This window comes from Durio zibethinus, chromosome 19, assembly GCF_047325235.1.
Source record: "Durio zibethinus cultivar Kanyao isolate XHJ-2024 chromosome 19, ASM4732523v1, whole genome shotgun sequence".
Classification (NCBI taxonomy): Eukaryota; Viridiplantae; Streptophyta; class Magnoliopsida; order Malvales; family Malvaceae; genus Durio; species Durio zibethinus.
Window position 1 is genome coordinate 7,784,257 of NC_143180.1, and position 63,529 is coordinate 7,847,785.

The 63,529-nt window shown below is 29.8% G+C and overlaps 5 protein-coding genes and 1 pseudogene across 7 annotated transcripts; 2 read left to right on the forward strand and 4 right to left on the reverse strand.

Annotated features, from left to right (window-relative positions):
• Positions 1–8,978: 8,978 nt before the first annotated feature.
• Positions 8,979–10,386, reverse strand: HB2 (hemoglobin 2). Its single transcript, XM_089748525.1, has 4 exons — positions 10,197–10,386; positions 9,933–10,047; positions 9,417–9,533; positions 8,979–9,334 (listed from the first exon to the last, which is right to left on the reverse strand). Exons 1-4 carry the CDS (start codon positions 10,289–10,291, stop codon positions 9,176–9,178), a joined length of 486 nt encoding a protein of 161 aa, XP_089604651.1. The 5' UTR covers positions 10,292–10,386; the 3' UTR covers positions 8,979–9,175.
• A 754-nt stretch (positions 10,387–11,140) lies between these two features.
• On the forward strand, positions 11,141–12,998 carry LOC149513415 (pentatricopeptide repeat-containing protein At5g66520-like). The gene has a single exon (XM_089749010.1). It carries the CDS (start codon positions 11,286–11,288, stop codon positions 12,609–12,611), a length of 1,326 nt encoding a protein of 441 aa, XP_089605136.1. The 5' UTR covers positions 11,141–11,285; the 3' UTR covers positions 12,612–12,998.
• Positions 12,999–15,823: 2,825 nt separating this feature from the next.
• LOC149513416 (uncharacterized) lies at positions 15,824–19,143 on the forward strand. The gene is made up of 7 exons (XM_089748661.1): positions 15,824–16,051; positions 16,919–16,987; positions 17,192–17,321; positions 17,394–17,593; positions 17,927–18,158; positions 18,227–18,418; positions 18,719–19,143. The coding sequence occupies exons 1-7, from the start codon at positions 15,824–15,826 to the stop codon at positions 19,141–19,143; spliced, it is 1,476 nt and encodes a 491-aa protein (XP_089604787.1).
• A 4,552-nt stretch (positions 19,144–23,695) lies between these two features.
• On the reverse strand, positions 23,696–25,230 carry LGO (LOSS OF GIANT CELLS FROM ORGANS). The gene has a single exon (XM_089749011.1). The coding sequence runs from the start codon at positions 25,041–25,043 to the stop codon at positions 24,714–24,716; it is 330 nt and encodes a 109-aa protein (XP_089605137.1). The 5' UTR covers positions 25,044–25,230; the 3' UTR covers positions 23,696–24,713.
• Positions 25,231–35,313: 10,083 nt separating this feature from the next.
• On the reverse strand, positions 35,314–41,918 carry LOC111310371 (uncharacterized). 2 transcript variants are annotated; one of them, XM_022909769.2, is made up of 5 exons: positions 41,780–41,918; positions 39,244–39,414; positions 37,331–38,228; positions 35,814–35,980; positions 35,314–35,704 (listed from the first exon to the last, which is right to left on the reverse strand). In XM_022909769.2, the coding sequence occupies exons 2-5, from the start codon at positions 39,375–39,377 to the stop codon at positions 35,596–35,598; spliced, it is 1,308 nt and encodes a 435-aa protein (XP_022765504.2). In that variant the 5' UTR covers positions 39,378–39,414; positions 41,780–41,918; the 3' UTR covers positions 35,314–35,595. The 2 variants fall into 2 exon arrangements, with proteins under 2 accessions (XP_022765504.2, XP_022765503.2); XM_022909768.2 differs by having other exon boundaries at positions 35,314–35,728.
• A 3,083-nt stretch (positions 41,919–45,001) lies between these two features.
• LOC111309559 (uncharacterized) lies at positions 45,002–49,495 on the reverse strand (annotated as a pseudogene). The gene is made up of 8 exons (XR_016330433.1): positions 49,490–49,495; positions 49,223–49,309; positions 48,886–48,947; positions 48,635–48,730; positions 48,341–48,509; positions 47,932–48,239; positions 46,081–47,268; positions 45,002–45,544 (listed from the first exon to the last, which is right to left on the reverse strand). The product of XR_016330433.1 is annotated as an uncharacterized LOC111309559 (transcript).
• Between the last annotated feature and the right edge of the window lie 14,034 nt (positions 49,496–63,529).

Here is a 63,529-nt window from a genome sequence, read left to right on the forward strand (position 1 = left end):
CATGAGAGTAATGGACTATTCAAGAAAAACTCATATTTGATCCAATCCTCATGACTTATACGGAGTTATACCGAGAGCTCTATAATAGTCACCTGATTGCCCCTAAGTCATGTGGACCCGTTCAAACCACCTTATCCTAAGTGGTATGATCCTACAGCTCACCGTGACTACCACTATAGAATTATTGGCCATTACACCGAAAATTGCACTACTCTAAAGCATGAGGTGCAACGGTTAATTAAGGATGGAATGGTAAGTTTTGATCAAGAAAAAGTAACAGGGAAACACGAGTACAAATATTAGGGAAAGATCATAGAAAAAAATAAAAAAGCTTCTTAGACACTAGTTTGAAGATGAGAGTGAAAAAAAAAGGGTAAATTGATTTAATATGGTGGTCCAAATTTCAAGTCGAATGTTACTCATCGATAGCGAGTGGAGAGAGCCTATTCTTAAGAAGCGAATTTTAATTATCTATCCTGTAATTTAATAGAACATCGATCATATTTCAACAGTTACAGTTGAAGATGTGGAGCTTCCCGTGGCTGCTGCTCAGAGAGCTTTTTCTAGAAATAAATGTAAAGATTGGGCTTCAGCTTCTAGCACTGTTCGTGCCAAGTATTTACGGGCCATCGTTTCCAAGATAACAGAAAGAAAATTTGAATTAGCAAAGCTTGAGCAATTGATTGCAGGAAACCACTTGATGAAGTAACTTGGGACATTGATGATGTTGTTGGATGTTTCAAGTACTATACGTACCTTACCGAAGGTTTAGATACAAAACAAAAGGTTGCCATCCCTCTTTCTATTGAGACATTTAAGAGTTATGTGCTTAAGAAATCATTTGAGGTCGTTGGATTGATTACTCTATAAAATTATCCACTGTTGATGGCCACCTGAAAAGTAGCTCTTACTTTGGCTGTAAATTATGTTGCAATACTGAAGCCTTTCAAGTTGGTATCTATCACTTATTTGGAACTGGCCGACGTATGTAGGAAGGTTGGTTTTTTTTCAGGTGTCTTGAACATTCTGACTGGATCAAGCTTAATCATTTTGTTTGAAGATCAAGAATATGAAGAGTCGTAATGAATCAATGGGGTGAGATAAAAATCCTTCACCTGATTGCATAGGGGTATGATTTTAAAAAAAGATGTTAAAACTGGTTGAATGCTACTTGTCATTCTAAGAGTTCTTTTAAAGTAATGTTAGGATTTCTTTTTTGCAATATGATTTCACTTGTTATCATTTTAATAAAGGTAAGTTAATGCATTTCATTACATTTTCTCTTTCACTCAACCATTATTCCATGCTCTGTTACCTTTCATAACTTTATATTCTCATTCTCAAATTTCAGATGATGAATATTTAGACAATGATAACAATAATTCTGAAATTTAATTTTGAAAACTCATCCACATTAATATGAGGAGATGATTTGAGCAAAAAAAGTAAGTTGTTACCAGATGTGAAATAGATATGTCTTGAAGATGTGCAATCTTTTATACAAGTTCATGAGCTTTGTTCAATAGATGATGTTTAAGAAAAGTATTCACAATTAAGATGAAAAATGACCATCTTTCTTTTACCACTCAAAAAACCACTCATTGCTACCCCTTTTGAGCTTATTATGATTTTTTTTCTGAAGAACCCCAATCGAGGATCACCCTCTACACTGAAGGGAAATTTTTGAAAAAAAATATCACAAAAAGTCTTAAAGATTGAAAGAGAAAGAAAAGCAAAAGAAAAAAATAAATGCCACACATGATTTAGGATAAAATAATGAGAATCTTTTGTGTGAGAAAAGAAAAAAGTAGTGAAATGATGTGGGGGTAAAATGTCAAGTTGCATCAAATGATCCTTTAGTCTTGAACCTTTTTAATACATGCTTTGAGCCTATTATATCCATTTTTTTATGACCCCTCACCTTGACCTACATTACAACCTTGAAAAGTTCATTTGGATCAAGAGTGAATGCTCAACTTGAATGATCATATGTTAAGCGAAGGCATGCTCATGATGAAAAAATGGAATCATGTTATATTTCTCTAAAGTTTGATGTGTGAAAAGATATCAACAATGGATGAAAAATAAGAAAAAATGAAAAAATAAAAAATGGAAAAAAAAAGATTCAAATTGAAAACCTGAAAGGGTGATTTTGGTAGAAAAAGATCTAGGTCAAATGGTTCACATGAATAGAAGATCAAAGACATCTGAAGATCCCTCAAAGACTGGGGCAAAGTTCACCAAGCTCAAAATGACTTCAACAGTAAATGAAATGAGTTTTTGAAAAAAAATCCTAGATTAATGTTGAGAATTGTCTGAATATTCATCGTTTGGACATACCATTTATCCCAATGACATGTATCCAATTTATTTCCTTTCCCATTTGTTTTGTACCAAAATAGATCTTCATTGATTATCTTTACCATAATTCACCTTGTGTTCTCTTATTGTTACATCCTTAGAATAAATCAAGAAAATGTATGAGTGCATTATAATTGTCAAGAATTGAAATGATGATGAATGAATGACAATGTGCATAAAAAAGTCTTGCATTCTTTTAAAGAGAAATCTAAGATGATGGTGGTAACAAAATAAAAAAATGGTAGAAACCTAAAAGAGATGATTTGAAAGGATATATGATGTGACCAAATGGAGAATATGATGATGGATTGGACAATAAAATGAGGCAAATCTTGAAAAATGGTATAACCAAGTGATGAGTACAAGGATGAATTGGTCGATATGACTTGCAAGTTATGATTGAATGATGAAAATAATCAGTGGACAAAGTTTGTTTTGGAATGGTTAATGCTGAGACATCTATGAGTAATGACCCAGTGATGGTGGATGAAACTTGTCCTGAAATTTGTTAGTGCTGAGAAGTCCATGAATGGTGGTCAAGTGATGATCGATTGATGAAACTTGTTCTAAAGTATTGAGAAACTAAACAAGGAAGACATGCGAAATGGTGGAGTTTTGAGAGCCATATTACTACAATTATTTAGAATTTTATGACATAGACGTCTGCATTACATGCATCATGGTGGCATCATTGCTTGAATAGTACATGCACATAATTTGATGAATTAAACTTTGTTTGGACATGCATGGCACTATGAGAATATAGGTTGCTGCATTTGCATCATTAAAAAGGCATTTACATTTTTGGTCATAACTTTCATTCATGCAAATTTTTGAGTCACTTGAAAAAGAAATTATGAATATTTTGATGAGAATTTTTGAGAACTCAAATGAGAATCTTTGAGTTTCAAAATGAGAATCTTTGAGGAGTGAAACCCTAAAGTTCGTCGAATGTGAATCTTCGAATAAATGAAAAGTTTTGAACTTTTGGATGTGAATCTCCAAAATACAAAGCTTCAATTTTTTGGATATGAATTTCTAATGTTTTAAATGAGAACCTTTGAACTTAGATGCAAAACTCTAAGTTTTATTGCATGTGAGCCTTTGAACTCAAATGAGAAGCTTTGAATTTTTGGATGTGAATCTCCAAAATTCAAATGAAAAGCTTTAGATTTTTGGATATGAATTCCAAGTTTGCCAAATGAGAACCTTTAAAAAGCCTTAAACTTTTAGATGTGAATCTCCAAAATTCAAATGAGGATCTTTAATGCGAGTCTTGCAAGTTGCAAATGCAAATCTTGAGATCTTGCAAATTTGAATGAAACTGAAATTTTGAAAATCAAATTTCAGTAAATTCTTATGAAGTTGGAAGGTTCTTGCGAATATGAACCTCTGAATGTTGAACTCAAATTGTGAATCTTTGAGTTCCCGTTACAAAATTCCTTCAATCACGATCTATAGCTCCTTTGGACATGATTGTCAAGGAGCAATTTGCTTTTCAAAGTCACTGAGCCTCTGATTAGAGGAGCCATTTATTTTTTAAAAGTTGTTGAACCTCTGATTAGAGGAGCCATTTATTTTTCTAAAGTCGTTAAGCTTCTTATTAGAGAAGCCATTTATTTTTCAAAAGTTATTGAGCCTCTAATTAGAGGAGCAATTTATTTTTCTAAAGAAGCCATTTATTTTTCAAAAGTTATTGAGCCTCTAATTAGAGGAGCAATTTATTTTTCTAAAGTCATTGAGCCTCTGATTAGCGGAGCTATTTATTTTTCTAAAGTCATTGAGCCTCTAATTAGAGGAGCTTTGTTTATTTTTCTAAAGTTGTTGAGCCTCTGATTAGATGAGCCATTTATTTTTCAAAAGTCGTTGAGCCTCTGATTAGAGACGCTTTGTTTATGTTTCTCAAAGTCGTTAAGCCTGTGCTTAGAGGAGCTTTGATCAAAATTTTAACAAACAAAAAAAAAAAACAAAATAGACAAAACAAAACAAAAAAAAATAAAAATAAAAAAGTATCAAGTTGAGTGTTGAATGGGTGTCTACGTCTTTGCACAATTCTTGTTTCACAGAAAATGTGCAAAGAGGGGCAACTGTAGACACCCTATTTAGTTCGAACCCAAACCCATTGGGTCTGGTCAATAGGGTTTGGGTCTAAGCCCACTAGACCCGGTTTAGGATCCAACTAACAGGCCCAATTAACTTTTATTTTTATTTTTTTATTTTTATTTTTCTTTGATTTTTTTAGTTGATTTATCTGTTTTATTATATTTATCATTAGTTTAACAAGATTTATTAATAAAAAATAAAAAATATATCTTTGGTCCTAAATTGGAGGTTGTAGAGTTTCTATAAGTTTTAATATGAAGTAGGATGAGTCTTAAGTTTTGGATAACCCAATCGAATAAGGACTTTGATCTGATTTGGTCCTATAAATGGCAACAGCAACAGGAGAGCAAAGGGAGAGGTGACCAAAGAAAAAAACCAAACAGAAACAAAAAAAAAAAGGGTATAAGTAAAAGAAAACTTAGAAGAATGGGATGTGAGTTTCCTGGAGGAACTTATCCAAGTTGAAGAAATCATTTTTTTTTTATTCTTCTGCTAACCAAAACAGCCCTCCTTTTTCCTTCCATTTACTACCTTTGCCACAGTCGCCACCACCAATATCGTCACATCATCAACGCCTACATTTTTCGTCGTCATCTCGCACTGATTCCCTTAGTTACTCGCCTCCCAGAGAACTCTCCTAGATAACCATCGATTTCGGTGGGGCCTTGAATTTCAATGGCATTTTTGCTAAATGCGCTACTCTTTTGACTCCTGTGCGGCTAGTTCGCAGTTCTGAAAACACTAAGAATCTCGAGATTGAATGCTTAAAGAAGGAGCTGGGACACGTTTCAAAGCAGCAAGAGGACCTAGAACGAGAGTGTTCATAACTTAAGAAAAAAAGGTAGCCCAAGATCCCGGATAGGAAAAAAAAAGAATCTATCTTATGGAAGAGGAGAATCTGCTTCCACAGATATAGTGAGTGACCAGAGGTATGAAGTGGATCGACTAAAACGAAAAGGCACGGGATAAGACTTAGTGCAGCTCGACATTTCACACTCGAGGAAAGACTGAATGCTGGGCTTCGAGGGGAATCCATGACAGACTCATCCTCTTAAGTAGGGCCCTGTCTTGCTTTAAGGGGAAGACTCTTTCATCTTGGACTCCAAATAAAAAGTTTTCCAATTAGAAGAAAGTGTGATCATTGGTCCGATCTTTCCTAAACACCTCTTTTCTATCCACAATTCGACTAAAAGCTATGGCGACGAGGCACTGTAGCCCGATAACTACCAGCGAACGATGATTTCAACTGGCATCCACCCGTGAAGAGGGAAAGATTTGAAGAAAGCAAACCTGAGTCACATGCCCTTTTTTTTTAATTGTTGTGAGATGACTTATGATGTGCCAAGTCTCTTCGTGTACAGTAATAGAATTTGACAGCATTAAGGATGGCCAAAGTTTTAGAGGCATGTCCTAAGGTGAGATGTGTCTATTATCCAGGCTTGCCAAGTCATCCTAAACATAGAATTGCCAAGCAGTAAATGACAGGCTTTGGTGGTGTGGTCAGTCTTGAGATAGATGGAGATTTGATGACCACCATCAAATTTGTTGATGCATTGAAGATTCCATACATTGCTCTATCCTTTGGTGGCTGCAAGTATTGTGGATCAATCGGCTATAATGTCTTATTGTCTTTGTCTTTGAGCCGAATTATTAAATCATTTTTTACATCTCAAGCCGTCCTTTGTGCCTGGAGCTGCGTCGAATTCCTCAAGCCTAGATTTTTTTTTTTTGTATTTTATTCATTTATTTGTTTTTTTATGTGTTAGTTATTTTTAGGAGTATTTTTTATTTTTATTTTTTTACAAAAAATAAAAATTTTCAAAAAGAAATATTTTTGAGAAAAAGTTGAAAGTATCAATTTTCCTTAAAAATAAGCTTTCCAAAAAAAATATTTTTGGGAAAAAGTTGAAAGTATCAATTTTCCTTAAAAATAAGTTTTCAAAAATGGATTTTTTAGGAAAAGTTGAAAGTATCAATTTTCCTTGAAAATAAGCTTTCTAAAAAAATATATTTTTATGAAAAAAATTGAAAGTATCAATTTTCTTTAAAAATAAGTTTTCAAAAATAGATTTTTGAAGAAAAGTTGAGAGTATTAATTTTTCTCGAAATTAAAGTTTCTAAAAAATATTTTAGAGAAAAGTTGAAAGTATCAATTTTTCCTTGTACAAAAGCAATCATTTTTTCTCTCTTTTTATATTCTTGAATTTTTTTTAATGTTAAATAATCCAACGATGGAGCCTCTGCAAGTGAAACAATAGTTTTCTTGCATATTCTTGAGGTGAGAGAATTTTCTCAATTTTCTGCTAAAAATATTATAGTCAATTGAGAGTAATTTCCAATAACTAATTACTTGGTAAAGTTTTAAGGCTTATTGGATAACACAAAATTAAGCTGGTACCATCTTTCAATGGGCGTTGTGAGGGTGCTATAACCTTTCTCACACGTAACCGAACTCCCAAACATTGTTCTGGTTAATAGACCTAAACCTATTTTTTTAGAGACCCTTAAACTTAGGTGTTCCTTGAAATGATAGATTTTTTAGGTGGTCAATCGCACCTAGATAAAAAAAGATTGGTGGCGACTCCTTCAAGTCAATGTCTAGCGATGGATCTCCGGATCTAGACGTTATGACAATAGCTACGAGCCTAATCAAGTTTTTATATTTTAATATATTTTAATTAACAAAACATCTCAACTCAAACTCGAATACAAATAAATGAGCTTTTATTGAATATAAGAATCGAACTTATTTTTACATGTTAATTGAGCCTAATCGAGTGAGCTCGAGTAGTTTGATTTCAATATCGAATCGAGTTCGAGTAGTTTGATTTTTATCTTAAGTCTAACTTGAGCTAAAAAAATAAAATTCAACCGAGCTCAAATAGAGTTTCAAGTTTTAAGTTTTGAATTTAAAGTTAAGCTCACACTTAAACTTAATACTATATTAGCTAAAACTTGATCGATACACCCCTAGTCATAGCGACTTGCTATTGCCACAATGGATTGCTAATTGCTTTATTGTAGTCGCTGCATGGATCCCATTTGGTAAGGACATTATCTATATTTAATTTATACTTATAAGTTTAAACCTGTCTTGCAAAGGATCCTATGACTGACATGTGTTAGCTAGTTATTTGCTTGTCTCATAATTTTATTTTTATTTTTAATAATAATAATAATAATAATTTAATTTAATTTAAAATTTAAAAAAGTTAAATAAATTATAAATTTAATAAATGAATAAAAAAATAACAAAACCAAAAATTAAAATAACAAAAAAAACAAGTTTTTGTACATTTTGAATTTGTAAATTTGTTGTATAAGATAAAAGTAAAAGGTTTTTTCTCACCAGAAAAAACTAAATTCATCAATAAAATTTAGAAAAAAATCTAAGTTTTTTAAAAAGTTAAAATATTTTTTTAAAAAATATGTTTTCCAAAAAATTTAAAACAAAAACCAAAAAAGCACAAAAAAATCCAATAAAATGACCACACATTGAAACAAACAAAAATAGAAAATAAAGTTCCAAGATTTTCTCTTTCTTAGAGGTTTTTAGGCATTTTGAATCATATATATTTTCCCAAACTTGCAACGTACCCAATTAGGCCTATGAACAAGTCTTTTTATCAAGTCGACTAGGGCATAAACGATGAAATTTATATATAGGATAATGAATAAAATAAGATAATAATAATTTTATATCATATTTGATTTGTATTTAAAGAAATAGATGTAATTGCAATGAGGAGTAATTATCCTCTTAATATAGGAGGATTCAATTCTTCTAAAGTAGAAATGATTATTTTTAATTCACGAAATCGAACTTAAATATCATATTATACACTTAAAAATTATATCAATAATTTAAATTATTTAAATTTTAAGTGCAGATAATTTTAACTAATAACTAAAATTATCTTATGATAATTTTTGTACACATCAAAATAAGATAAAATAATATTATTTAATTTAATTCTATTCATAATATTAACTTCTCTTATCTTATCATAATTTTACACATCAAACACACCATAAATTCACAACTCTACTCCTAATTGGCATAAAATTAATGTTGAATTTGAAACGTCATGCTTCCTTTTTATTGAATATAAAGAGGAAATTCTGAAATGTTGCTTAGGTCTCAATTTCAACTCTCCCTATACATGAACTTCATCTAATTTTATGTTGAAATTTCTTTGATTATATATTGGTCAAAATCCAAAACCTTTTGAATGCCCTTTTTTTATAGATGATTGTATAAATCAATTGAATTAAATTTTAAGTTTAGTAGTTAAATATTTTGAATAAACACTCATGTAATTTGTTGATAAGGTATTGAATTTTTAATTCCAACTTCAATAATCAAAGTTTAATTCCTACCAATCTCAAGTACCAAAAAAATTAAATATCTTGTAAATAGATGGAATGTAATTAATTTGTTTTTCTAGCACGTCTAATCTCATAAAGAGAGAGAGAGAGAGAGAGAGAGAAAAGAAAAAGAATTCATACAAATATGGACCAATAATATTTAGATTTTAGACATTAAATGAACATTTTTTTAGCCATGAAAAGAAAAAAGTTCATGGATTCTTTATCGATTGGAATCTCATAATTTACACTCCATAGAAAAGAAACTGAGAAACGAAAGCAAAAGAGTGAAACCCCAATTTATTTATTAAATTTGATCATGTTGGCAATAATTTTTTTTCAACTAATTTGGTGGAAGTAAAGCAGCCTCTTCTTTCATCTCAGCCTTGATAGCTGCAGCCAACTGATCATAAGCTTCACCCCAGGCACAGCACATCTCATCACTCCATTTCTCTTCTCCCATTGCCTCTCTAATAGTCCTTAAAAGTGCCTCTTTCACTACCTGAATTTATGAATTAATACAGATCAATAAATTAATGTATGCAAATCTAATTTGATTTTTTTTAAAAAAAAAAATAAGTTACCTCAAAATGGGGATCAATGACACCATTCTTGAGATGAACAGAGCCCAAATCCTTCAAAGTTTTATCAGCCACCATCACTTCCCCCTTCTCTCTCAGTTGAATGGCTGACTCACATGTCTTTTTTTGAAGAATAACATCAAATTAAGTATGTGATACATATTGTAAGATGCTTTTTTTTCAAGTGCAAACAATAGAATTACATCAGAAATTTTAAATTTTCATTTAATTCTCGTCCCAATTTTTTCTTTTAATATAGATTTACTAAATTTAAATACGATATAAGTGACATTATATAAAAATGATATAAAAAATTTTGATTTAAAATTTTATAAAAAATTATATATAAATTTAACCAAAAAAATTATTTTATATTTAAGACGTAAACTTAAATTATAATATAATCGTTTTAATATTTTACATATATTTAACAAAAAATAAACAGACCCGTATATACTATAATTCTCCCTTTATTTGACACTGACAGAGTGACAGTCATAACAATTAAGATGAACTCACCATCTTGAAAACCTTGACAGCATGAGCCTTGAGCTTAGGATTATTCTGAGGTATCTCCTCTGAGTCTCTCAGAAAGGAAAATATATTCTTTGCAGCCGGTGCAATCTCCAAAATTCTAAATACAAAAATAAATAAATAAATAAATAAAAGCATTACACGAACAAATATGTTTTGAAAAACAGCAAACGAATTCTCTCCCCATTTTCTCAGACAAATGAACATGAAAAGAAAAAACTCCTGGCCCTATCTTTATAATTTACTTACAGTGTAAAGAAACGTAAGCTTAGTTCAGGAATATTTTTTTTCAAAAGCTCCCATGATTCCTTCACCAAAGCTTCTTGCTTCTCACTGAAAGCCATTTCTCTCTCAGAAGAAAACAAATTTTTTTTCTCTCGAAGATAAGGAGGGAGTGGAGCTCTATACAATGTTTGTATATTTTTCTAGTGCTGTATCTACCTATGGAAGTGTTTTTTTTTTTTTTTTTTAATTAGAAATTGCAAACTCAGTATGACTTACTTCATCTGCTATTAATTATTAATATATGAATACAGCTAAGCATCTTGGACGTACATAGATAATAGATGGAAGATATTCTGGCTGAGAATATTGTGAATGTGGCAACTGTCCAAAAAAGGAAAAAACCTTATCAATGATTTTCTGTCATTACAAAAAGAATATTCATGAATAAATATTATTTATTTAAAATACATCAATGTTTCATGATGTTTGAGTGGTTATGGGATGCCACTTATACCATTGAGAGAGAGAAACATGTAGCAACTTTATTTTATGGTCTTTTTAAGATATTGAGGAAAAAATAATCCAATATATGATTTTTTTTTTCGAAATTAGGAATGGTATTTTTTTTTTATGAAAGAGATCATAATTTAAGGTGAAAAAAATTTATGTGTGAGCTTAGTCCAATTTTATGTTGTTTTGTTCATTAGTTTCTTATTTTAAATGTAATAATATATATACATAAAAAAGTGATTATAATTGTAATTTTTAATTATGGTGTAATTTTATAAACAAAGAATTTGATGTTGACCCAATGTTGTTGCCCTTACTATCAAAGCCAGATCGGGTTTACATCCAAAATCCCTTTCGCTATCTTTTCCATCAAAGCCCAATAATAAGATAGGCCCATTGAAGACCTTTACTATGTAGTTGTTATAAGTTACGATGATTATGTGCAGTTGATTTTTTCTTTTTCTTTTGTTGTAAAAAGAGTTGGTACTCTTACAAAGGAGAGGGAGGATGGCATGATCGAATTCGTACCTACGTAACTTTCAATCTGTCTCGTAATCACTAAGCTTAAGAGGGGAAAGTCATTTGGAGTTGCTATTTGAATAAATGGAAGTGAGAAAATACAAATTTCATTGCCAAACCAAACCCACAAAACGGCCATCTTCTTATTCTGGTTTCTTTAGATTTATCAGAGCATTTAACTCGTGGACTTTAGCAATAAAAAATGCTTCTTCTCCTCACAAAGCCATGGACCTTTACTCTCAGATGCACCGCCAGTCAATCCCATTTAATAGTTTCTCTATACTCTTCACTCTCAAGTCCTGTACCCCTTTGCACAATTTTAACCTCATTGCCCACCTCCACTCCCATATCCTCAAATTGGGTTTCATTACCCACGTCTATGTTGCCACTTCTCTGCTACGTTCTTATGTCATCACCTCCTTTGATCACGCACAAAGACTGTTCGATGAAATGCCTAACCGAAACATTGTCACCTGGAATATCATGATAACTGGATACTCACGGTCTGGGGAATTAAACAAAGCGCATGCAGTTTTTAGGGCAATGCCTTTGAGGGATCTTGCTTCTTGGTCTGCCATGATTGCGGCTTTTATGAATAACGGGAAATTGAGTTCTGCGTTCGCTTGTTTCCGAGAAATGGTAGCAAATGAGAGGTTCAAACCTGACGAATTGACAATGGGATCGGTTCTGTGGGGTTGCGCTCACATAGGTTCTCTTGGATTTTTGGTGGGAAGATCGGTCCATGGGTTTATAGTTAAAAATGGGTGGAATTTGAATGTCGAAATTGGCACAGTTTTGGTTGATATGTATGCCAAGTGTGGTCTATTGAAGTATGCTTGTATAGTTTTCAATTTGATGCAACAGAGGAATGTAATGACTTGGACAGCTTTGATTTGTGGATCCGCACAACATGGCTACACTGACGAAGCACTGTCCTTCTTTGAGGCCATGCAAGAAATGGGAGTGAAACCTAATGAGATGACTTTCACGGGCATTCTCAATGCATGTGCGCGAAAAGGTTTAGTAGAGCAAGGTCACAAGTATTTCAACATGATTGAACAGTATGGACTGGAGCCTGGGATTCAACATTATGGGTGCATGGTTGACTTGTATCGTAAGGCAGGGTTATTAGAAGAATCTTATCAGGTTATTCAGACGATGAAATTTGAACCCAATGTTGTTATTTGGAATTCATTCTTGTCAGCTTGTAAGGAGCATAAGCAGTTTCAGATGGCTGAGAGAGTGATCAAGCAAGTGTTGGAAACGGTTCACCCAGAGAGCGATGGAGGTGTTTATTCTCTTATATGTGATTTATATGTTTTGAATGAGAAATGGGATGATGCAGAAAGAGTTAGGAAATTAATGGTTAATCAAAATGTGAGGAAGATTAGGGGCTCTAGTTTTATTTGAAGTTGTTGGATTCTAGAAAGCTATTTTGTCTGCTCAATCCCCCAAATCAGGACAAGATGTGTTGTATTTGATTGCTTAAGACAAGTAGTTATAGGTCGTGCATTCGAGATAATCCTAACAAATGGTTATCAGCAGGACTCGAACTCATGACCTCCACATCGAGAAGAACGATTTTAACCAATTGAACCAATCACTTATTGGTATCACATTTCATTTCATATGTGAGTTTTTTTTTTTATGTTTTTTTATTTGAAGAAACGATTTGAACTCAATTCCTTGAGCAAGGAAATATATGCACTTATCACTTAGCCTAATGTACTTTAACACTAAGACAATTGATAGATTGCATGTCGAGCATTATTCACATTATAATATTTGTTAATTTTATGGCTGATGTAAGCAGACTTCGCATTTAGCATACACATGCATGAAAAATTATTCTATACACAAGTATGTGTATACTTGAATGATTCATACACTCACCCTTAAGATATGATTTTCGGAAGGTTTGGAGATCGAATCCCTACACTGCCCCTCTTTTCTCTATTCTTGAGCTGTGGTTTATTTTTATGTACCAAAAAAATTATTGTATGCACCTTTAATTGAGTATTTAAATTCTGTAAGTAAATTTATATAATTATAAATAAGGAGATCAATAAATTAAATGGGCAAATTGTCAACCATATAAATGGGATAAGGTGAAAATTTACTACTATGCTTATGTAGGTGGTTTAAATTTACCTTTAATCCTTTAATTGATGTAATTTTATCACCATACTTTTAATTTTGGAATAAATTTACCGTCATACTTCAAATTTCAGAGCAATTAAATAATATTTAATATAAAATTCTGTCAGAAACTGTCTACTTATCTTTTGAAATCATCATTGAAACATTAAATTAGAATGTTTAATTATTCTCAATTTTCCTACGATGAACTCAAGACAACAACTTTATTCTTGACACAGTCTTTTTATTTCTTTGGTACGAATGAAGCTAATACTTACGTAGAAATAAAGAAGAAAAATTGTAAGTGTTAGAAATCGAATCTCAGTCTTGTTGAAATTTATCTCATAGATAAATCATTTGGGCTAACTGTAGTTTCAATTCATTATTTTTAATTCAAAGTTTATATATATTATAAAATATGGATTAAGATTTAAGATTTAGGGCTTCTTTAATTACTATAATTAATTTGAAGAAAATTGTCTTGCACATAGATGGTGAAATCTTTAAATTTCACAAGCACGTATTTTTAGAGTTGTTATCATATATCCGTTATAAGAATTCGGTTCTTATACATTACCCGTGAAATTAGGCCCACAAAAAAAAAAATCTAATTGAAGTGAGCAAATTTAATAGGAACAATTTTAGCTTTTTTTTTTTTAGAGAATGAAGAATTCAAATTCAATTTATTTAGAAAATTCATATACTTATCATTGAACAAAATGCTTAAGCGCTTATCAAGCACTAATCACTTAACAATATTTGAATGCTTGTATTTTCTTACTCAAACAAATCGATTGAAAAAAAAAAAAATCACCACTCATATTTGTATTGTCACCCAAGGAAACCACATTATACGTTAGTGGTATTTTTTTTTCACCCAATGAAAAAAATTTTTTGTTTATGATAATAATTGGATTGGAAAATGTTTTTGAAAAAAATAAGTTCAACAAAAATCTTTAGAACACTCATGCCAAAAAAAACAAAGAAACGTTTGAAAATGTAAAACGTTTTGCTTCTCTTCAATTCTTTTTTTTTTTAATACAATGTGCACCTTTAGATTATCAAATTTAATCAACTATATGTTATAGGCGTTAGTAGTGCAGCTGGTTAAGTGGGCTTTAGTGGGCTGTTAGATCATTGGAATGTCTAGTCAAATAAATAATAGTTATGCTGATGTCAGAGTCAGTTAGAATATGTAAGCTGGTGCAATTCGCTATATGTCAACAATTTTTGCGAATTGAATCCAACGATGTTTTCACTCTCTTATTCTTTCTACTACTCTCTCCTCTATGTTCTTCTTTGTTCTAGAAATTCATCTATTACTCATTTACTGTTACGGTTAGACTATATCATTGGTATCAGTGCAATTGATCTTGGCATGGCGAATGGAGTAACAACGAGGTTGCAAAGGGAAGTGGTTCAGCAATAGAAGGATTTCGAGAAAATGGATGCTACATTGGTTAACGCTACAAACCAGCTGAAGGAAGAACTCAGAGGTGAATGGCAATTTGGGCTAAGCAAGGTTGAAAGGGATGTGACAGAAATAAGAAGAATGTTTGATCAGATTATGTTGAAGTTGGAGGGATCTCCTAAACTGGTTGAGACAAGTGGTGCAGGGGAGACTGCTTCTTCTTCAGCCAAACGAAACGAAATATTGGAGATCAGTGGAGTTAAGCAAGCTGTAAACCATAGTGAGTACTTTGTGACTACTAGTAATCATACTAAGGACTCCAAAATAGAGTGTCTTCGTTTCGACAGGATCGATTTCAGAGGATGGTTGCTTAAAATAGAGTAGTTCTTTGAGGCAGACCAGACCAAAGAGCAGGATAGGGTCAGGGTGGTCATGATGCACTTGGATGGAAAAGCTCTTCAATGGCACCAGAGATTCATGAAGAACAAAGGTAAGCTTACTAAAATTCCTTGGACTGGATATGTCATGGAGATGCGATCTACATTTGATAAGAATAAGTTCACAGACCCTATGTTTGAACTTGCTAGTTTAAAACAAAATCACACAGTTGAATAATATTATGAAGAGTTTGAAAGCCTACTTAATATGATTCAGTTCAGATGATCATGCCCTCAGTATTTTCATAAGTAATTTGAATCTTAAGATTTCAAAACTTGTGAGAAAGTTTTACCCAAAATCACTAACCCATGCCTATAATTTAGCCAAGCAAATGGAATCTCTCATTTTCAATTTGCCCAGAAAACCATCAATACCGTACAAAACTCCCCTTCCCATACACTCTATAATACCAGGTTCATCTAAAAATACTATAGCACCGATGCTACCTACCCCTAAACCTTCTTTTTTATCCTATAATCCACCAACAAAACCTGTATATCCTAACATTAATTATAAATGAAACACTACCAAACCAAACAGCAACTTATTAAGACTAATAGGCTGTTCACTAAGGAGAAAAGGGATGAAAGGAGGAAAAAAAGGGTTGTGTATGTGTTGTGGAGTTAAATTCATTATGGGGCATAGACGCATGAAGTCTCAACTATATCAAATGCTTGTTGATGAAGGTGTTGAGTCTAATAATGAACAAGAAGAGTTTTCTAATTGTTTAGAATTGTTCGAGGATAACAATGTGGCAAGGGGTGACATGATGAGTCAACCAACAATTACCTTTCATGCTTTGATTGGGACTGTAGGCCTTCAAACAATCAGGATACAGGGAAAAATTAAAAACCAGTTATTGGTAATTTTGGTAGACTCAAGAAGCACTCACAATTTTCTGGATCAAACGGTTGCTAAAAGGCTGGGGTGTAAAACTTTATGGGTATAAGGTATCAATGTAACAATAGCTAATGAAGATAAGTTACTAGCAAAACAAATCTGTAAAAAGGTAGCTTGGGAGGCTCAAGGGCTGTTGTAGTGCACAGATTTTTTAATTCTTCCTTTGATGGGGTTCGATGTTGTACTTGAAGTTCAAAGGCTTCAAACATTGGGACCTATCACTAGGGATTTTACTGCTTTAACTATGAAGTTTGCAATGGGAAGTCAGTAGCATACTTTCCAAGGAATGATGGCAAGCAACATACACATGGCAACAAAAAAACAATTGTCGCTAATACTAGTACATGTCTGATGATGCTTACAGGAGAATCAGACTTAACAACTTAGTTGGTACAAGTAAGGAAGCAGGAAGATAAGGTATTATCAATGGAACTACAGAAGTTGTTGTGTCAGTACTCGGTGGTATTTGAGTACCAAGATAGTTACCACTAAAAAGAATTCATGACCACCGAATTCCATTTAAGGAAGAATCTCAAGGTATTAGAATTCGACCCTATTAGTACCCTTCCATTCAAAAGACTGAGATAGAAAAGTTGGTGGCTGAAATGAAAGAATCTAGAATTGTGAGGGATAGAACAAGTTTTTTTGCTTCTCCTATGTTGTTGGTGAAAAAAAAGATGGATCTTGGCATTTATGTGTAGACTATAGACAATTGAACAAGTTCACCACCAAGGATAAGTTTCCCATTCCATTGGTGGAAGAACTCCTATATGAATTGACAAGAGCAAGTTGTTTTCCAAAGTTAGATCTCAAGTCTGGTTTTCAGCAGATACTTATGCATGAAGCTGATATATACAAGACTGCCTTTCCCACCCATTATGGACACTATGAATTTCTGGTAATGCCCTTTGGGCTAATCAATGCTCCATCCACATTTCAAAGCCTTATGAACAACATTTTCCGACCCTACCTCAGAAAGTTTGTACTCGTCTTTTTCAATGACATATTAATTTACTCTAATAGCTGGGAAGCACATTTGTTCCATTTACAGCAAGTATTTGAGGTCCTCAGAAGTAACTAATTAAATGTTAAATTATCGAAGTGTGAATTTGGGATAGCCAAAGTTGAATACTTGGGATATATTATTAGTAAAGAAGAGGTGGCGATTGATGATAAAAAGATTGCTTGTGTTATGGACTGGTCAATTCCTCGAAATCTTAAGGAGTTAAGAGGTTTCTTAGGCCTAACCGGTTGTTATAGAAGGTTTATCATGGGGTATGGATCCATTGCTTAACCTTTAACAGCTCTGTTAAAGAAGAATGGATTTGTATGGAGCAAGACAGCCACCAAGGTATTGGAAGAGCTCAAACAGGCGATGGTTTCTGCCACTGTTTTAGCCCTGCCTGATTTTAACTCAACTTTTGTGGTGGAGTCAGATGCTTCAAAGCATGGAATTGGAGCTATGTTGAATCAGAATGGTCGACCTATCGCTTATTTTAGCAAGGTCTTATCTCCAAAACATCAAATACTGTCAGTATACGAAAAGTAAATGTTGGCAATATTGGCAGCAGTTAAAAAATGGAGCTCTTATTTGGTTGGCAGACATTTTTAGATTAAAACTGATCGTCAGAGTCTGAAATTTTTGTTTGATAAAAAAACCAACACTCTATCTCAACAATTATGGGTGGTTAAGATGATAGGGTATGATTATGAAGTGGCGTTCACAAAAGGAACTACTAAACAAGCTGCTGATGCTCTTTCAAGGAAACCTACAGCTATGTTATATACTTTGTCTGCTATTGATAGTGAATTGGCTAATAGGATTAAGTACTCATAGGTTGAAGACTCTGCTATGGTCAAGTTGAGTCATAAATTGCAGTGTAACCAGGATCCAGCTTCCAAGTATACTTTGAATGCAGGTCAGTTAAGGAGGAATGGAAAATTGGTAGTGAGAGCCAATAAAAGTCTCAGACAGGACCTGTTGTGGTACTTTAACTGCTCTGTAGCTAGTGGTCATTCAGGAAGGGAGGCGACTATGAAGAGAATAAAAGGTGTAGTTTACTGGAAAGGTATGAAAAGGAAATTAGAGAGTTTGTTAGACAATGCATCATTTGCCAACAAAACAAATATGACACAGCAACATCACCAGGACTGTTACAGCCATTGCCTATACCAGATAAGAATTGGTTTGATATATCAATGGACTTTATTGAAGGGCTCCCAAAATCATTTGGCAAAGAAGTAATCATGGTGGCTGTTGACAGGTTGAGCAAATACGCTTATTTTATCACACTTTCTCATCCCTATTCAGCTATTTCTCTTGCTCAAGGTTACTTGGACAATATTTATAAATTACATAGGGTGCCTAACAATATTGTCTCTGATAGAGACAAGATATTCACCTGTCTTTTTTGGTAGGAGTTATTCAAATTGTTAGGTACTAAGCTAAAGTTATCATCATCCTACCACCTTTAGATTGACGGACAATCTAAGGTGTTAAATCGTTGCTTGGAGAGTTACCTTAGATGCATGATAGGGGAGAGGCCTAAAGACTAGCCAAATTGGATTCCATTGACTGAATGGTGGTACAATACTAGCCATTATTCTTCTATTCAAACCACTCCCTAAGAAGTTGTAAATGGGCAGCCTGCTCCTATCCATATGCCTTATTTACTGGGAGATTCTAAAGTTAGAGAGGTCGACAGAAGCTTACAGGCCAGAGAGGCAGCCATTCATTTCCTGAAGTTCCATCTCAATAGGGCCAGCAATAGAATGAAGCAACAGGCAGACAAACACAGATCTGACAAAAACTTTGAAGCAGGAGATCTTGTTTATGTTAAACTGCAGCTATACAGACAATTATCAATGGTGAACAGAAAGTGTATGAAGCTTAGGGCTAAGTTTTTTTGCCCTTATAAGGTGCTTGATAAAGTGGGAGCTGTGGCTTATGAGTTGGAATTGCCTGGTGGTGCTCGTATACACCCAGTGTTCCATGTTTCTCAGTTAAAGAAACATGTTGGAAAATTCAATCCACTTTGCCAATGCTGGATTTAGATGGTATTTTAGCTAAGGAACCTATTTCAATCTTAGACAAGAGGATGAACAAGAAGAAAAGAAGACTTGTTACCGAAGTACATGTTCAGTGGAGCAACAGTTTTCCAGAAGATGCAACTTGGGAGGCTCTATACGAATTGCTCAGGGAAGGTGTACTCTGTTACAGGCATTAGTAGCGCTGCTGGTTAAGTGTGCTTTAGTGGACTGTTAGATCCTTAGAAGGTCCCATCCAATAAATAACAGTTATGCAGATGTCAGGGTCGGTTAGAATGTGTAGGCTGGTGCAATTCGTTGTATGTCAGATAATTTTTGTGAATTGAATCCAATGGTATTTTCTCTCTCCTTCTCTATTGTTCTTTGTTCTGAAAATTCATCTATTACTCATTTACTGTTACGATCAGACTATATCACTATGAGGATCAAATTCAGCAGATTAATTAAAACAGTATTAGAAGAAAATACGTGTGCAACTAAATCATATACTGAAAGTTGAAAATATGTCAATTTTACCTTTTGTTTAAACAAAATTATGAAATATTCAATAAAAGAAAAAAACCACTAAATCTCCTTTTTTTTTTTACAAAAGAGAATGTAATATAAAATAAGGGGAAAAAACTACAAACGATGAGATTTAAATCACAAATTCATTAAAATATCATATTTTTAAAAATAATCACATGAATCAATGATTAAATTTCGGATTTGATCTTTATTTTTTTTTAAACAAGGAATGAAGACCATTTTCTAATACTAATAAAAGTTAACTTCACATATTTAAAAGGGGAAAAAGTTGAAAAAAAAAAAGAAAAAGAAAAATAAAACACTGGAAGTTCGAAGCCTGCATTAACTGCAGGTAGAACCTTGAATTCCATTGAATTGGATTCCTATGACAAACATCATTTGTGTGAGAACAAACTTTCACAGAATGACACAAATGTTTGTCTTGAAAGACTAAAGGGATCGGTTTCCAAGTACAATATGTTGGGATTTTCTTTTCACTTTTTCCTGATTTTTCTTTTCTCAGTTTCTTTCCCATTTCTCCTCTTTTGTTTATTTCTTTCGGCAACAAAGAATGGAATTTGTATGGGAGACGGTGCCGGTGCAAGTTCGATATCTCAAAAAAAAAAAAATTTTATGGATTCCTTTTTATTATATTATAAATAAACATTTCAAAAATAAAATTTAGATTCATCACTATTTATTTACGCTAAACTTAATAAATTTATATTTTTTTTATGTTAACATATTCAAACCCAAATTCATGAGATCAGCCTACCTTAAAATTTGAATGGTTAATATAAAAGAAAAAAATATACATAAGAATACAATTATCCAGACTTCTCTTTTATAATAATATAAGACCTTATTTGGTTCCCACCAACCCCAAATTCTTTTGCATCCCTTTTTTCAACAATTGGCATAATCATTGACTATTCTACTACTTATGTCATAGTTGAACGATTCCAATTTTCAAAAATAATTTTTCTTTCTTAGGGTGAATCCCACGGAGTTTTATGCTTTTATTTTCTTTTTGGATTTGGAATTTCAGTGTCGGATAATTATTTTATATTTCAATTAATCTGAAATTTAATTGAATCAAATCTTATAAAAAAGATAAACTCTTTCAAACTTGTTTAATCGAGTCGAGTCAGATCTATAAAAAAAATAAATTCTCTCAAATTTATTTTTTTTATTTACAATATTCAAAACTAAAACTTTATTTAAAAGAAATCAAAATTTTTACCACTCGGATTAATAAATATTATATAATAATTGGTTCTAATCTTGAACTTCGATGAAACGAATCTCAATCTTATCAACTTTTATTTTATTTTTTGCTATTATCCAATATGTTAAAACTATTTTTAAAATATAAAAATCAAAGTGAATATGGCATTGCAAATGTAAGCTCATATACTTATTCTTGTGCTTTAAATAGCAGCATATGTAAAAGTAATAATCCTCTTTTACTTTCTTTTTTTTTTTTCCAAAAAATATGAAAATTTAGGTGGAGATGTAGGGCTTAATATTTAAGATATAGAGTTTGAATCATGTGAGCATTGAATATTTCACTGGCCGTAATCTTAAATGCGCAATTATTATAGGTGACGGCATATCTTATTCGTATTTTAAAGATTTTTGAAATCTTTCTTATTTTGAATTTGTGAAAAGGAAAAGAAGATATTAAAAATATGCATGTAGAGAAGTCGTTTTCGTCATTATAAATCTTCAGATAATGTAATATATCTTTCGTTATTTTTATATACTACAATAGGAGTAAATGTATATCTTATGAGTTTAGTATATAAACTCTTTATAATAATTATTTCTGCAGCCACTATTACTTAGATTGTGCATTCCTCACTCAACCATGGACCCCAAGCTTCGTCAACTCCCCTCTGAAGTACTAATCATTTTTTTTTCTCTTCAAACTCACAGTGAAGAGAGAAAAATGATCTACAAAAAAATCTCATGCTGTTTGATTAATACCCAAATTATCAAAAAAATTAATTAGAATAATTTTGTATTTTATAGTTAATTATTTGAATTAAGCTAAGATAATTTTTTTGTAAAAAAAAAAGGGAAAAAATTGGCAACCAATCCAAATAAAGTCTAAAGTTATAAAATATTTCAAAAAAAAAAAAAGAAAAAAGTTCTGTATAAATATATTTTTAAATCTCACTCCAATATCAAGGTGGGAATCGAAGATCTCTAATCAAATTGGATTATCAAATTGAATTAGTTTTAATTGAATCAAAATGGGATGGGGGATGAGTTTGAGAATGTGAAATTCAGGGGAAAAAAAGTTAAGGAGGACAACTTTTTAGTTTCAAGTACAATTGCAGAAATATATTTAATTATAGGAACAATATATGTGAAACATTAATTTCTTTTTTTTTTTTTTTTATAAATGAAACATTAATTTCACCTTGTAGAAGTTGATGGTCTTTTTTATGGCGGCTTTCAAATTTTACTTTCTTCAAATGAAGATAACATTTGTTCTTTTTAGTTTGAAAATCAAGTTTCAAATTATTTTAACTTTGAAAGCCTTAGTTTTTTTAAAAAATCAACTCATTTAATTTTTTTAATAAATATATAAAATGAGCAATGCTAAAGGGGAAAAACTTAAATGTATTTTCTTAGATAAAATTCGTAAAATTTTATATATATATATATTAAAATTGATAAAATTAAAATTAAAATAAAAAATCAAAATCGATAGATTAAAATGTCTCGTTATATAGATCAACATGTAAATTTTGAAAAAAATTTAATAATTTTGATATATATTTTAAATAGATATTTTTAGTAAAAATATTGATAAAATTTTTACCGTTGAATAAATATCGATAAAATTTGAATTATAAACAATATTTTTAATAATTTTTAATATATTATTAATTTTCACATTGAACTCTTTCAATTTGATGATTTGGATTTTTTATTAAAATTTTTTTATTAAATCATTTTTAAGAAGAAATTTCATAAGTTTTACTTAAAAACTTACATAAAGTTTTACCCATACTGAATGGCCGAACTAAAATTGTGTCCTACTGGACACAATAATTGAAATTGTGTATACCTAAGTAAATTTTAAAGTCATTTATTTATTTGAAAAAATAGGTTTATAAAATATAAATAAGATAAACCCATTTTCTTCTTAAATAATGTTGGCTTCCCTAATTTAAACTTTGATTCCCTAATTTAAAATTTTATTCACATTGATGAATTTTAAATCCAAACAGCAATATGTATTACAAATTATTTGTCACAGTACTTTTATGCTTAGCTCAAGAGATATGGTGAGGAAAAGCTGTTGACAGATTAGAGGCCCTTTAAGGTGATATCCCAGTCTTGAGAATTTTAGTTTGGAGACGTCAAGTTTGAATATTGAAATAGAAGAAGTAACTTCCTCTCTTTGTTTGAATTTAATTCCACTAGAAAAGTTGTAAGATGATAATTTTTTATAAAATATTTAGATTCGACGAAAATAAATTTACTTAAATCGGCCCAAAAAAATGATGTATTAAATGAAACTCAAAAACTTATTCATTAAATTAAAAAAATATTGAAATAGAAATTTTGTTTTTTAAAATGTGAAAATTCATTGGATTTAAATCATAAAGCATGATATATATTCATATAATCATTACAAATTAAATTTGACATCTTCAAATTAAAATTCTCAGCCTCTAACTATTGGACCATCCATTTGAAATTGATGAAAAAAAATAATTTTATTATTGACCTTTTATGATAAGTGCACTCTTTTTTAGTAAAATTGTTAGTGATATCTTCAGATTTTATCTACATTTATTATTATTATTTTCATGTGATGATTTAAAAATGCATTCTCTAATGTAAATTCAAAATTTTAGTATTCTAAAAATAATCTTACACAATTAAAAATTAAATTAAAAAATTTTTTTATATCAACTAAACTAACTCTTGTACGTATAAATGTACTCTTTCCTTAAAGCAATTAAATTCGAATCTATCTAATATTAAAAAAAAAAAAAAAAGGATTATAGCTAGTCATTAAGGAAGAAAAGAAAATCAATTTAATTTCGCTAAGAATTTGGCAATTGATGGTTGGCAAGTCGTAAATCAAAAGTACTTAGCGTATTGTCAGTAAAATCCTAAGAAACGCAGAAATTTTTGTCCCAACGTGAAATCAATGCTCCATTAAAAAAAAAAAAAAAAACTTAATCATTTAAAAAATAAAAAAAAAACATGAAATCAATGCGTTTCGTCTAATGAGACAAAACAATTGCATATGCTACAGCACATTGGACCATTCTGCCGCTTTCTCTCTCTTTCTCTTTCGCTTTCTCTCACTTTCTCGAGGAAAATCATCTCCGAGAAATTCAAATCTGTGTTTTGGCAAATCCCAAAGCCTTGTAAATCACCCACAAAGTTTCCCACATGTCAAACAACCAAAAAATATTCCTAAAATGCGAGAAAAATCAACCATTTAAAACCGACTAATAAAATACTAATAACAATTATTCATTAGAAGCTTACCACTAAACCTTTTTTTTTTCAAACTGAAACAACAACCTTTTTTTTTCAAACTGAAACAACCAACCCATCTCACCTACGCCTATCTCAACAACAAATTTAAAATTTTTTGAACACTTGTAATTTTCCCTATTTTCACGCTGTGATTTTTTTATAAAAAAATAAAAATTTTTTGAAGTTCATGGTATCTGTGCAGAGAGAGAGAGAGAGAGAGAGATGGAAATGGAAATGAACATCAAGAATTTGGATTCAAATTTGAAAAGAAAAATATCAAATGCAATATAGGATCTGGTAAAATTAGAGTGGAAACAAATCATGCAAATGAAAAGATTTAACATGTATAGATCGGATCCAAAAATCTGTCTGAAAATTACGGTCTTATATAAGCTTTCTGAATCCTAGTGGCAGATTTGCATGAAATTTCAATTCAGTTACATACAAAAGAAATATTTATATATGTGTAAAACCAAAAAGAAAGAGAAAGAAACTAACAGAACCCCAGAAAAAAAAAAAAAAAAAAAAAAGAAGCTTGCAAAAAGCTGATATTATCATGTCCATGACCACCTTCTTTTAGAGATAGAACCATGAAAACCAGCTTTGAAAAAAGCATCAACTTCTTCCCTGTTCACGATCTCGAAGAACTGAAGTTCAGACAGCTTTCTTTTGCATGAAACAGCTCTCTTCCTAGGTTTCCTTGGTGCAGGCGGACATGACGAAACTGCAGGGATCTTGTTTTCTTCCGAGGTTGGCGTTGAACACTCATCTTGATTCTTGTTTTCCTCTTGAATCTCGACACCATTTTCATTGGAAGATTGAATCTTGAGTTTGGGTAATTTTATTTTGTCCAAATCTTGGAACAATTCAAGATCTGTAGACATTCTTTAAAAAAACTAGAACCCACCCGACCCAGAAATGAAGCCAGAAGAAATTGGATTTTCTGGTTTGCTGAGAATCAAACCAGAAAATGTGGATTCGAAGTCAAGCAAAGAGAAAAGAAGACGTGTAAGGGAAAGAAAGAGAAAGGCTGAGGGAGTGGGGGGTGATGGATTCTTTTATATTCTCTGATGAAGGAATTACTGTTGAATTTGGAAGGTTTGTTTTCAAGATCAAAAGGAATAATAATAATAATATTGAATTTGCCTATCTTTTTTTGTGAAAACTTTCTGTTTAAGCTAGTTCGATGAGTTGGGTGGGTTGCTTTTTTAGGCTTTTTTTACTTCATTTCTTTTAGCTGTTTGTTTGTGTAGCTATGTGGAAATGGAAGATTTTGCTTTGGCTTTTTATAGAAACTGATTTCCATTAATATTTTACTTTTTCAGGTTTAATATTTTTTGGAGCTGTTAATTTTTGGGTTAGAAATATTTTGTTTTTTATACCTGAGGGTTAGGAATCTTTCATTTTAACTTTTAGTTAGTTTTTTTTTTATTATTTCTTAACTTTTTTAGCAATAATAATAAATTTTCTTTGAAGAATTTATTTGGAAGTGTAAGAATATCGGTAGATTTAATATTATTTATTCTAACCAATTATCAACATGAATTTATTGATTTTTGCTTCATGAACATTTAAAGATTTACATTTTATTCTACGGTTGAACAATTTTTTTTTTTATCTTTTAATTTTATGAAACAATTGATAAATGACTATCCAAAGATTTGGTCACAGAGAATTTATGAAAGAGAACTTTTCACTAGAGTAGTTGAAATTAATATTTTTATTAATTTTCACTATATGTGTTTATATATTTAACACAGAATTAAATAATGTTTATATTAATATATTAATGGGTTTAATAGCATGAAAAATTAAAAGATATATAAATTACTTCGACAGTCAGATTAAAATGCATGGACTTACGTGCTTCATTCACTAGAAGATACTGTTAAAAAAAAAAAAACAAAAATCCATGACCACTTATTATTAAAATCAACCTTAAAGTTTCATCATTTTAATAATTTAATAGAGGGTGATAAAAAAATTACTTTTGACTTTCACCATATTTAATTTCATAATTATTTTTTATCTTCTCATTTTAAAAATATATATAATTGAAAATGCTAAGAAAGTGATTTTTCAATTCTAGAAATCATAAATTATGAAATAACATGAAATTTATAACGCCGTTTAAAATTAAATTAGTTTTACAACTTTTTAGTATTTTTTTATATTTAACAGCCACTTTGTAAAAATAATAATTATGCAGGAAATTATAAAGAAACTATATAAAATTTAACTTCCTTCTTCATATAAACTTTAACAGTCAATTTGTGAAAATATAATATTAAAATTAATTTTGTTCCTTTTTAGGCTGTTTAATATACCCACAATGTCCAAAAAATAATAATAATAAATAACCCAAGAGGTATATTTTCCAACAACCTTATAAATTGTCCTTACGTGACACGTGTCAATTTTTATATCGCTACTTTGAGATGGAAAACAGAGAATAAATCCCCATATATATATATATATATATTTATATATTCACTTTGGTGAATTTCACTTCTAATACGTGGGACGTAAAACTTCCGTCGAAGACAAAAGCTTATAGCTATTTTGTCTGCCGTACTCACCCACTCTCTTTCAACGAGCGTGTCAATCACACTCCTCAACTTTCTTAATTTATATTATATAAATTTATTTTTAACAATGACAAATAAAGCTGAAGGAGGAACTTGCTAGTTTTATTAGTTATGTAACTTAAACCGTCAGTAAAAAAAAAAAAAAATTTGTGTATTGATAACAAATTATTCTATGGTAAATAATTTGCTATAATGATGAAATTTTACTATAATTAATGAAAATAACATTTAATAATCTCAAATGTTTATATAAAGCCTTTACAAATATATATATTTTTAGAACATATAGATGTATACTTATTCTTTCCTTTCATTGTTAATGCTTAAAATTACATAATTATAATACTTAAATATTTGATTCAATGATAAATGTATATATGTTTCAGAACTTAAGAAACTGGATTAGCCCCTTTCAACCATATCCAAAAAAATAAATAAATAAAATCACAAATTGTAAATTTCTCATTATGAAAATTGAAAATTTTAATTACATATTATATAGGACACAAAGTTTCCTTATAAAATAAAATGAGAAGAAAAAAAAAGTAAAAGAGTAGGGATAATGATTGTCCTCTACATTTTATTTTACCTAGTATATTTCACTACATGGATGTATTTTTATTATATTTTTTATTTAAAAATTGTTAAAATTTAAATTGTTATTACTAAAATTACAAATCTAACTCTTTTCTGACAAATTAGGCGATTGCCAGTAAAATATTTATGCATTTCAATGAGTAATAACCATATATTATAATTCTCAAATTATTATCATATGATATATCCGAGCAGGCCTTAATAACATACTCTTAGTAGGTGGAAATTTATATCCAAGATTTAAAATTTAATTTTTCCATAATTGGGATCCTACCCATAGTAAAAAATAAATAAATAAAGAAAGGATATCTTGTGGTAATTGACCTTACCTAAATATATATGGTAGCGATTAGACAATTACAATAAAAAATATTCTTATTAAATTGTACTTTCCTTTATTAACAAAAGAAATTGGTTAAAACAAGTTTATGTTGGAGACTTAAATACTCTTATCTGTTTGACATTGGATTCCATGCTAGAGCCTTGAATACTCCTAGCTAACCAGATCTCTTCCCTCACTGTTTTAACGGAAATTTGTTGGATTTGGTTTCACCAAATACCAACTCATCTTCTGATCAAAGAAAAATGAATCTTTCCACGTGAAAACTGTCTGTTTCTGCTTAGTCAAGTTAGCTTCACATTGCATGGCTTTCACCAGTTAAATCCCTACGCTTTTCATCTCTTTTCTAAAAGCTAATTAAACAAGAGGATTATATTCCTTAATCCAAATCTCAACTATATTTAAAGTTGCTAAAACTTGACGACAGTCACATAATTTATTGATAGAGTTCTAAAATTTTAATTTTAAATACTGAAACTTTTTTTTTTTTGTGTGTTGGGATTGGGTTTTCCTACCTTTTTTTGAGTCATTTTTAAAGAGCTGTGAACAATCATATTTACCCACAATTCTGTAAAAAAAAAAAACAAAAAACAAAACTCTGAGGATGTCAAAGTCAATGGAAGAAAACCCTTTTTCAGGTTCTTGATGAACTAATAAAACCAGACAACAACGTTCCAAATCTTACCCTGTTAACCTTCCACTTTATTCCTTGTGTCAAGCTTGTTTAAGAATTTTTAACCTTTTCTTTCTTTTTTATATTCCTTTCTTCTCTCTTTCTCTATAATACTATATATATATATATATATATATATATGATATATCAGATAAGAAAGAGTTCATAACAAGCCTTGTTTTAAGGGTCTTCTTTTATTATTTTTGTTGTTTAGTTATAAGAAATTAACAAAAGAATCAAGTAAGAGAAAGTAAAAAGAAAAGAAGAAAAATCTTATATATGAAGAACCCTAAATTTAGTTCATAGTGCTTCACACGCACCTACATCATATTCAAACCTAAAAACTTAAAAATTTTAAATACAATAAGACCCGAACTGAAATTAACTTTAAAAATCCTTAAAATGAGACAGTAGTAATCAAATGAAGTGGAAAAAGGGGAGACCCACAGCCACAAAGATAAGTTGACTATGTTGTAGTTCATGCCCTTGCTTAGCTAGTTGGCTAAGTGAACATGGACTGTTCCTTAGCTGTATTGTTGACGTTTTATTTTGATTTGCGCCTGCTTTTTTTTTTTTTTTTTCTCTTAATTAGGCATGGCCATATATATTTGGAGATAGGTTTTGTTGGTGCGAAGCTCGATGAGAAGGGTAAAATCTAAAATCATGATTGGAGATCAGTTAAGGTCAAAGTTCTCTAGCGTTTGCATTTCGATACTCAAAACAATACTTGACAAAGAGAGAAAAAATTGGGGAGTGGGGATACTCATATCTAGAAAAATGGGGAGTCTTATACTTGGAATGAGAGAGGATGAAGTGTCTGGAATTGACTAATCGAACTCTGAGAGTCGAATTTAGGGTTGACGGACCAACTTGACCTGACATAATAGGGGAATATTCGACAGATGAATAACAAGTCAACATGCTCAAATGTTATCAAGGGAGATGTACGTTGTGCTAGCTCAGCTGACATGAACTCTAAGAAATTAGGTCCATCTGCCAGCTCAAACCTAACGACTGAAATGACCTTGGCTTAATAATGAGTCATTCTCTTGCTGAAAAAGAACATTATGCCTTCTTGAACCATAAAATGCCCTTAGCAGGTCTATTTCAATTGGAGATTTTTGAAGCTGCAATAAGAGGAATAAAAATCAAGGGACAAATAGAATATTAGAGTAAATAGCATCTATAGTCCCCAAAATTTGAGACGCATATGTTTTGATCCCTAAACTTTAAAACATAATTTGTTAGTTCCTGTTTCTCAAATATCATACAAATTGGTCCTTCCCTCAATTTAATAGTTAATTTCACAATTAAGTGTTTGATGTGACTTTGACAAAAAAAATGATTGCATGATTAATGTGATAGCTAAAGGAGAAAAAAAAAAAAGAAAAAAAATAAAATGCCATTTTTAATTTATTATTTTTGAAAATAAAAAAAAATGAAAATATGTTATTTTTTATTTTTTAAACATAATATAAAATTTTAATATATTTAAAAATATTATAATTCGAATAAATAAGTTTTAAATTTTTATTTTTTAATAAGTTTTTTATAATTTTCACATTATAATATATATTTTAATATTTTTTCAAATATTATAATTTAAAATAAAATATTTTAAAATTTTATTTTTGAATAATTTTTTTATTTTTATATATAATATAGTTTAATATATTTTATTAAAATTTATAGTTCAAAATAAAAATTCAAAAATTTTCCAATTTTAAGGATTTTTTTAAAATTTTTTTAGATATAACGTATTTGTATATTTTATCTAGTTTTATAATTTAAAAAGAATAAATATAAAAAATTTATATTTAAATGGTGTTTTATTTTTTAAAATATAATATAGCTTTAATATATGTTATCAAAATTTATAGTTTAAAGAAATAAATTTTATATTTTAATAAGTTTTTTTTATTTCAAATATAACTTATTTTTATATTTTATCTAGTTTTATAATTTAAAATAAATTAATTAAAATTAAAATTTTAAAAGCTAGATAATATATTATAATGCAAAATAAATAAAATTTCTAAATTATAATTTTAAAGTTTTTTTAATTTTTATATATAGACACGTAGACACATGATGGTAGTGTACTTGCTATTAAAGATACATGAGATACCACCAATGTTTTTAGTTATTGTTTATATGTGGAATTTCTATGTTCCACTTTACTTTCCATTGAGCACTTAATTTTTGTATGCATCTAACATTCTTTTTTTCTTTTCTTTGTTTATGCATTTGCATGCCATCATTTCTTATGGGTAAAGGTAATGAAGATAGAATCCATATTTTTTATCGAATGAATGAGGTACATTAGGCTGCGTCATAGTTGTATTTTATTTTTATTTCTTTTCATTATTTTGAGCATTCAAGATAAAAGTTATTTATGACATGTATAAAATAATGCTTGATAGACTGTGTTTTATTGTAGTCTTGTAAAAATTTTATTTTATTTTTAATATTATGGTGTAAACTGTAAATAGAATAGGGTTTTTGTTCTTTATATTTTTGTAATTATAATTTATAATAATTTTGTAAAATAGTATTATCTTTTTTTACAATTATCTTTTTTTACAAATGAAACGGAATGTTTTATTTATTTATTTCTTTTATTTATGTATATTTTGGCATTCATATAATTACTTTAAAAATAATTTTAAAAATATAATAAAATAATTTAAAATTTTATAAAATAATAGTTAAATATGATTTAAAATTATTATTACCAACAAATTTACCGATGAAATTTTTATTATTACCAATGGATTTGTTGACGGACAAAAAAAAATCTTTTATTGATAAATTTATCGACGATTTTACTAACAAAAAATTCTGTAACTAATCACCAATAGAAAATTTTATAAGTAATATTGTTACTAATAAATTCATTAATAATTACCGACGAATTTGAAACGTTATTGATATAACTAACATTGATGGAATTTTTTTATCTCTAAAACCGTCGCAATTACTATTACTGATGAATTTTAAGTCTTTACCAACAAAAAATTCTATTGTTAAAGCTTGAATTTCTGGTAGTGATATTAATAACAGGATTATTATGTTATATATGGTTGGTGGTATTTCAAGCATGGTTAAAAATATTGCCATGTGTCGTTTTTTTATTATATTAATTTTTATTTATATATAATTTAGGGAGTATGTGTCAATATTCCAATCTCGTTCATTGAGTTTAAAATTTTTATTGATGAGGTAATTTTCTGTAATAATAACGTCATGATTAACAAAAAAAATTTAAAGAAAAAAAACTAGAAAAAATATGCTATTTAAGCCACAGTGCTCAAATGGTTTGCATTGATTGAGTAGAAAGGATATTTGTTATGAAAGTCTTTAAATAGCTTTGATTATGAATATAAATTCAACTGTCATGCTCCAATAACCACATAGACAGTGTTTGTTATGATTATTAACTCTCATGCACTTTATATCAATATAATAAGAACTAAGAATTGCTAATTCTCATGCTATTCTTTATCAATGTTTTGCATATGTAGTTTTAAATAATTATATGAGTACGTAAGCATGTGTATATATATATATATATATATATATATACACACACATAAGCATATATGTACATTCAAACTTTTATTAGATCTCAAACTATATTATAAAAAAAAAATTTTGCATATGATTTTATCAAATGACGTGTTTCGTCTCTGACAAAAAAATAATAATAAGAAAAACAGTACCATCTTTTCATTTCAAAATTTAAAAATACAAAATCTCTAAGTTGGAATCTCAAGTTCTAATTATTATAATGTCCTATTGAGTTTTTTTTTTTTTTTAATGGAATGTCCAGTTGAGCTTTTAATTTGTATAATTTACGTATAGTTCTGGCACATTTGTATATAGTTGATTATATATTTCCTAAACTTAATGATGAATAAAAAATTATCATATACTCACATCTTTTATATTTAATGCACACTGTACGGTTAAATTGCATAATATCAACAGATGTTTATACTTTTTTTTTTTGTTGAGAGAGAGAGATAGAGATGGAGGAGAAATCTAAATTTGAAACATTTCTAGAAGTCAGATACATGCTATTATCTTATGCATAGTACCAATTTGAAGGGTTTTTTTTGGAGTCTAAAATGTGCTAAATGGTTGGAATCCAAATGTGGGGAGAAAGAAATTTAAAATAATAACTTTAGTTTATGTAAATTATACAAATGGCTTATAGGTTTTTGGTACAACTACAAAGATCGATATTACCAATTAAATTAGTTGGCACCTTTGATTTTTGGTAGATAAATCCCAAAAAAAAAAACATTTTAAGAAGGGAATAGTATTATTTATTCATTAGCCACCCCTTTTAAATATATTTTTCTTAAAAAAAGGTGCAGTTTTAAAATAAGATAAGATATTATAATTATTAAATTTTAAATTTTAAATTTATTAAATATCATCTTTTAAAAATAATTATATAAACTAATTAAATTAAAATTTGAATATTTACGATGCCGTTTTTATGGTTAACTATTCACTTTTCTCTTGTTGTCTTGTTTTGTTTTTTTATAGAAATCAAAAGATTAAAAAAAAAAAAGCTATCCATGTATAATCACTCAAAATCGTTTTTAGTATAAAAGATACATTAAAATGTACCTATAGAATAGGAAATAATCTTTTCAAAATCCCTAATCTCTTTTATTTCAAGATTTGAAAATCAAAACTTTCAAAATAGAGTATCAAGCTTTAACCATTCGAGTGTCTTCTTAAAAACATAAGTAATATTAGGGATATAAATGATGTATTAGTACTCATAAATTATTCGAATTCAACTCGAATTCAGGTCAGTTATTATTGAGTTGAGCTTAAACTCAAGTAATTTGATTTATCAATCGAGTTGAGTTCAAATATTTTTATATCCAGTTGGAGTTGCTCGTTAGCTTAATCGAGTTTTTATATTGTAATATATTTTTATTATTTTAATTAATAAAATATTTTGAACTCAAACTTGAACTCGAACACAAATAATTGAACTTTTGTCGAATATAAAAATCGAGTTTATTTTTATATGTTAATCGAACCTAATCGAGTGAGCTTGAGTCGCTTAATTTGTATCTTGAGTCGAGCTCGAGCTCAAAAAATAAAACTCAATTGAGTTCGAGTCAAATTTTAAGTCTCAAATTTTAAATCGAAATCAAACTTAATATTGTATCAACTCAAACTTGATCAATTACACCCCTAAGTAATACTCATAATACATATGCAAGCTTGTAATTTAATTATAAAATCTATTGACCATCTTATAAAATATGTTTGGATTGGATTAATATATAAAATATCATAGAAATATAAACCCATGATGCCAAAGTTGGTGAAAGGCATTTGCAAATCTAATCAAAAGATTTAAATGAAATAACCTATAGTCGGTTGATCTACCTATAAAACAGCAGCTTTTATGAACGGTGGGCTAGTTCATATGACGCCTTGAGCAGAACCGGAGCCCGTGGCACATGCACTAAGCTGTCACATTAAGATCTACCCTTTGCTGAATTGATATATATGATGTTTACCTACTAACATTTAAGAATTAAGCAATGGCTTCCATGGCCACAGCTTAAAGGTCAATGTTGCTTAAAATATTACAAGAAATTGCTATCATCACGGACATAAAGATCTATCTTATTTGTTACACTTACAATCACTACAAGAAAATAAATATTACTGATGAAATTTTCTGTTGATAAAATATTTGATTTTATTGCTAATGCTTATTATCATGTATCAAACAACTTATCGTATATATCTTTTTATTCAAAGAATTAGATTTGAATCCCCTAGTACCCCATATAACAAATAATAATTAAAAAGGGGCACCAATGTTTCTATTGGACTATAATTACCTCATATTTAAAAAAAAAAAAAAAAAAAAAAAGCCATTCAATTTGCTCTCAACCTGACAACAAAGTTTTGTTTTAGAGATGGAAGGGGAAACTTATCTCATGTATTCGGTTTTATTTGAGTGTAAGTCTAGATAAATGGTTATCTAAAAATCTGTAGGAGTCCAATCATAAAATGCACTCTTGGATATGCTAATAACCCTCCAACCCTCTAACCCTCTAATCGAATTAATAATATGCAAATTGGCAAATGAACGACACTGTTTAAAGGACAAAAGTTTGATATGGCATGCAAAAATAGGATACTTGATGCAAACAAGCGATCGTAAGAGAGAAATGATGGTGTGGCTTGCCTGACATGCCCCGCTATACTGCAAAACTGTCAGTAACAAAAGAAGAAACAAACAAGACGATGATGACTTCAGATATGAAAACTGTTATAAATTAATGAAATATGCAGCATTCTGGTTTAAAAAGAGGAAAGATTGATGATAACTACAATTATTAACATTAAATTTTCCGTACATGTGTAAGTATTAGGTGAAAATTTGTGAAAAAAAGAGTGTGAAGAATGAAGATGCCTTTCCTTTTTTATAACCTTGTGATGGGTGAAGTTGTTGCTTGTGGTGAAGGCCAAGTTAAGGGTTTTTTTTTTTTTTGTTCAAATATATTGCATGTCTTGGAATGACAAACTAACTCGTCTGCAGAAGATATCGCGCACTTAAATCCCTCAACAAACGACATGTCAGTTGAGTTAATATTAGATTGGCAAATATTAAAATGTTGGTTCGATTGCCGCAGAATTTGTCTGGGATGCCACATCTGCTAAATATTAAATTGCATGTCGTCTTTTTTACCAATCTCTTGCCTTGTACTAAGTATATTGTTTCTTTTATCAGTAAACAGGAGGATCCTAAGCTTTCGGATGCAAAAGCAGGGATTCAGTAAATCTAAGTCCCTTTTTTTCCTTGCATTTGATGTTTGTCATCCTGCTTACCTGGCACATCAAATAAAACGAATGAACATCTAACGATCTATAAACAATACCACTCTTCTCGCATTTGATGTTGTATCTAACTCTGTTCATGAAATAAGTGTCCCATGGTAACATTCAACTCAAGTAGATATACACATGGAATAATAAGTGCCCCCAATCACAACATTCAACATGAGCCGCCGATACACCTGCCAGACTCTTTTAATGCCATGATCGGTACTTTATTACTGCAGGAACATTTAGCATGCTGAATTGAATGAAATTGGGACTACAACAGAAAAAGTCCCACAGACTTCAATGTGAATAAAACTCTAGTAAATTTTGCATTACTCTCCAAATTCAAAAACAAACCAAAACTTTTATTCAGACCAGAATTTCACAAAGGCTGCTATAAAGAATTTGAAAATAGCCAAAATTGGGTTAGTTTTGGATTCTGCAGCACTTTTTGATGCCCCTTCCCACGATTCACTGCCCACAGAAACCAATGCAATCCTAAGGAACCATATAATTTTCAAACCTGTGAGTGAGATTGATTCAACTTAAAAGTGTTATGAGCAAAGACAGTAGGAATACTTACAGATTAATTCTGTCTAATGTTTTATTGCTTCCTTTCTTGGAGTTGACATGCTGCACATCAACTTTACTTTCAGCCACAACAGCTTCTTGGGTTGTTGACTCCCCACTGCTGCTGCCAGTGCGAGTGCCATGAATTTTTGGGTGGATGCCATTTGAAGCATTTATTGCCTGAAAAACAAATGAACAATGAATCAAGCAAAAAACTTGTAAAATATTTCCAAGGATAAATAGATTAACTTTAATTGACCATAAGTTTATAGGACATTCTTTTGAGTTCAGATACCAGTAAGGTTCTCATTCAATCCACTATTAGAATATTTCTCATTGATCAATTTGTCCAAATGAGATGGTTTATCCATTATATAATAAAATATAATTAAGAAAAAAATGCCTGTATACAATGCAGAAGACACCAGATAGTTTAGCTACAAAGGTCTCTACTTGAATTTTTTTCATTGGAACAGAATCATTAGTTTAACCTAAATGAAAGCCATTAACTTTCTCATACTAACTCATAGTATTTTTTATTAGGGATCACAACTGCAGAAAGGCAAATAAACAATGCGCCTTGTAACAAAAATAAAAAATGCTGGACCAAGCAGGTAATCTAACTGAACTTCAGGTATTTATTAGCTTCACCATTACTGCATGCCTACAAATATATGGAGTGACCTATAAAGGTGATTTAAAAGTTTTCTCCGATAAGACAACCAAAAAATGTGCAAGAATGCATGTGCATGCATCTTGTTCATGTTAAATTATTAGCAACATCATTGTTACTGGATACCTACAAATATATGGAGTGACCTATAAAGGTGATTTAAAAATTTTCTCCCATAAGACATCAAAAATATGTGCGGAATGCATGTGCATGCATCTTGATCATGTTAAATTATTAGCAACATCATTTTATTTTCAATAAAGGTGCATATCTATGCATCTTGGTCATGTTAAACTATAAGCAACATCGTTTCATTTTTCAACAAACATACATTTATTGAAGAGCATAAAATTTAAAGTACACATGGACGGAGGGGGATTAAAGGAGAGTAAAGGTGTAAAATGTTTTGCTCAACTTAGAGTTTGTGTGTGTTTCGAGCACAAACTTGTTAGGGTTGGGAAGAGAATCAAACGAGGAGAAAGGATTTGGAAGTGAATCAAATCCCTCCAAACATACTCAAAACACACTTTTGAGTGTGTTTTGACAGCATTGTATTCCCTTGTAATGATGTCAGCTTGTGACCCTTTTTTACCCTTCAAATTTATTTTAAGGATTCTATAGCAAGGCACAGTACTAATAGATTGATTCTTTACTCTTTCCACCAACTCTACTCCCAGTACCTTTTTCCCCATTTATTCGGCCTCATTTACCTTCAAACATACAATTAGTCAATATAGCAAAGGCAAAAAAATAATCAAATACTATTAGACAAAACCTGTTAATCATGCATATTAAGCAATGTTTTTTTGCTTGATGTCAAACATAGGCATGCACAAAGGTTTTGGACAAAAACTCACCAGTCCAACAATTGCTTGGCTTTGTTTATTTGTTTCAGATGTTAAAACATCATTACAAGAGAGCTCTAACGCTGCACCATTGTTAGTATCGTTCACGGCATTTTCCATGGTAGAGCAATATGAGCTTTCTAATAGCGGATCTGAAATGTTTTCCACCACTTTATTATCTGCTACATCAGAGTTCTTCTCCAAAAATAAATCCACATTGTTTTCCTCTTCTTTCTCATCTGTCAAAATAGAAACCTCAGAGGCATTCATATCATCTAAATTAGAACTGCCATTTTCTAGACTCAAATTCACCTTCACATTTTCTGTTTTATCCAAATTTTCATCTAATTTCCTTACTTCGCTAGACCTTCCATCAATGATGTCAGTTGTTTTAGCAACAGGCCGTAATGGAAATGTCTCTACTACTATATCTGCTGTTATTTGAGTGACTTTAGATGTGGTTGCTGCCAGTTCTTTCCCACTTTTATCACTTTCCAGTGGTTCAATTACTTGCAACTCTACAATGTCTGCTTTATCAGTTCCATTGGTCACATCTACAAGATTCCCATTAATAATTTGCTCACTGTCAAACTTTTTATATTCAGATCCCATAGAAAGCCCATCAGTAACAGAAACTGATTCATCAGTTTCATGATGACTAGGAACAAAAGGACTTCCATTTGATTGTATGGGAAAAAGAGTTTCAGGTGCAGTGGAAATTGAACCAAGTGGATTTTGCTCCAAGAGCTGATCTATGTTCTGCTCCCCTTCAGTCAACTTAGCAGGACCCAAAACTCTATTTTCTTGTATTATCTCTCGCACAATCTCCCTTACTATATAGAAAGACCCACCAACTTCCTTGTGGGTGAGGTTAAGAGATGGAAAGTTTCCATTGTTTGATTTCTGATACCTGCAACAAGTTCACCAAATAAAATGTACAGAAATATAGCAACTCACTTCAGATTTTGGCTAAGGAGTCTAGAAAGTTTAGCATCTTCATTAAAGAGGTGATCAGCCTATAAGTCAAAAATTTACATCAATAGAACTAAATGAAATGCACCCACAAAATAATATAACAATAAATAATATTAAAAAAAGGAACACCAAAGAACTAGTCCACTCAACATTTCATACTAAATGAAATACAAATGATGCTCCACCAAGAATAAAGGCAAAGGATCATTTCAACATATTCATGAAATGCCACCATTTCAAAGTTTTACTATTAAATCTGTTGAAAGTTTGGTTGATTTAGATATTGCCATATTTGAAAATATTGCATTTGCACAAAAATCCTTACATAAAACAAAGTATATTCGGATTCAAAATGTGTCTTACAATACAGTCTTCAAAGAAATATAATAAATTTAGGTATTTAAAAATGAATTTTCAGTTGCAAACTATCCTTCTAAAAGCTAATAAAAACCTCATTCAGTTCTATCAAATTTATCATTACATATGTATAGAACATAAAACTTTACCAATATAAGTATGGGAAAAACATGTGTTACATCAATGTTTTCAAATAAATAAATGCCATTTCTAATTAGTTTCTATATTGTCGTGATAAAAGGCCCAGTTAAGAGGATTTTCTCTGCCTTCTTAAAGTTAGCAGTGATAAGAGTCAGTTTTCAAGCAAATATTATAATTTAATACTCAAGAAGATGCTCATAACTCATATTTTAAGCAATCACAGCCATCCTGCAATTAAGTAATTAGATACTACAAGGATGATAAAATCAAAAGACTTGTATCGCTAAATTATGCTACTATATACAGAAGAATTATATTATGACTACCATGGCAGGGGGTATAGAAGGGGATTGGAATGACATAAGATGCAACTGGTCCTGGTAAAGACTATTAAGATATACTAGATTCAGCAATAGTAGCAAACAAAAGGAAGGTGAACCATGTGAGATTACTTATTTATAAAAGATTCAACCATTGCCTTTCTTTCCTCCTTAGAACGCCGAATCCGAGACTTCTTCCCTCCGGACTCATTGCACTTAGCTAGGGCAAATGTTTGCCCAACCCATCCACCTTTTATAGCATGCATGAGGATAAGAAGGTTTACAAGCTTACAGCATATACACCTACATGACATAGAATGAAGATCAGAAAAGTCTAATCCATAAAACATAATCCCTTTCATACTGAAGCTCATATTATGTGGTCCACGAATTGGCATAGTGAACAGTCACCTGGTTAGTAGCAGATGCACAATGATCATATCTTATTTTCCACTTTAAATAATGATAAGATGACTCAAGGATTCGGAAAATGGCAATTAAGTTACAAAAGGCCAACCTTCCAAAAACCTGGTTTATGCATTCATTCATTCTAGATATGGACAAATGATAACACAAAAGAAAAAATGGGGATGATAATTTGCACAAAAAAGAAACACAAGAAAGAATGATAATCTGATTCCTGTAATATCCCAAAGTAACCCCAGCCCTCCAAACCACCAAAACCCCTCCTCCCCACCCTTGAGAAGAAAAGATGAAAAAAAAAGAGGGTAGGAAGCGTTATGAAACACTGGTTAGTTATTGGATGCAATATATGGTATTGCATTTAGTGAATGTTTCTTAACCTCATTTCCCTCCCCCAAACCAGCTTGCAAGAGCATTACTAATCCAGTACTTACTCCCAAAACTTAACCAGAACCTTCCTTTTGTAAATTGGCTGCTTCAAAGAACCTTGAAAAGGTAGAATCTATCTCTGACCAGTCAGCTTAGCTATATGCATGGCATCTCATATGCACCAGAATAGGCTTTGAATGATGTATTATATTAGCTAGATTATTGAACAAAGAGCCTATAACTAGTAGTAACTAATTTGCAGGATGCCTCCAAATATTTTTGTGAAAGAGTGGGTATCTGCATTAGATATGGCAGCTCCCTGTTTGTTTCTTTTCTGTCATAGAACAAATAATATTCAAACAAACATTCAAGAAAAAATTGAAAAACTAAATCAAAATTCTACAATATCAAATCTAAATAATCAAGTCTTAATATTAACTCTCAAATTATCAAAAGCAATATTTACAGCTAGTAGAAACTGAAAATAACATTGGTACTCAAAAGCTAACTCTTAAACCCTAATATAAACTTGAAAACACCAAATGTAGCTCTAATACCCAAATACTTAGAAAATAAGCAAAATGCTAATTGATACAACATATCCTAAATAACCTAAAATAATCTTACATATGTAAACACACAACACTTAAGTGTGTATTAAAAGTAGCCAAAAAAAAGTAGCTAACCAAATATCTTAAATAATATAATCTTCAAGCACTTCTTTACATCCTTCATCAACTTCCTTTCTAGACACATTTTAGAACTTGATAAATATCTTCTTTAGTGTTTTGATTCCTATTGTTACCTTTGCGAAGTAGCTCCACTGCTCCACCTTTATCTCAAAACAATGACATAACAGAAGGGAGCCTCTTTGCAGTAAAATGAAAAAAACAAAAGATAAGCAACAAACTGCACTATCTATCTATAGATGGTGGGAGAATTTAACAAGAAAAAAATCAGCTTGGAGGCTGTGCACATTTCTCAACCCAGTATGAGAAATTCTAAAATTTTCAAAAGTGGCAGTTCCAAGTCAAAACAGCTATTAAAAAACTGCAAAAGTTCCTGAATATTGACATATTAACATCAACATCATCCAACTTTTTATATAAAGTTTTCTTTTTTTTAAATTTTCTAGTTCCAGAAAATTAGAATTTAGGCTCAGGTGTTACTCACATTTTGTTATTTGTTTTTAGCACTTTGTTACTAAAAGTGCTAAAAAGTAAAAGCAAATTCATAATTGATTAAAAATAAACAATAACACTTACTCTAAATTAAAGAAAAATTAGTAGCTTTGTTTTCCAAGAAATTACAATTTTAGTTTTTAATTCTTCAAACATAGTAATAATCACTTAGTTTCTATTCCAAAAGTGAAAAAAAAAAAAAAAAAAAGAAATGGCGCCTTACTCAACCAAGCAAAGCTAACAGCTTGAGCATTGAAGCCAGGTTTAATTCAGTTCAAAGTTTTTATTTTTCAGCTGGAGAATTTTTTAAAAAATCCAAATTTCAAAATTGAACCCAAAATGCAGCAGTCACTTCCCAATATTTAAACTTAAGACCTACTTCATTTCAAGCATTAGACATTGCAAAACCAACTTTACAGAGGAAAAAAAAAACACTATTTCAATCAAGGAACTAAGAACCCAAGTCCCATAAAAGCAACAACAAGAAGTCTCCAAACACTCAAAACCAATAACAAAAATAACCCATTTTTCTAAAGTGCATGGGCCAAAAAGAAAAAAAAAAAAAAAACCCAACATGTAAAGCTAACAAGATAATCAAAATTGACAGGTGGAATTGAAATCCAAAGATCAGCCTGAAAAAAAAATTAAAAAAGGAAGCAGAAAAGTAAGGAAATGAAGAGAGAAAGAGTGTTTACCTGAGGATAGATAGAATAAGAGATTGGGCTTTTGTTTTTTTGTTTTCAATAGTCTGAGTTGGGGGGTTTGGAGAAATGTTTTAAAACCCTACAAACATTGCTGTAAATAAATCGAGGCAGTAAACAAACAGCTGTAAACTGTATTCCAATAGGTCACTATTGGCGGTTAGAAGGTGATGGGATAGAGATAGACTATAATGTTCTTCTAGCCACCCGGTTGACTTGATAGAGTTGGAACACTTGCCGGGTTAAAATGTTAATATCGGTGGGTTTTTTTTTTTTTTTAATAAATGATCTATAAATTTTATGAAAATATTTTATATGAATTTGTCTTAATTTAAAATGAAAAAATTTCTTCTCAACTTAAATTTTTATGTATAAAAATTTAAATTTTTTTATGAATCGGGTTAAACTCATTTAATTTATTAATTTAATTGATTTATATAATATTAAAATTTGATATACTTGAATTTATTTTTTAAATAAGTTATGTTGATAGTTTTTCTCAGTATAAGATATAAGAAATTTTTTTTTAAAGATAGCATTTCTTTTACGATAATTGTTGTATTATTAATTAATAACAATTTAAGATCGTGTAAGATATATCATAATTTTAAATAATCTTTATATTTATAAATGATAAATTTTTACATAATTTTTTATTATAATTGAATAATTGTAACATTATAATAAAAAAATTATAAATAATATGCTCGTTTTTCTAAAAGTGGATAATTTTCTCAATGATTGTTTTATTAACTATTATTAATTGATAAAAACATCCCTAATTACATATTTGTTATTAATATTTTATTTAATTTTTTATGTTATTTGACTCGTGAGATCAACTTAATCGGTTAATGCAAATTATTTTAAGAAACATTACGGAGGAAATAGTAAAATTCTCATGTCAAAGAAATGGTTGTTTAAGCAATATTAAATAGGAAATAGTGATATTCTCATGTCAAAGAAATGATTGTATGTAATTGGTTGTAGCAATGGATTAGCTTGTTTAAGCAATAACTTGCTTGCGTTCAATCAGCGGACCTCTTGAAAATTGGAATCCTTCCACAAGAAAAACCATGGAACTTTCCATTTTGTCCAGGAGCTCAGTTAGGAGACGGGTGCTTCTAAGTTGTTAGAATATGGTCATCTAATTTAGGTTCTAGGTATCCTATAATCCAACTGGTCTCTGCCTGTTCCCATTCCTCATCCTTTCCAATAATTTTCCTTTGTTTTCCTCTTTTTGTCCATCTTCACCCTGTATCTTTCTTCCCTCTCCCTCATAAATTCCTTGCCAATGCACTTCCCCTGTCAATGGCCACAACCACATCTTCCTTGGCCCGTCATCATCATCTGCAGCCTCTGCTAGATCTTCATCCATGCTCTTTAATAATGTTAAGTTAAAATATCTAGCCCACAAATTCTTTTCGTTGTTCAACTGGATGTTGCTCTTCGAGCAAACCAGAGCGTGGCTCAATGTAGACCATCCTCCGCCAACTATGGTAAGCCCAGACATTGACCAAAAGTTCCAATAGCCGACAGAAACATTGTTTTTTCTGTCCATAATTAAATAAACCTAGACGAGGAATGCTATGATTCGACTCTAAATGGAACCTACAGATGCTACAGGAACCACACAGCTTTCCTCAAGATCCGAGGAACCCAACAAACACATATTGACCTCAATAGAATTGGAATGCAAAGCATCAAGAGAATCAACAAACATCCTGCAGTCCAATCATTATAAGTTTCCAGTCGTCATCTACTGTACTGTGCTCTAAAAGGATATCGAGAAAGAGAGAGATAAGATGCAATAAAATGAGTAATAGACTTGGTAAATTACCGTGAAAACATTACAAACTCCAAAAAGGAAGAGGTTGGCACCACCCAGGCAGACCAGTGACCATCGTCATTGGGCATGGGAGGAAGAGCTTCCATATCTGATGGCAAGAAATACATCTTGCTGAAGGTGTTTTCAAAAGCAGTTCTACAGGCATTTTAAGGAATCTTCTAAGCAACAGTTTGGATAAATTAATCTAATAATTACTTTTCATATAGTAATAAAAATTAATCTGATATGTACACCTATCTATTGCAAGTTAAATCACAAAGCAGCAGTTGCATGTCCACTTAACTCAACCTCTAACCTATTAGACCCTATCAGACCCAGGCTTGGAAAATATTTTGTTTAAAATTTTAGCAAGCAGATGGTCACCTCTTAGCCTATTAAACCTAACTCCCAGGTTTATGAACAACAAATGTTGAGCTTTGAATAGAACAGAATTGAAGTAAATCCCAGCCAATGACCAATGAGCTTCTTCTCACCTATGGAACCTGATCTTGGCCCAGTTCATAAACAAGAAATATTGAACTCTGATCAAACAAGCCCTAACACCTGACAAAAGATGCTAAGAATTAGGCCCAAATCACTGCCAAGGATGGCCTCTTCACAACCCCCCACTATCTTGTTTTTTACTTACTAAAAGTTGTCATGGAGCAGGAAAAATGCAGCTTTTGCCATGTAAACATAACAATAGAATGATGTTTTCCTTCGGTCCCATATTTATAACAGTAATCAACATGGTATCATATGGCTTCCAAAAAAATATTGACAACTTTGATTCAAACAGTATCTTAACAGGAAGAAGGAACTAGGGAGAAAGCAACTAAATGTAGGAAGAGAAATCTGTATTATCTATAACATGACAAAATGGCAAGTAAAAGACCCTCACTCAACTTGTAGAAAATCAAAGAGCAAATCCTGGGATCAGCAAGGCATAAGAAATGACTCCATCACCTACTATGCTTAATCATATATCGAACTGATATGTAGTAAAACAAACACGCAGCGTCCAGCATTTAACATATCACACATTGACCAAAATGTGAGCGCGTCATTGTTCCTGCACCTCCAACATCATCATCAAGGCATGCCCAAAAGTACACTACATCTCCTTTACTTGTATTGTTTCTTCTAGAACTTTTTCAGCTTTTGTGGACAATTAAACCTATTTTAAAAAAACACTAAGCAGCCAATAATTGCCAAATCTAACAATTGATACTTTTAGACTTGAAGCAAAAGATACCAGAACAGCAGCAAAAATGAATCTCTTTAGCTTTGGGAACTTTTTCCTTTTTCTCCTTTAAACACTAAGAGTATGCGGGAAGGTTTGAAGGTAAAAGAGAGAAAACAGATTGAAAGCTGACAGTACAGGAGAGTAAACAACTATTTCTTAATTTATTTGAGCGCAGAATGTAAAGTATGAGTTTTACACCATGATCATAGCACCTTAAGATAGTTATTACAATAAATACTGATACTTAAAGGGGAAATCATCAAGCAGAATACTCTCCTCTCAAATCCCCTTGATTTGAGGGGATTAAAAAAAATGAGAATAATGGGGGATTAGAGGGGTTTGGTTCACCTTCATTTATCACCATCCCTTAACACCCCACATCACCCCTTGAACCAATCAAAATAACAGTAAGAAATTTGAAAACAAGAAATTGGTTCTGAACTCAAGCTAATTTTGAAAAATTGAACACCACATCAAATATCAATATAAGGAATAGCTTCCTACCAGCAGCGTGCCATGACTGAAAACCAATCCAAGGTCTGTTGTGAATGTTATCCACCCTATTTGCAATAAATAACATTCCTCCAACTTCACATAATAAATCCCTATAGTAAGTGTCATTCAAAACCAGAAGTCAGCCAACTGCATCCACATCATCTGATCTCAACCTCCTACCTCTTTTAGACTGGCATATAAAATGAATAGTTACAGCATGTAGAAACAAACTTATTTCACATGCATCATTTTTCAGTAGCCAAGCAAATAAAAAAGGAAAGCTCCTCTACAAGGGGAAAAAAGACTAAGGATCACTACAGCAAATACAAGAAATCAGTTATAAATAAACAAGTAAACTACAGGTAGAAAAGAGGTGGGGAAGCAATGATCTGTACAAAGTTTATCCCATTGCAAATTTTGCATGTCAGACTCTTGAGCAAGTATGCTTCCATCCACCCCTTGCAAGAAAACACAAGCTACCCACAAAATACTAAAAAAAGATTCAAAGCATTTTTGTCAAGAACCATACAATTAAATTGTTTAGACAATACTTTCGTCACCATGGTTTCTCTTCATCAAATCAACACTTCATCATAGTTTAATATAAATATTCCAGATCATAAAATCACAAAAGTACTTATGACGAAAGTGATGAAAAAGACATGAAGATGTGTAACAAAGATTGATAAAAAGATAAAATGTCAAATATGGATTAGGAAAACTCACAAGACTTAGCCCACGGTACAAAGATCCATAGTGCAAGAATAGCCAGGCCCCAGCCCCATTATAGATCTGATAGATGCATACAGGTTGACCTGTCCTTACTAGCTCTTCCTCATCTCTTTCATTTGCCTCAAACTTCAGTTTCTCAGATCTCCGAACATTTCGATGTATCTTATCCCATACACCAGGATTACTCTCCATTCTTTCATTAACGTATAGATTTAAGGGGGAAAAACATTTTTTCACATCACAGTTTATTCATGAGAATGTTAAAAAACAATAAAAAAGGATATAGTAACGTGAGAAGAAAAAGGCAGGGTGGGGAGAGTCCAAACAATGGGCTGTAATTATGAAGTATTATTATACCTCCTCCAGTTCAAGTCCTTCATAGTCTTCAAAGTTCTCTATTTCCATCCCAATATCCAGGTCATTCTCAGTAGGGATATCCTGATCCTAATTCTCTGTCTCATTCTCAGACATGTCAATGAAATGCTTGGTAAATTACTCTTCAAAGACATAAAAAACACTAAAATTTCTGGAAATATCACCGTTTCTGAGTTCTATTTCCTTCCTAAAAAGCTTTCATTCCCTTGATCCCTGCTGAAGTTCAGAAACAGCAGCTGGAAGCAAGACATCTGATGGGAAATTGAGTAAATTCTCCAGAAGGCTTGCATAACCAGTTATGCATTCAGATGCCAGAATGTTCTTAGCAAGCAGTCTTCCGGAAGATGCAACCGTTTGAGCAAATTGAGAGAGTCTGCCATTCGAAATCAAAAGTAAGAAAGCCCTCAATAAAGCATCAGGGTGATGTTTTGGGAAAAAAACACCACGGGTCCATCAACCACCTGTCATATAAGAGCAGCTTAAAATATTATACAGAATAGAAAGTCCTCTCCCCGTTTTCTCTGTTCATATCTCACCCTCTTTGACACACACACAGAAATCAGGAATTATGAACTACGAGGAAAACAATTCAAATGAATCTACATATTTTTTCATGATAGGAAAATCAGGCGTGATGACAGGGATTCCCAAGGTCATGGCTCTGATAATTAATGGAGGAAAACCCTGTTCTTCTTTTGAGGAACCATATAAAACAATATCACCCATTAATAAGACTCCATTGGCATCACCATCCAAGCCATAATGCCTAACAGAGCCCGGACTAAGTCCTAGCTGTGATACAATTTGCTGCATAGAAGCACAACGAATAACATCAATCTTAGAGGGAAATAACAATAAGCCAGTAAAAAAACCTCAATGCAGTGTTCTGAACACATCAATAAGATTGAATAGACAAAACGAAAATTACATGACAGCTTCTTATGTTTTCTCTCCAGGGTTTGCAGTCTTATTAATAGCTTTAAGCCTCTATCCTTCCTTCTAGCAATATATAAACTGATTGAAAAAATAAAAGTTGGGCCATACTACAATTTATTAGTTTGAAACTGAAAAAAAAAATCTAAATTAAAGTTTGAAACTGAAAAAGACTTATCTAAATTAAGTGGAAGAAACAAATTACAACTTGATGGCTTAAGTTGGATATCCCAACTAAATAGCAAAATCAGGTATAATTCATGAAGAAAATGATGATAATGAAATCATGAAATCCCTTATCTTAATCCATGCAATAAGACAGGGCATATTTCTTCATTACCATTTTAATGTATTGTTTCCTTTTTCAAATTAATCACACTACTTTAGGTATTGAACTTCTTTCAAATCAAAATGAGGGCATGAATAAGCATGAGGGAAAGATATAGGGAGCTTATGAGTAAGCATATAATATATATATGTGTAAATATATATATATATATATATATATATATTATGCGCCTATCAACAGTCAACTACCTGTAAAGCATCATTATATCCATCAGTGGAGTTACCATTTAAGAAAATAAATTTAAATGACCCTCTTGCATCATTTCTCCTTGCATATCTCAAAAGGAGAGGTCCAATAGTGTGCATTGCAACAGCATACTCCCATGATAACTCATGATGGAAGAAAGAACTTCCAACAACTAGAACCACCGTATCATCCTTACTGAACCCATTGTCCTTTCGTAGTTGATGTTTTGCATGGGTCTTACTATAACTTTCTGTACCAGGGATCCAGGAATTACAAGGAATTGTCCAGTGTCTAGCATACTATATAACATCTACTACGGGAAGGAATAGAAATTGAGAAACCTCATAAGATGTCTAATACAATTCCTTCTAGAAATTCTATGTTGCAGAGTAGACAGAATGTCAGATTTACCAGTAGAGTAAGATCAGGGAACACAATAACATTGGCCCTGATAAAAGCACTTTTCCAATTAGAAATAAGATGCTCCAAGTCAATCATCTCATAGACAGGAAGACGTTTTGCCAGAGTTTCTTGAATTTTCCATATAAGTGGTACCACATCAAAGGGCTTCTCCATAAGGCTGCACAGATATGAAACTCACTAATCATAGCATCACAAACTAAAACCAAACATATAGAGGTGTTTGCAATGTTCAGAAAGTATCTGTACATGTGAGATTATCAGCAAGCTAGATATAGAAGATACCTTGAGATGGCTTCTTTTGCTTCAAGAGAATCAGCAACAACACCTTCAAAACTGTAGAAAATGAAAGAAATATATATAATTAATGCTAAGTAAAGAAACAAAAACAATAATCAAAACAAGGATTGTGAACCAAAAATTCTAACATAAACCACTGTGAAAACTGCAAATATAGATAAAAACCAATATAAACATAAACGAAAAAGGAAAAAGATGATAAAAAGAATTCATAACACAGGAATTAGATAACATACATTGACCAATCAATAAGACCAGATTGCTCTGAACCTAAAAATGAAACCTGACCACTTATGTGCTGCCACATTGAACGTGCTTTACCATTTCCTAGTGCATAAATCTGCCAACTTGACCTTGAAAGGATCCTCAATATTTTCTGAACTGATCATAAAATACTAAACTTTCAAGCCTCCGCTACTAGAAAGCAGAGTCATGAGAACATAAGTATTAACAATTCCAACATATTGTGGAAGTTATAGAAGTTATTTGTATCATAAAATCTGTTGTGTGAGTGTATCCAAAAAATAAGGAGCACTATATGAAAATAAATTTGTTTTCATAAAAGTCATTCACCTTAAATACATAGCCAAGTGTCTGAAGACTCTTTAACACAGAAACCAACATCAATGACTGTGGGTCTTTCTTCATGTTCCCCAAAATCTGTCAATTATCAAGAATGCACAATGTAAAGGCAAAACTCAAACCACTTCAAATACAGAAATGCCATAAAGAAGCTTCTTTTAACAGGTGTGGTCCTGAATAATGCGAATTGAGTTAAAACATCCCCATTCTAATTAATAGATCGGTAAGCCTTTAATATCACTATAACTTTTAACATACCGCCATTCAAGAATTATAGTTTAGATACTTAGGTTGCTATAAAATAGCAAATTCTCCTTGGAAATAATGTACTATCATATAAGCCAAAGTTTGGCAATAATCTCATAGCCACTTGCTGACAAATTACTTAAACAAAACCTTTTTATCTCCACCAACCTTCCTTTTTAGAAAGGAGCAATAGATCAGGCCGTAATATTTTCATAAAATTACCACCTCCACAAAGATTAAAAGATTAATTAGATTTCTTGGAATATTCAGTCCTTTGTCCCATGCCATTCCCCCTAGGGTTTTTATATTATCATACCAATTTATTTCCCAATTAAGTTACTTCAATCTTAGTAAGTCATCAGAACTTCTTACAACCAAACAATATATAGTATAAACCACCTATAACTCCAATTAAAGAAACCACATCTCTTTTACTCCTCAATCCTTTTTTCTCCCCTTTTTCTCTTTTCTTTGTGGCAAAACCTTCTTTTTTTTTTTTACCTTTTATGGAAGAAGGATAAATTAAAAAAGAAAATATTTTCTTATATAATAACTGGTAACTCACTTCATTTCCAATGCGAAATATACTTAATTGCTTGACTGGCAAGAGATTTCATAAAAATTTGATAAACGATTAAAGTTTTTAATTTCCAACTATATAAATTTCTTGACGCAAAATTTTTACTCAATTTGGAAGTGTATAGCAGTCAAGACCAGCCAAAAATTTTTTATCATCTAATAACCAAAGTGTTTTATTTAAATTTTTCTATTTTATTTCCTTTTTAAATCTCATTAGATGTAAAAGTTTCTAAAATCATAAACGCCCTCTTTTACCCCCCAAAAAATCAAAACCTATTCTTACAACATTGTCAAAGAAAGATTAATGTTTTCACCACCTATTTTTGGTATCCTTTTGACTTTGTTCAATATTTCTCACAATTTAACTTTTAAATAATTGAAAACAGATTCTTTTTTCATCATTTCTTTGAAAAGAAAACTTTGATTTTTTCCCTTGACTGAATTTGAAAACGGGTGGTTTTGATTATTGAATTACCTGGATTTGTTGTTTTATTTTGAATATCCTACTTTTCGTTTTGGTTGACGTTGGATCTTCTTGCATGTTATGAAATTGTGTTTGTTTTCAATTGCGATAATTCCATCATTGAATTGTTTGAAAATCTTTTTAATTGTTTTCTTGGTGTTTGTTATATATATATATATATATAATTTTTCTTTTCAAAATTAAATTTTTTATATGATCATTATTTCTAATCTCTTTTCTCATCGAAGTTGATTTTGAATCTACTTAAATTTGAGTGAGCATAAAGGATAATGATTTTGAAAAATAATTTTTTAAATTATATTTGTAATTTATTTTCAAATTCTTTTTAATAAGCTTAGAAATGGTAAAGTGCTGAATTTAGAAAGAAAACTTGTGTTCTACTTGGATAAAATGTCTACCTACCTATGTTGCCCATGTTATCAAAGCTTTTCTGAAGGTAGTAAAGACGTCAAGTTGAGGACATACTTGGTTTCCTTCTTGATAATAGTTGATCCTAAGATATGAAAATTATCGATAGACATCAAACTTAATACAAAAGCATTTAAAGGTTTAGCTCACTTATACGTATCACAGTAATGTCATCCTAATTCTTAAAGAACATCTTAACATGCTTTTTTAATAAAAAAGAGATCTTGGTTAAACACTCCAGCTTACAATTAATGTAGGATTACAACTTTGAAAGGAAGATCACATTACAATTTTAAAGTGTACTAGCTAAGGTTTTCTTAAATATTCATAGTACGATAATGTAATGGCACTAATCCAGCTTTTATTTTGTAATAAGACCACCAATCCAGCTTTTATTTTGTAATAAGACCACTAATGTGCAATCTTAAAGACCAAAATATCAGCTCTTCTCCATTTTGATGAACCATGACCAATGGCACCAATTCGCAAAGTTGGCTTCCACTTTTGCCTTATTCTTACCTTGCTCTCGTGTGCTAGAAAGTGAGAAAACATAGCATTCAATTGTACACTTATAGCCTTACAAAAACAAGCCCAAAACATCAGCTACCCCAATTAGGAAAATACTCAAAATTCTAGTTTATAAGTGAAATAAAGAGCAAATAGACTTTAAACAATCATTTAATTACCACTTTTGAAACTATAATTTCCCTTCTCTTTGGTGATTCTTTAGCCATGACTTTCATAGACCTTCTTTGGATCTTTTACAGCTCCCATTAACAAACAAAGCATGGATTCCTATTGGTTTTTATTAATTAAATCTCCCATGGAGACTAGTCTTTTCTTTCATATCAAATCTAGCATTTTGGTATCATTGAACCTAAAACAGAGAGCCCACACTAAAAACTAGTCTTTACCACAGCAAATGTTAGGATGTGCACATCCAAGAAAAAGTATAAAGCAAATCAAATTTACCTACAAAAATCACAATCTTATGGTTGCCATTTTCACTTCATGTAATATCTATCACGCCTTCTATTACTAGTATAGTTAAAACCTTCATCAATGAAAAGATATGATCAGAGGATAGCTCTTATTGTAAACCCACTTACCTTTTGATACATCACAGCTATTTATCATTTTCTTCTTAATTTTTCCATTACTTGGAACTTTATTTTTATCAACAATAATTACTCTTATCTTCCTCTTTTCCTTATGTTCCTTAGACATAATCATACTTTTTCAATGTTTTCTCTAACGGCATAATTATATGCACATTGACAAATTTATGTAATATCAGCCCCACTGAAACCTTGAACATATAGGACAAAAGTTGTCCAATCTATAACATGGAGTCTGAGAATTTCTTAAATAGGCATTCTTAACATGACTTTAGAAAGAAAACCAAATAATTAAATAACTACAAGCAAAATTGAATTTCATTGTATAGTTGTCCCTAAAACAAATATTAAGTAATTGTTGCATATTGTTTAACTTTAAAATTTCAAACTGATAAGGTATTGTTTGGGCTGTTAAAATGTAAAATTAGCTTAAAAAATAAAAAACTTGCACTCTATTTGATAGGATGGAAGAAAATGGGAAAAAAAAAATTTTAATCCAACGGTTAAACTACAAAATAGCATATGTTTTTATGAATCTTAACCACAGATTAAAAAATTTTTATCTTTCTTTATTTTCATCCACCCTATTAAACATAACATTACAGGAATCCAAAATCTCTACTTGACTCGACCTATTTGCTCAAAAATCCATCCAGTAACATTTAACTTCACATCTATCCTCGCTGTTACAATTCCATGATCGCTATCTCTCAATCGATTCTTGAAATGAATATAAACCATTAGACTAAATTAGGTTTCAATTCTTGTATTTCCCTATATACTCCTCTTAAAAATTTGGAATATATACCTCTATTCTTGCTTTGCTTTGGGACACAAACTATTTGAACCATTATTGGTCTGTAAAATTTACTTCTTGAAGAACACAGTTAATCTACAAATGAATGACATGAAAAAACCCTTTGGACAATTAGTTTTTTTAAGGGAATAAATTTTCCTAAAAAAAAACCTATAATCAGCAGAAAGCAATTAATCTACAATTTCTTAAACCATTATTAGTCTGTGAACTAAAATGTTGCAACAAATATAAGATATCTATTCACAAAATCAAGAAAGAAATATATACCAAATTAAATACATAATTAGCACACCCAACCATTGACTTGCCATGAACAATTAAATAGCTACAAGGATCTTCCTTGCCTCATATAGATGATGTAAATAGATAAAGTGAAATTCCTCTAATTTTTCTTCCAATCAACTGATTAAATTGCATAAAGGTCAAGTCTTTTGTTCCTATCTCCAATAATAACTGAATGCCAAAAATTATGCAAGTTAAAACTTATGCATTAAATAAAACAAAAAAACTTAAGAAAACAACAAATTAAGTAAAACAAAGATAATATGAATAACAAATAAACAAATAGGAACATATGCAAGAAGAATTTCAAACCCGTATAAAATTAACAATACAATGTTGACAATGAAAAAAGCAAACCAAAATTACCAATCACATTGCAAGGAATAAATGAAAGGAAACCCAAAAAAACAAAATGAAAGAAAAGCAAAAGAAAAATAAAAGCAAAAGCAATCCGATAACTAAGGTGTTAGATTAATATTTCTTCATTTCGAGAAGAAATTTTAAGTTTTTATGAAGAATTAATATTTTAACAAAAAAAATCAGTAACTGAGCCAATAAAGTATGATCTATCGAATAAAGGAATAATACAAAATTTACATTGAAAGGTAAAAGAACAAAGACTTACATTGCTCTTAAGTCTAGAATTTTGATGGTTATAACGATATAAGTCAACAAGATTTTGAAAAGACAGGAATAAATTGCGAGAATAAAAATAGATGAAGCTTTTGGAGAGACTTTTTTTAAGTCCAAAATTACTCTTTAATCTTTTTTTTTTTTACAATTCTAAGTTGTCCCTTCAAGACCAATAAGGGATAACTTTTATAATAAGCTATTTTGTAGCTCTTGTTTCATGTCAGACCTTACAATTAAATTTATAATTAATTGTAAAATTTTTAATGGAAATTGCTGATAAACAAATAAGCATTTTCCTTGTGAATAAAAAATGAAACTGTCTCTTTAAAAATAATAAGTAAAAAACTAAGAAGTTAAGAGAAAAAATAATGAAATCTTAAATCAACAATTAAGCATTACTAAAAATAGCAACATATCAATCACAACATCAAGAATAAAATAATAATCAATAGATTTTCAATAATGGCTTATATCAAATCCAATCCAACATAAACAATAATAGATTTTCAATAATAATCAATATAAAATCCAACTCAATTCCAATAATAATTAACAAAAAATTAAGCATGTTCCTAAGAAGTTAAAGAATATATTTAAGAAAAGAAACAAGGATGATGGTTACCTAAATTTTCTATTTAAGTTATTGACAGTAATAGTAGCAGCCTTCGTTCTACCATATCTTTTGTTCAAGCATTCTTTTTTCAAATTGCAATTGAAACTTACGTACCAATAAATTCACCTACAATTACATAGTAGGTTCCAGCATCAAATTTATTTGAGTATTTGAAATATTGATTAAAGAATTATAAGCTATGAAAGTAAATAATCATTTCTTGATTCATTTCCTATTAAAGCCACATTTAACAAATTCACAACTGAAGCTAACATTTAAATCTATGATTAAAACCAATATGCTTAGAAAAAAATTGATACACAATACAATTAAAAACTACTAGTTGTTTGAAATTCCACTACTATGTAAAGTACAAAAAAATAATACTTTGCCCAATGTGTCAATAATTATTACCAAATAAAACATAATAAAATATTTTTGAAAGAGTAAGACTTTATTCACAATAAATGATATGAATGACCACCATTTTTAGCAAGTTGGTTATGATAACATTAATTAAATCTAAGAAAAAAAGTATCAATATCAAACCTTATAGAGAACTCAGTGAAAGAATTATTTATTCAAAGCGGAAGAGTATTACCAAAGTTAAAAACTTGCATCAAAACAAATGAAGATAAAAAAATTTTCATTCCATGATATTGTGTAATAAGTGAAAAAGAATTAACAATCATATTAACTATTACTTAAAGTAAAACACTTCATAACAACATAGGAGAAAGCGTAACTTTCTTTATATACCAAATCAATTACATATTGAGAAAGAAACATGAATATAGTAAATGTCTAATCTTTTAAAAAGAAAAAAGTAAGAAATAAATTCTCCATTATCCAAAAAAAAAAATTAAATATAAACCTATCAATAATTTTACATAAAGAGCAAGGCAAACAATAATGAAGAATTCAAAATGTACCCTTTTGGACAAATTGGATTCTAAATCAAAAGAGAAAAATAATTAGATAATAACACATTTGTTAAATTTCTCAACTAATATTATTTTGCTATTAAACTATCACTTGAATAAAAGCAATTAAACTAATAATTCAAGAAAAAATCATATTTTTTTAAAGGAATTAAATATATTAACACCAAGTAAGCTACTAAGCATAATTTGATTTGTGATAATGCATTTGAGTTTTGCCATTTACTGTGAGCCCTTTTGCTGCAACTCACATTTTGCATGAGGATTACAAGTTGTCAAACAAGTTTTCTCATTTTACTTACCCTCATATTCATGTTTAACATTGCATTCATCAACATGATTTTCTAAGAACTATAAAAAATAAACACCATTGATAAGAGAAATTAAAGGTAATAGATATGCTTTTCTTATAAAAAAACATAAAATTTTAATCTGAATGATTTGGCCTCAAATATAACAATCTTTATAGAATCAGCCAATAGATCCTTATGATATTTGACTATAAATGTCAAGTGATAATAGATAAAATATTTTTCTTCCTTGTTTTACAAGTTCAAACAACAAAACAACATTGGTTACAGCAAAACATAAAAAAATATTAAAAATTATTCTAAAAAGAAGTTGACAAATCTAGCACTTATTCTATCATACTATCTTTAGACTAAACGATAAAGTCACACTCTCTGAGAGAACGATAGGATTTTTAGTGCTAGGTCAATGACACTTATCATTGATCCTTTCACCAACCTCTTTTCAAGATTTTCAAAAAATATAAATTGCATAATCCTTATATGATCCTTAATTGTTATTGACAGTTTTCATCTTTCAATAAATATTTGTAAGAGATGTAAAAGGAAAATAATTGAAGAACATAACAATGTTTTGATGAAATAATTTTTACTTGGGATTGGAGACTCATTTATGGTGTTAATGCATTTAAATTTCCATTACACGGTATAACAGTCCTATTGCATTAAATGAATGAGTTGTAGAACCACTTTTAGCAAGCATCAATTTCAAGAATTCTTTCTTGACAATTAAACTTGATGTTATCGAATTATAAAATGTATAGTTCATATAAAAAATTTTTATGCAAATAATATGAAGTAATGAAATTTTAAAATGTTAACATTACTTCAATTGAATCAATTTCAAGCCATTCCCGAATTGTCATTTTGATTCTTTTTTCTCCTCTTGTGCTAAAAGTCTAGGTTCAATATTTATTCCAAAAGCTAAACCTTATTGTTTTGATTTTCGAGTTAGTTCCCGTTTGTGTATCACATTATATAACCAATTAATAAATTTAGAAAAAAGATTCATGATATTGATGTACAATAATGAGAATTACATATCATGATGTCAACAGAAATCTCAATTGCAAATTGCTCAACAGGCAATTTGAAAGCCTTCCATCCCATCAGATGCAACACATTGGTAGTGTGCCCCAGTGGGTGCCCAATATATAATTCAACTCCAATGCATCAAATCAATCCAAATTATTGTTATTTTGTAGGGTATATACAACAAAAATAATTAAAATATATTTGCCTATGTATTGTAGGGGAAAATAATCCAAAAAATATAATAAAATAGAAACATTCCATTAAGACAAAAAATGAACCTATTAGGTGAAAATTTTAAACTATTTTTATGAGTATGGTAAGTTTATATAATCTATCAACAATTTATAATGCAATAAACCTTAGCTATTAGTATCTTCGGTATATGATGAGAAAAGCACACATTCACAAATTGAATGTTTAACAGTATTAAAATCCAACCACCTTTTTTCCTTTCAAATATATGGTAGGAATAAAGAAGTAGGAATAAAAAAAACTTTGAACCTAAAAAGAGATTATATAGTATTTGAAAACAACTTGTTTAATCAAATCCGAAAAACAAAAAAATAACCTTATTTAAAACAATAAAAACAACAATTTTGTTCAACTTAGAGAAACTTAAAGTGTAAACCCAAACCAATAATGGCAAGCAAAAGGAATCCAAATAATGAATTTTCTTGATTCTTTTGGGCTTTAAAATTTGTCTTCGATCGGTGGACTTTCAATTTTTAAAACTCTTTTTTGGTGTGGTTGTTATCATACTTAGATTTCATAAGCATTGGTGGAGTGATAATATTTGTTTGAAAATGGGTTATTAGGTTCATCATCCAAAAAACAGGTTATGTATAATGTTCCTTTAATTGAAAAAAAATATCAAAAAAAATGAACATCACCTCAATTTTTCATATGTGCATCATGGAGGAATTATCATTATTAGTATTTTATCTTTTTTTAGTGGGTCTAGTCACATGCAAATAAGTTTTTTTTTCCTACACATGCAAATATATTTAATTAATAAAAAAGTCACTTTCTTTGAAGTGTTGAATGTATATCATTTTCAAATATGATAACAACATTTTCTTGGGAAACAAACAAAAAAATTGAACAAATAGATGTTAGCATGTGTGATTATAACCAATAGTGGGGAAGAGAAGTTTTTGCTTGTCTCTTTCCTCTTGCTTTTACAATAAAAAATAAAGGGAAATAAAATAATGACATGGTTGAACTCTCACTTAGAAAAGAAAATTTCCTAAAATCTTATGAATTTTTTTTATTTTAATTTAATTTTTGAAGGGGTAATGGGAATCCTCAAGAAAATAAATAATTATTTAATTATACCAAAAAACTAATTCTATTCACCATAATTACAAAAAAAAAAAAGAAAAAATTAAAAGCAAAGAAAATAAAAAAAAACAAAAAAAATGAGTTTCGATTACCCAAAAAGGAGATTATCAACAAAAGTGATAAACCCAAAAGTCAAAGAATACAAACTTTGTAATTAATAATTTATCATACTCACGTTAGATTTAGTAGATTTGTTGTTGTTACTAGAAGAAGCTAAATAAAAATAACTGTATATAAGTCTAGATCATTGAAGAGTGATAGTAACTTTTTTCTTTTTTGGAAGAAACTTATCGGTTAAAGTTTTTGGAAAAGTTTTTAAAGAAGCTTTCTTCACTTTTTATAAGTATATAATTTTTTTTTCACAATTATCCTTTTTTTTTTACATTGCTTATTTATGTTTTTAATACTTATCGAGATAGTTATTATATTAAGTTATAGATTCTAAATACATTCCTATAAATCTTTTTTGCACTCAATTTCTAAATACACCCATAACTTAAATATAAAACTTATATGAGAGGTTGTATTTGCACTCCAAGAACTACTCAATACACTACAAAAAATTTATTACAAATTTAACCTTTAATGAAATTATTTAAAAATTCATTACTTAATTACTTTTTTGTCCTTCACACTCCCTTCTTCTTATTCTTTTCTCTTTTTCTCTCTTTTAGGCTAGCAGTAGCTTTATTCTTTTCTTCCTTCAACAACAAGTCATATTATTGTCAAAATTCACAATCAAAATTTTTAATATTTTGTATACTACCAAAATGGAAAATGAACTTAAAAGAAATAATTACAGCAACCAAAATTGGGGAATGATGATCGAATAAGCTGATTTTTAAAATAGGATGTCAAAAAGCCTTTAAAAGCTTCAAAAAATCATTTCGGAAGCTCTTAAAGGCTTTCAAGCATCCATTTTCGAAAACTTATAAGAGTTTCTAAAATTCTTTTTTTAAAAATTTTGAATCGTACTGAGATAAGGTGTTTAAGTGTTTTGGTAAATTTTAATTTTAAGTATGAGGTGAAGTGAATAAAAAATAGGTGTTAAAAGTAACGAAATGTGTTGAGTAAATGTTAGGGTGAAATTAGCAACCATCAACTTAACTTATATTCTTACTTACTACACCCCACATTCTAACTTTAATTTTACATAAACACCCTTACATCGACTCTCCCTTCCCTCATATTCTTTCAATTCTCTCTTTTCTTACACCCAAATTTTAACTAAAAAATCAATCTAAAATCACAAAATTCAAAAGTAAATTAAGTCATAAAACTTTGAATTAGAGGTAATTTCTTTGTTTTAATTTTAACTTCCTTTTATTTTAATCGTTTAATTTCAAAAATTTTGGGTAAAGTCAGTGCTGTAATTTATAGTTTCAAAAAATGTATTTTTGCATTCAAAAACTTATAAGAGCATCTAAAAATGCAAATCTGAAAACCTTTATAAACTTTCAGAATGCATTTTTAAAAACTTTCAAAAAATTTTAGATATGCATTTGCAAAACTTTTTAAAAGTTTTCGAAAAAACAAGTTTGAAAGCTTTTGAAGATTTTTGAAAATTCATATCCAAAATTCTTTAAGAATGCATTTGATTCAGGAAAATATGAGATTTTCACCAAATATGTTACTATTGGGTATTCAAATTCCCATGTTTGGTTCGGAGATATATGATTCCTGAAAGTAATTTTAGATTCTCAATAATATCTAAAATCTCAGAATCAGAAACGTACTTCTCTTTGTGGTTTTTTAAGATTTCAGAAAGAAAATTATTTTTGTCTCATATTTGACCAGAATAAAAAATTTTTGTTAAATAACAAAGCACTTTGACTAAATTACAAATATCACATTTTTCATATAAAAAACGTGGTATTTGTAAAAAAAAAAAAATTCAACCAAATAAATACATTTGTAATGTCAAAAACATAATATTTAATTAAAAAAATATTTTAGATAATAATAGGTCAAATACAAAGCAAAACAGAGCAAAGTATAAAGAATGGCCTACATAATAACACATGGGCCCTCAAGCCATGGCTTTGTCATTTTTTCTTTTACAACCGTGTAATATAGGTTTGTGTGGTCTAAATAATGCCACGTGAGGCCCCAAGCCATGGTATTGTCATTTTTTCTTGTATAGCCGTATAATATAGGCTTTGATTACATTTTTTTATATGGACAAAGACAGTATTTAAGGCTCCAATGACTTTTTATATAAATGTAAAACATATGATTATTTACTGCATTTCTAGGCTTTAAACTTAGTATTATGCTCAATTACTGCACTTATTTTAAGCTAAATGCAATAATTGTTTATTATCATTTTATTTTTTAAATATTAATTATTGTATTTTTTTGAAGCTAAACGTAGTAATTGTTTATTGTCATGCTCAATTACTATGTTTTTAGGCTTTGAAATATAGTAAATGTAGATTATTTCCTACATTTATTAAATGAACTTAACACAATAAATGATTACTGTCATTTTTATATAATTGACAACTTGAATACTACGTTTCTAGGATTTGAAACATATTAATTATCGATTATTTTTATTGATAAATTATTGTATTAGTTATGTAGTAAAGAACATTATAATAAAAATATATGATTACGTAATCTAACTTTTTTTCCCAACTAACACAAGAATCTAACAATCTTATGTCATGAAAAATCACCCTTTACTTAAAATTCACACTTTTTCAAAAATCACATTTTCCTCCAAAATATAAGATTTCGTGAATCAAATGTCCCCTAAAAGTCTTCAGATTTTCATCTTCCAAAAATCTTTAAATTTTCTAGAAATGCATTTATGAAAATATTTAAAAAATTTTGGAATCCTTTTTTTAAAAACTTAGAAATTGTGAAATAAGTTTCTTATTCAACACCAATATCATTTACACTTTGAATCTTGTATATTTGCTTTGAGAGATAATGTCTTAACCATATAATATATACAACAACAGATATGGCATGAAAGAGAGGTGATGGCATTAGTCGAGGTGGGCATGTTATAGTTGACACTCAGAGGTGTTTGATTATCTCTAAGAGAAGATGGTGAGTTGATGCTCATGCAGATACAGTTCAATCGATTGTTCATCCCTTAGAGCATCACATTGTTGACAAGGATAAACCCCCATGTTGCAATTGGTTGTTCATCCATTAAAGCCATTTTCTAGAAGACTGACGAATGCTTCTATACTTAAAAGCTTTAACATGCATGTTACAGCATAAATATGAAATGACCATATAATAAATTCAATGAGATTGATGCTTATTTTTGTTACATAATGTATGTAAAGTTAATAATTAGTTTCTATTTGTTGTTGTTGTTATAGGAGAGAGGTACTTTAAAAATGATCAAGCATGGGATAAAGCTACAACATTGGCTTTTGGAAGCTTCTAGATAACGTATTTGTATAAACATTGTTCAATCAAGATTATGACCATTAATTGATTGCACCTATCATTTGTCTAATCAAACAATAGTTTCAACATTTGTTGAAAGGTAGTGGCTTGAGACAACACTTTTCACCTACCATTTGGTAAGATGCTGATCGCGTTGGATGATGTGTACATGATTCTACTCATACTCATTAGAGGATGATAATATCAATTTAAAAGTTGACAATGGATAAGGCAGACGTGTTGTTAGTGTCATTACTTAGAGTATTAGAGGCTGAGGCAACTAATGAAACCAAAATTTATTATGATACAACTATTAGGCTGTAATGGATGCCAGATACATTTAAAGGTGTTACAATATGGCTTTTGATCGAGATATTGAGTGTGCTAGTAGGGCTTTTGTACTCCATCTCTTAAAATGCACGTTATTTGTTGGCAAAAGTAAAAATAAAGTATTAGTGGTATACTTACATTTATTGAGCAATTTGAGCACCATCTGTATAGTGACTAAGGTTTAAGTTCATCAAATTACTGGTATTACATTTCTTCAGGTATGTATATTACATTAATTAAATAACTTGTAAATTAGTTTATATGTTTAATTATTTGATTAAAATAAATATATAATTGATGATGTTTAAAGTATTTGATGTAAGCATGAATTTATAAGCACTTTTTAATCTTAGGTTCAATAATTAATATAAGATATTTTAATCAAGAGCCTCATGCTCGGCTTTAATTGAAAGACATTGACAACAACCATAAAAAAATGAAAAGAAAATGAGATAATGACAAATGAATTACCTTATTTCATTTCACTTTATCTTTCCAAAAGTCTACATTTATTGCTTGGAAAAATTGTTGGTAACTAAAATCAATTTTTTTTTATAATTAGTTATGTGTTTTTTTCATTTAAATATAACTTCTCTTGTTTCTTTTCACCTTTTTATTTTGGGTAAATAAAATTCATAATCCCCAAATTTTAAGTTAAATTTTATTTTGGTTTTTAATCTTTAAAAATTTTAATTGAATTTATAATTGTTCCAAGTTATTTTATTTTGATTTTTTCATTTATGAAACTGTATAAATTGACGGTAAATATCAATTGACACTACGTGGTTAACATTATTGGCACCTTACGTGAAAGATGAAGGGCCAAAATAAGATTTATTTCAAAGTTTAGGGATTAAATGGGCTACTATCTCAAATTATTTTATATTTTAGATATATTTTATAAAATATTAAATTTAAAATAATATTTTCATATTTCTTAATTATAATATATTTTATTCATTTTTTTTGTTTTTAATAAGAAGTAGATTTTCAAAAGCTAAAATTAAGTTAAAATTTTCAAAATCTTTTTTAAAAAATTCAATATCATTTTTAAAAATTAAATAAAAATTTATATTGGTTATAAAAAATTAAATAAAAAACTTCATATCTTTTTAAAATATTAAGTAAAAATTTTTAAATCATTTTAAGAATTAATTTATTAATATATCCATAATATTTTTTCTATTGAAAAATATTGTTTTAAATCAATTATTTATTAAAATTTTATATTTAGAGAAACTTAAAAATAGACAATCAAAAGATCCTTATCATCTTTGATTCAATAAAAGGATGAGATCGAGTTATTGAAAATAATATATATATTTTTTTATAAATATAAATTTTTAATAGAAATATATTTAAAATAGATTTTTTGGATAAAAATAAATTTTTGAATAGATTAATTAATCTATTTTTAAATTCATATGAAAATTGTAGTTTTTTATTTAATATTTTAAATAGATATATAAATTTTTATTTAATTTTTTGAAATGATATAGAATTCTTTTGAAAAATATTTTCAAATTTTAACTAAATTTTAATTTTTTAAAATTTATTTTTACTAAAAATAGTATTTTACTGATAAATAATATCATAATAAAAATAAAAATTATTTTAAATTATAATATTTTATAAAATATATATGAAATGTAAAAAATCAATTTTTCTTTGATTATTTTTATTTCTATTTTTTTATTCTTTATAAAATATATTAGAAAACGAAAAGGAAAAGGAAAAGAAAAAGAAAAAGAA

Excerpts from the sequence above, each read along its gene's own strand:
- LOC149513415 (XM_089749010.1), top strand. The coding sequence starts at position 11,286 with ATGGAAGTGAGAAAATACAAATTTCATTGCCAAACCAAACCCACAAAA.
- LOC111310371 (XM_022909768.2), bottom strand. The coding sequence starts at position 39,377 with ATGCATGCTATAAAAGGTGGATGGGTTGGGCAAACATTTGCCCTAGCT. Across the intron at positions 38,229-39,243 it reads GTTGAATCTTTTATAAATAA|GTATCAGAAATCAAACAATG; the intron begins GTAATCTCACAT and ends AACTTGTTGCAG. Across the intron at positions 35,729-35,813 it reads ACATTAGACAGAATTAATCT|GATTGCATTGGTTTCTGTGG; the intron begins GTAAGTATTCCT and ends ATGGTTCCTTAG.
- LOC149513416 (XM_089748661.1), top strand. The coding sequence starts at position 15,824 with ATGGGGCATAGACGCATGAAGTCTCAACTATATCAAATGCTTGTTGAT. Across the intron at positions 16,052-16,918 it reads AAATTAAAAACCAGTTATTG|ATACTTATGCATGAAGCTGA; the intron begins GTAATTTTGGTA and ends GGTTTTCAGCAG. Across the intron at positions 18,419-18,718 it reads AGCTATTTCTCTTGCTCAAG|AAGTTGTAAATGGGCAGCCT; the intron begins GTTACTTGGACA and ends CCACTCCCTAAG.
- HB2 (XM_089748525.1), bottom strand. The coding sequence starts at position 10,291 with ATGGCTTTCAGTGAGAAGCAAGAAGCTTTGGTGAAGGAATCATGGGAG. Across the intron at positions 9,534-9,932 it reads CTGTCAAGGTTTTCAAGATG|ACATGTGAGTCAGCCATTCA; the intron begins GTGAGTTCATCT and ends CTTCAAAAAAAG. Across the intron at positions 9,335-9,416 it reads TCATTGATCCCCATTTTGAG|GTAGTGAAAGAGGCACTTTT; the intron begins GTAACTTATTTT and ends TCATAAATTCAG.
- LGO (XM_089749011.1), bottom strand. The coding sequence starts at position 25,043 with ATGTCTACAGATCTTGAATTGTTCCAAGATTTGGACAAAATAAAATTA.